The following is a 72,089-nucleotide window of genomic DNA, read 5'->3' as shown; positions in this document are numbered from 1 at the left end:
TGTTCCATTTTTTGTCATAGGGTGCTGGCAGATTACGGGCCTCTCATTGCTGCTGCCAGGCCTGTAATCTGCCATGGGCCCCTGTACCGCCTCCTCATGCTGCTGCCAGGTTCAGAGTCTCTCATGGGTCCCTGTCCGGCCTCCCATTGCTGCTGTCTCCATCGCCACACTCTGCCATGTGCCACTTTCAGGTCTCCTCACACTGCTGGTGTGTTCCATTTTTTGTCATAGGGTGCTTGCAGATTACGGGCCTCTCATTGCTGCTGCCAGGCCCGTAATCTGCCATGGGCCCCTGTACCGCCTCCTCATGCTGCTGCCAGGTCCAGAGTCTCTCATGGGTCCCTGTACGGCCTCCCATTGCTGCTGTCTCCATCGCCACACTCTGCCATGTGCCACTTTCAGGTCTCCTCACACTGCTGGTGTTTTCCATTTTTTGTCATAGGGTGCTGGCTGATTACGGTCCTCCCATTGCTGCTGCCTGGCCCGTAATCTGCAATGGGCCCCCGTACCGCCTCCTCATGCTGCTGCCAGGTCCAGAGTCTCTCATGGGTTCCTGTACGGCCTCCCATTGCTGCTGTCTCCATCGCCACACTCTGCCATGTGCCACTTTCAGGTCTCCTCACACTGCTGGTGTGTTCCATTTTTTGTCATAGGGTGCTGGCAGATTACGGGCCTCCCATTGCTGCTGCCAGGCCCGTAATCTGCCATGGGCCCCTGTACCGCTTCCTCATGCTGCTGCCAGGTCCAGAGTCTCTCATGGGTCCCTGTACGGCCTCCCATTGCTGCTGTCTCCATCGCCACACTCTGCCATGTGCCACTTTCAGGTCTCCTCACACTGCTGGTGTGTTCCATTTTTTGTCATAGGGTGCTGGCAGATTACGGGCCTCCCATTGCTGCTGCCAGGCCCGTAATCTGCCATGGGCCCCTGTACCGCCTCCTCATGCTGCTGCCAGGTCCAGAGTCTCTCATGGGTCCCTGTACGGCCTCCCATTGCTGCTGTCTCCATCGCCACACTCTGCCATGTGCCACTTTCAGGTCTCCTCACACTGCTGGTGTGTTCCATTTTTTGTCATAGGGTGCTGGCAGATTACGGGCCTCTCATTGCTGCTGCCAGGCCTGTAATCTGCCATGGGCCCCTGTACCGCCTCCTCATGCTGCTGCCAGGTTCAGAGTCTCTCATGGGTCCCTGTACGGCCTCCCATTGCTGCTGTCTCCATCGCCACACTCTGCCATGTGCCACTTTCAGGTCTCCTCACACTGCTGGTGGGTTCCATTTTTTGTCATAGGGTGCTTGCAGATTACGGGCCTCTCATTGCTGCTGCCAGGCCCGTAATCTGCCATGGGCCCCTGTACCGCCTCCTCATGCTGCTGCCAGGTCCAGAGTCTCTCATGGGTCCCTGTACGGCCTCCCATTGCTGCTGTCTTCATCGCCACACTCTGCCATGTGCCACTTTCAGGTCTCCTCACACTGCTGGTGTTTTCCATTTTTTGTCATAGGGTGCTGGCAGATTACGGGCCTCCCATTGCTGCTGCCAGGCCCGTAATCTGCCATGGGCCCCCGTACCGCCTCCTCATGCTGCTGCCAGGTCCAGAGTCTCTCATGGGTTCCTGTACGGCCTCCCATTGCTGCTGTCTCCATCGCCACACTCTGCCATGTGCAACTTTCAGGTCTCCTCACACTGCTGGTGTGTTCCATTTTTTGTCATAGGGTGCTGGCAGATTACAGGCCTCCCATTGCTGCTGCCAGGCCCGTAATCTGCCATGGGCCCCTGTACCGCCTCCTCATGCTGCTGCCAGGTCCAGAGTCTCTCATGGGTCCCTGTACGGCCTCCCATTGCTGCTGTCTCCATCGCCACACTCTGCCATGTGCCACTTTCAGGTCTCCTCACACTGCTGGTGTGTTCCATTTTTTGTCATAGGGTGCTGGCAGATTACGGGCCTCCCATTGCTGCTGCCAGGCCCGTAATCTGCCATGGGCCCCTGTACCGCCTCCTCATGCTGCTGCCAGGTCCAGAGTCTCTCATGGGTCCCTGTCCGGCCTCCCATTGCTGCTGTCTCCATCGCCACACTCTGCCATGTGCCACTTTCAGGTCTCCTCACACTGCTGGTGTGTTCCATTTTTTGTCATAGGGTGCTGGCAGATTACGGGCCTCCCATTGCTGCTGCCAGGCCCGTAATCTGCCATGGGCCCCCGTACCGACTCCTCATGCTGTGACGTTGCAACAAGGTGGAATTCAACCCTACATATGTTAGACCGCCTTTACGAACAGCGAAAGGCCATCACAGATTTCCTGATGTTACAAGCGGATAAAGGTACTCCCTGTGTAACTTAGATGTCAGCCATTGGCAGCTCATGCGTGACACCTGCCGCTTGCTCAGGCCCTTTGGGGAGGCCACGCTATTCGTGAGTCGGCAGGACTATGGGATGAACGACGTCATTCCTCTGTTGCACGTCCTGGAACAAATGCTGTTAACAATGGCTGGTCAGGGTGCGGTAGACGTGGCGCACAGATCTCAACGCCACATGACCCCTGTGGGGGCAGGACAGGAAGAAGAGGAGGAGGTAGAGGAGGACATTTGTGCTCAGGAATTATTGAGTGAAATGGGTGGTTTTTCCACTCAGCGGACAGGAGTGGAGGAGCAGGAGCATCTGGTAGAGGAGGAGGAGGAGGAGACAGAGGACCCAGACGCACCGTGGCAGTATGCTGTGGAGATGGAGGCAGGGAGTCCCTCGCATTCCTTGGCACAAATGGCCCATAGCATGCTCGGTTGCTTGCGTAGCGACAGCCGAATAATAACCATCAGACAGAGGGATGACTTTTGGCTGTCCACCTTGTTGGACCCTCGCTACCGTTCAAAAATGGTGGCCTTTTTCACACCTGCTGAGAGGGAGGCCAAAATAAAGTACTATAAAAACCACCTATGTAGTCAGCTGGTCTCTGCCTTTCTGCGCCAACGTCCATCCTCAGACACTGTGGGCCCTGTGCGCTCGCGTTCCGCTGCCATGGCAGCAGGGGAGGGGTGGGGTGGTAGGAGCAGTGGCAGCTCCACCAGCAGCGGCTGCCTCAGTCTGCAGTCGATGATGAGTAGCTTTCTTCACCAGCGCAGTGCGGAAACTACTAACCAGCCGCAGCAGCAGCATCAGGTGGACCTGGAGCAGGACCTCAAACAACAGGCTTGGGCCTACTTGGACAGCACCCTGCCAACCGAGGTAGACAATCCCCTTGACTACTGGGCAACGAAACTTGACCTTTGGCCCCAACTAGCTGAATTTGCCCTTGAAAGGCTGTCATGCCCGGCCAGTAGCGTGGCATCGGAGCGCGTGTTTAGTGCGGCAGGAGGTATTGTAACTCCGCGGAGGACACGACTGTCCACCCAAAGTGTGGAGAGACTCACGTTTGTGAAAATGAATCAGGCGTGGATTAGTCTGGATTTCAAACCACCAGTTCCTGACACAACTGACTAAATCCGCCATGAATCATGCCCCAAACATGTGCCACTTTCAGGTCTCCTCACACTGCTGGTGGGTTCCATTTTGTCATAGGGTGCTGGCAGATTACGAGCCTCCCATTGCTGCTGCCAGGCCCGTAATCTGCCATGGGCCCCTGTACCGCCTCCTCATGCTGCTGCCAGGTCCAGAGTCTCTCATGGGTCCCTGTACGGCCTCCCATTGCTGCTGTCTCCATCGCCACACTCTGCCATGTGCCACTTTCAGGTCTCCTCACACTGCTGGTGTGTTCCATTTTGTCATAGGGTGCTGGCAGATTACGGGCCTCCCATTGCTGCTGCCAGGCCCGTAATCTGCCATGGGCCCCTGTACCGCCTCCTAATGCTGCTGACAGGTCCAGAGTGTGTCATGGGTCCCTGTACGGCCTCCCATTGCTGCTCTCTCCATCGCCACACTCTGCCATGTGCCACTTTCAGGTCTCCTCACACTGCTGGTGGGTTCCATTTTTGTCATAGGGTGCTGTATGGCCTCCCATTGCTGCTGCCTCCACCGCCGCACTGTGGCTCCACACTCTGGTTTTGGCCCCGTGACTGCCCAAATGAGTGAAGTGTGCGGTGATTCTAAGATCGACGGCACTCATCTGCATGTCATACTGACTGACAGTATTATTTCTCTTCCCCAGCAGACTCCAAGGGCATTTAAATTAAAGGTACAGTGTTCTGCACTAATATAAAGGCTCTCTGAAGCCTAGAAACACCCTTTTATAAGTTAAAATCGCAGCGAATATATTCGCATCGAATCAAATTTATTCCTCGAATTCGCCGAATCAGCCGAATCGAATTTTTGAATACTTCGCTCATCTCTAATTATCACTCAATTCTGCAAGTGGTTCTGATTTACTATCGCTGTTCTCTAGCTGATCTAAAACCACTTTTGACCTAAAGGGACACTTTTTGGACGCCGTGGACTTTTCTCAGTTTCCAGGCAGAAAGAACAGACAAAATGCAGGCAGGGCACAGGACAAAGCACTAGGGACAAAATGTATGTGAAATGGGTTGAAACAGCAATATTTTGCTATGTAAAATTTGTTTAGAAAAAAATTAAATTTTTTTAAATTTTCAAATTTCCCGCCGCCGGCGGCGGCGGCGCCCGTACGTCCTTACGTCACAGGGACCGGAACACAGAAGCCGGATGCCGGCATCGGCCGGAGGAAATGGCTGGGGACGCTGCAGGGGACACATTGCGGGAGCGAAGGACAAGGTAAGCTCTGCAGGGACTCCCTATGCAGCGCCGCATGGTAAGCCTGAGTGTAGCTCGGGGTTATCTGAGATATTACCCAACAATTTATACTGAAGAGCAATTTAAAGCAGTATTAACCCCAAAAGCAAACTGCAGTTTACCAATTTTTCATCAGGTAATCCAGCCAGTAAGTTTGGTTTTTGCAGTTACAGCAATGAGACAAACCATTTAACACTAACAAGGGTGCTTACAATGATCAGCTGTTATTTTTTCCATGTAAAACCTTTATCCCTAAAAGGAAAAAAATGTTTGCTGTAACTGATCACAAAGTGTGAGCTGAAGTTTGGCTTCAATTTGTTAGTGTATTTAAATCTGCTAGTACATGTAACACTCCCCCTCCCCCGTGACTATGCTGCAGTCTGCTGTTCCCCCTGTGCTCTTTCATCCAGAGTGGGGGCATTCACCAGGTGAGAACAGCCTAAGAAAAAGAATGTGGCCACCACATTTAATGATTGGCAAGCTGCAATAGTTTCCATTTTTGGATTTGGGTTTAATACTGCTTCAACATGCCCAATCACTGAGACCTTGCATGCGAATTAATGTTTTTGGCTTCAAGGCAACCATTATATGTAGGCTGCCATTGCTGAAGTCTCATTTTCAAAATGAAAGTTGATTAGTCCTCTAGGTTGCACATGAGAAAAAATAGAATGTTGCGCCCTTAAGGGACTTTAAATAGACTCACTGTTGAGCTTTTCACCCTTAGGATGAGGAATGTGTAAATTATACTGAGTAGGGTAACCTACAATTATCCTGTAGTGTCTTGTTTATCACTTTGAATGCGGAGGAGGTTAGCAAAAAAAAAAGCCTGAAGCACACATGCATTCAATCTATGAGAATGGGGGAAAAAAAGAATGTTATATTTATCAACATCTAGTAGCAAAAAGCAGTATTTTACATTTTAAATCAATTAAAACATTTAACCGGCACATAAAATTGCTTAATAAATTTAGTTTTATGCCCCATTCTCACAAAACAAATGTACATACACTTTCTCTGGGGGAATAGCTATGCAATTTGTTTTTTTACAAATAAATACACACATTAAAATATATCTAATAACAAGTGTTTTGTTCTATATGTTTGATAAGTTAAAGAAATACCAGTTGATTCTGCCAGAAATCTTGAGAGCTGTTTTGCACCACACACCAGCCACTGTGTTGTAATGCAGCAGCTGGTGTGAACAGACCCTCATAGGCATAGATGGAATGGTTATCCACCTCCATGCATATGGTGGTGTAAAAAAAATCCAAGACCCCAGTATTCCAAGCTAAGAGTGCTAACCACTTAGCTACCATCCTGCCCCGAATAAGCAACTAAATAACAATTCACACTTCCCTCTAAAAAAAAGATCACAACCGCTTGCATGCTATCTACATGTTGGGAATTTGTGTAATGAGCTGGTTAGGTGTTGAAACAGCAGAGCAGGGAAAAAAAAGGATGTGAAGAAAATGAAATACGCCTTTGTTTCATTTACTATGTAATGTGAATACAAAGCTGGTAAAAAAGGGGGTAAGCATTTGTCCTTGGCCCCTGCACTCATGGTCTGGGAGAGATTGTGAGCCCTTTTTGAGAAAGTCTAAACTGTTTTATTTTTGTATTTCAGATAGAGCAGCGAATGCCTTAGATCCCAGTGGTTTTTTTTTTCTTTTTGTCTGTAGGGAGGGGGCAGAGCCTGAAGTAGGACCCTAATTATTTCTTATTAGGAAAAGATAGGTATAACAGGGTACAAAAAATATATACTGTATATAAGCTGCCACTACTGACATCTCCTTCTGAAAATGCAAGTTGACTATCGCTAGACTAACTGTTGAGCTTTGGGCCCTTAGGACAAGGAATGTGTAAATTATTCCGAGTAGAGTAACCTACAATTATCCTGTAGTGTCTTGTTAGCAGGGCTGGTGCTAGACTATTTTGCACCCTAGGCAAGACCAGCTGATCGCACCCCCGCAAAAAAAAAACATATTAACTCAACAAAACATGAAACTGCTTAATTTCTTTTAATTTGTAAAAATAAGTGCCATAAGATGCCACCAGCACCAATACAGTGAGTGGGGGATGATGGAACCATACTCTGACAGCGTTGGTTATGTTTTAGAGAAGACACTGGTAGCTTGTGATGAGGCAGAACTCTGTTTTACTTGTGTAGCTTAAGTTGCAAACATACAGAACACATTTCAGCAGACATCTTGGTTTTTGAAGAGAGAGAGAGAACCAACAAGTTTTACACATATGCACAACTAGTAACCTTAGTGTACAGTGCCATCTACTGGTCAAGTGATATTAACACACAATACTATATAGTACATGCTGTTGTATTCCCAACAGACAGATCCCAGGCCCACACAGTGACAGATCGGACACAACACACCACCACCAACACTGACACAGATCAGTAGGTAAAGCAGGTACTAGAAGAGCAAGCTGTGGGATCGTGATGATGTCATCACTCACTGACCCATCGCACGTGTGATGGATGTCTGGCCGGCCGGGTTACACTCACACAGACAGGAGACACCAGGGTCAGATATTACCTTTCTCTGCAGGCGCAGCTCCGCCTCCACTGATGAATGGGAAGAGAAGGGCTGGAACTCCACAGTGATAAGCAGCTGCTAGCCAGCTTGCAGTAAGGAACTGAGTCTGAGAGGAACACTGGAAGGAGAGGAAGCTCAGCTGCTACACTGGCTCCAGACACCTGGCATTTGTTTGTCCCAAGCATGTTTGAATTCGCTTGGAGGTGTCTGACTCACTACCTCTGCTTGAAGACTATTCAAAGCATCAACTACTCTTTTGGTAAAATAATACTTTCTAAGATCAGTTTTGAACTTGTCTTCTGCTAGTTTGTGTCCATGATTACATGTCCACATGTTCTTGATTCTGGCTTCAGACTGAAAATACTTCCCTCCTGAACCTTATTCACCCCCAATCTAATTAAGGTTTCAATCATGTTCCCTTCTCTCCTCCAGACTGTACATATTATGCCCTTGCAGGCTCTCCTAAAATATTTTTATTCCTCAAACCATTTTTGTTACCTGTCTCTGGACTTGTGCTATCTTACCAATAGCTTTTTGTAAGTGGGGTCTTCAGAACTGGACACAGTATTCTAAATGAGGCCTAACTAAAGATCTATAGTGGAATAAGGACCTCTTTCCTCCTGCTAGTGATCCCTCTAGTGATAACGTAGGATCTATATAGGGGAATCAGGACCTCCTTCCTCCTGCTAGTGATCCCTCTAGTGATAACGTAAGATTTATATAGGGGAATCAGGACATCTTTCCTCCTGCTAGTGATCCCTCTAGTGATAACGTAGGATCTATATAGGGGAATCAGGACCTCCTTCCTCCTGCTAGCGATACACCCTAGAATTCTATTTGCTGTTTCCCAACACATGGCCACACTGTTTGCCCATTTTTCCTATCTGAAATAGGTTCTCCCAAATTTTTTTCTTCTGTAGTTCTGGACAATACTGTAGCCCCAATATTGTACTCTATCAAGGTATTCTATCTCCCTAGATGCATTTTACATTTAGAAACATTGAACTGCAGGTTTTACTCCAGTCTTCCAATAATTTCAAATCATGATCCAGACACCTGCAGGAATATCAACCCTATTGCACACCATTGTATCAACATCAAAAAGACATACCTTATGACCAAACAACCAATACTCTGTGATCTATCCAACTGTATATCCACTGAACCACCCAAGGGTTAAGTCCTTGCTTGCACAACTTTTTTTTATTAGATCATTATGTGGAAATGTATCAAATGATTTGCTGAAAACAAGATATGCTATGTTCATAGCACCACCCTGGTCCAAAACAATAGTGATATAGTCAAAAAAAGTGATACAATCAGATTCGTCTGACATGATCTGCCATCAGTAAAGCCATGCTGCTTTGGGCCCACAAAATTGTGTTTTTAGGTGATCAATGATTCTTCTTTTCAAGAGTGATTCCATACTTGACTACTCACTGGCCTGTAATTGCCAGCATCAACCTTGCTACCCTTCTTGTGGACAGATGAAATATTAGCTGTCCATCAGTAATCGGGATCTTCTGTTAGAGGAGGTTCAGGTAATGATCCAACAACTATATCTCAACGTTCTCTTAGAACTCTGGGAAGAATGCCATCAGGAACCATTGCTTTATTGTGCTTTAACCAAGATCTGTATACTACACCAATTCTAAGGGAAGAACCCCCTCTAGTTGGAAGGCATACCCAGAGGGTTTCAAGTATTTCATTTGTTTTTTGAATTACGGGTAGCCTTAGGCTATTTTGACATATATAGCAAATCCATTTCCCTCTTTCAAACTCTGTCTGTCTTTCCTCTATACAGTAGTGCGTACCCTGGTATAGTTATTTCCCAGACATTGGAATCCTTGAACCATTTCTCAGTAATGGTAACAAGGTCCACGTTGTCCCTAGACATATAAGCTGTTGCACCAATCTTTTAGCCAAACATTGAAATCTGCTATACAAAGGACTTTCCCTTGTTGTGCATTATGGACAGGTAAGGCCTCTGAAAATGTAAGAGTGCACCCCAACTAGTGAAGGTCCTGGCCCAAATTCTGCAAATCCTACTGTACAGAACCCACATCATTCTGGGACTGGGTCTATTTGCGTTGCAAATTTTTTTATAAATAAATTCACCCATTTAAATGTTTGTAATAGAAAGCGTGTTGTTATATATGTTTGAAGTTAAAAGAATAACCTGTTGATTTTGACAGAAATTTTGTGAGTTGATGGCTTCCTATGCCTTGTGGTGTAGCACTGATTGTTATATATCGTGCTATCTCTGAAAACTACAAAACCAAACTCCTCTAAGTTATGGAGAATAGAAGAGGGCATGGTTTCATGGTGCTATCTTGTTCTTGTTGTGATGACACAGAAGGGTGAGTAAGCATTGTCATCATAGGAAGGAAAGTGTGTTACTAGCATTTTTTTTGTACCCCAATAGACAAAGGAACAGTGGCTGCTTGCCCTGTATTATCCGTGATGATGTCAGTGGGAGGAAAGCAGATATGACTGATGAGGAGAAATTGCTGTCAATACCAGAATCAGTGGGAAGGAAAGCTGTTAGACCGCAGAGTAAAGTAAGTAATACTCTCTATATCCATCTGTAGCATCCTCTTAGATAGGCTGCTAGATAGGCTAGGTAAGCATTCTGGAATATAGCTGTCTGAAAGAGTCAAATTCACAGGCTGAATATTTTTGTAATCCATCCCAATCCTTAGGGGAGGATGTCCAGTAGGTGGCTGAGTAGGGTATAACTAGCCTGGGGCCTGAGGCAGCCCTGTTCTTGTCCAAGAGGAGAAGTTCCCATCCTGAAGGGGTGCTGCCCTTTGAGCAGTCCAGCTGTACGTTTACATGTGTTTCATCAAGGTCACAGCTTTGCTAGAGTTGGGGGCCTATTCTACTGAACCTTTCTGGAACTGATTATGGGATTTCTCAGTCCCTTAGTTAGTGCTGGAGGGAATTACTAAGAACTGTGAGAACTGTGAGAAATTAAGAATGTCCTTGTGCTACGACATTGTGCTACTGGAGTATCCCACAGCTCCTGTAATCCCCATCCAAGTTTATGCAGCCATAAATATCAAAAATATACCCCTAGACTGTTCTTGGAGCCAGATGAGTGACTGTTGTTGTGTGCCTGGCTACACTAACTTGAGAAGAGAACCTAGGACAAAATCAGCATCCACAATTCAGTCAGTGGGTGGCCCTGTCAGCACCACTCCCTGACATCCTTTGATTGCAAAATTGAAGTAGCTGGGTGTAAAATTGTTGGCCTGAACAGCCCCTGCTGACCAGAATCCAGCTTTAAGTGACCCTAAGCCTAATTATAATTAAACTCCCATTCTCCTGAGTGTAGCTAATTGGATCCGGATACCGAATTCTGGGTACTATACTTATCAGAGCTCAAAACTAACAACCCAACATCCAAAGAGCAGCATCAAAGATCTGAACACTTCAAGAAAAGAAGACACCATGACCCAACAATTTCTGCTGATGAGGAGGTGTTTGATATACCCAGGTCTTTTTTTCAGTGGGAATGCAGGGGCACGTAGTTTAGGCACCTTCAGCACTGAATGTATGTAATGGCAAGGGGTGCTGGGTTGTGCTGGAAGGTCTAATGGTGCTGGCTGCTGGGGGATCTATTGTCACTGGTGTGGATCTATTATTATGTGGTGGTCTATTGTTGCTGTGGGGGTCTATTGTTGTTGAATGGGAATTTATTGCTGTTGGGGGGGGGCAATTTTTGCTGGAAATGATCTACTGTTGAGGGAGGGGTCTATTCTTGCTGGCTGCTTGGAGATCTGTTGTTACTACTTTGTTCTATTGTTGCTGGGGTGGTGTTTTGTTGCAGGGGTCCATTGTTGCTGTGGGGGGGTCCTTTTGCTGTTGGATGTGGAGGATCAATTTTACTGCTTTTCTTGTTGTCATTAACAAATTCCATGCAAATTACTTAGCACCACAAAATGATACTTTGCTCTGTACTCTCTAAAAGGAGCAGTGCTGGGAGGTGGTTAAAAGATGGATCCAAGGGATTGGTGCTCGGAGATGGGGGGGGGGGGATGTGCAGAGACAAGAACTGACTCAGAAGAGGGGAGTTCCTGCACCTTTTCTCTGAGAAAAAAGCCCTTGATATACCCATAAATTGAAATCTTGCATGCAGGTTGATGCTTTAGGATTCTGATCTCAAAGGAAACCGGTCATGCCAATTCAGCTCTCTCCTTCTGAAATATTTAATTGACAAGCAGTCCTAATAATGCTTTGGCTTCAACACTTTGAGCCATTGACCTGGAATAAGCAAAGACATAAGACACTTTTCTCTGATGCCCATTGATTGCCTGCTTATACTTTCTTAGAACTCAGCGATTTAACTAGCGTTCGTAGAAGGACTCAATGGCAGCACCATATTTATGACATAACAGGTATACTTTAAGCAGGACGTTAAAAATTGTAAAATGGAGAACACGTTGACTTTGAGCACAGTTGCAAAGTTGATTGACAAGCACTTGCCTGATTGATGTTGCTGGAGATGTCCTTTATATTAAAGAAATCCACTTTTATATGGTTTTCCAGGTATTGATTTGATTAATGACAATCTCTTTTTCTGCATACTGGCTTTTGCCTTTCTGTCTGGTGGAGACTATAGGACACCCGCAAGCTTCTATGCTAAGCTTTCATCATGCTCTGATGTTTTTCAAGCACTTCCCTGTGTTGCTTCATTGCAAAAAAATACCATCCTTCCCTTTTTTCTCCAGTGGGAGGGTTTGCAGGGGATACGAGAGTGAACTGTGAGGGGGATGACAAAGTATTTAAACTGGAGCTGTTGACATACAGAGAGGAGTCCTGCAGACACATAGGAGGGGCACATTCCCAAATTCTATGCACTCTTTTTTATAAAGTGCTAAAAGGAAAAAGCACACCTAATGGCACCATCGTCACTGTTTCTACTGGTCACAGCATGGATACTGGTCATCTTTCAGACTACTACAGGTCAGTAATTTTGCATTTTGTCTCTGTTAGAGAATTTAAGTAGGGCTGATATAAAATATTTCGGGGAAGCATTTTACACATGCATTTTGGTCGTGTTGTAGGTGCATTCTGGTTATACTTAAAACCGCAGTAAAGTGGGTGCCAAAAAAAAATACAGTACATTGAAAGCGAACCTGTACTTTACAAAATTAAAAAGCTGGAAACTCAATAAAACATCAAGATTCATAGTTAACATGTGCAAAACTCCACAATTTCATTAAGATCTCTAACTGCCTTTAGAATCATTACTGAAATGATAACTCATGGCTGTATGAATTAGCATATAATAACTAAGCTGGTGTATTAGAGAGAAGCAAATATGCAGGTACATTTTTTAGATGTTTTTGCGTCAAAAAATGTTTTTTGTTACTATGACCTACGACCAACTACAATTTTCTAAACATGGCAGCGACTGGTTTACTTGTATGGAGGTGGGGAAGGGGTATTCCACACACCGAAGATATACAAAACATCTCAAGAAATATCATTTTCTGCTCATGTGATTGGTTCACTGCTATTCCCAGAAGTATTTGTGTTATCACAACATTGGCACTGATCCCTGATCATCAGCATTCAGTATGTGGGAAGTGACCATGTGCTAAGGTAGAAATGGCCGCATACATTGGTAAAATTCTTGAAATGTATGTTACGTTATGTTATGTACAGTATGTATGTTACTGACCAATAAAGTTTCTTATTTCCTCAGTAACACTTTCTGTAAAGAGTAACTGTAACATGCAAAATATAGTATCCCAAGGCCGCCACAATGCATAAAGTGCAATAGCCCAAGGCAATGAAGAAGCGACTGCTTTTAATGCTTCTGCTTGCTGTAAACCAGTAAAAATGATTCACTGTTCTTTACTTTATTGAGCTTATTTTAATGAGGAGCAAATCAAAGCAAACATTAAAATCAATTTCTTAAAATGGGTCTTTACTTAAAAGTGAAAGTATCCTCCTCCTCCCTACTTAACAAATTTGGCTTTTTTTTCTGTGAGTAGGTACCTTTTTGTCACAAATACGCACTGCCACTCCCCCATTTATCTTACCTAGATGAGAATTAAATCATCATGGCCCAGCCCTACCAGCCACCAGACATGTCCCAGGAGGCAGCGGGACCAGTCACATAGTACAGCGATGCTTCGCACGGTGGGGAGCTAGCTGTGAGACTTTCAGGAAGATAGCGGCATCAGTATAGACAGCGCTAGACTCCTGGGCTTATAATTATCCATTTTTTAAGTCACCGTAATTTTTTTAAAAAAGGAGTGAAATTCCTTTTTAAGTTAAGCATATACTAGTAGAATTTTGTTTTAAATTTTTTGATTTTCATAACTGGACTTCGTGACTTGAAGCATTTTTGCACAGCATCTGTAAAGTCATTGAATGTACTGAGAATTTTTGTATGAATGTTTGATCTAAAATTTACTTGTTTCTAAAGATTCTCTGCAAACGCAGCAAAAGTCTTCCAGTCCAAATCTCTAATTGACTGATCATTTCTGTAGCGCTACCCCCGAAGGAGCCACTTGTATGTTTTCCACAGGTTCCCTTTGCTTCACCCCACAGCAAGGCACAGCGTTTTCCTTCCACCACATACACACACACTTCTGCTCACTGTCTTCAATGACCAGTGTAGGGAATGTTTGTTTTTGGAGTTTTATTGTAGAACTGGGGATAGGGGTGGGGAATTGTAGTAGGATACTCCAAAATTAAAACTATTCACACTGAGGACATCTAGCTGATCTCTTAGTTGAGTACTTTTTGAAGTCTTAGCTGAAGCAGATAGCTTTGTAGCAACAAGTAGTTTAGGAGTGACAAAGTCTCTTTTTGCAGTAGTAGTAGTTATAGGGCTGAGATCCTCACGTATAAGCCAGTTATGACAGATTGTGACAGCCCAAAGGTAACGTAGCTGAGCAAAGTTCCTTTACAGTAGCAACAATCGGACAAGCTCTTCAGAACACTACCCAGTGTCTCCTTTTTCCAGACCCACACTGACTATCAAACACCAAGGGAGGTAGCAAGCACACAGTGTCCCCAAATTCCTCAATGTCAGTACTCACAAAGCCCGAGGACAGAATGGTTACCTCCTTCCAATCTTCCAAGCGAAACCCTCCAGTGATACCAGACAGAGCTTTGGCAGACAACTCCCCTCAGTCACCTTACTGTAGAACCAGGGTCACTCGCTCTAACTTCAGGTCCTCAGGTCGAACTACCTGAGGCCACATAGCAGCAAGTGCCAGGGGAGGCAGCCTACCTCCAGCCTGGCTTGGTGCAATCCACTCCCAGGAAAGACACTGAACTCATGTGCACTCCAACTATAAATACCACCCCCAGCATGCAATGGGACTGCCTTCCCCTGCAATTGGCCAGAGCCGTATTGATATTCATGCTGTTCATTTGCCTAGCCCTTACCCATGTTCCGGAGGCTCTCATATCTTCCTGAAGGTGGGCAGAACTCAGACAAACTCCAATAGCACCAGTGCAGCATAAGCAGACTTAACTCATCAATCACAGCACTCGTTAAGCAGAATAATACACTGACTTTACCTGACAGCCTCTCTGTTAAGCAGAGAGACACAACTATGCTTAACCTAACTATACACATCCTAGCACTTGACTAAGAGTAATAAAAGGTATTGGGATGTATTTACCTTAATGCAGAGAAATAATGTAAAAACACCTACCATTTCGTTTTACTTGAAGTGACTATGATATTATAGTGAAATAATACAGCTCAGGATTTGTTGTGTTGTCTTACACATACCTACCTGTTATCTGCTGATTAGGAACTTGGCCAATGTAAACTTTTGTCACAAAAACCAGTTCTCTCAATTTATGTTGCAATCACACTAGGTCACTGGACTCTGATCCAAGCAACATGAGGGTTTCTTGTGACACTTATCCCTATAGCAGCTTATACATTTCTTTCTGAAAGAAACAACTAAAAAAATTGTAAAAGGTTTCTTATACCTACATATAAGTATTTTCATACAGATAATAAATCCTTAACAGTATTTAGATCCGATTGTCAGCAATTAGAAGTGGGACAATTTACAGAATGGCATGACTTGGTTAAATTGTTCAAAGGCCATGGTGTATAATGCACAAAAAAAGACAAAAGCATAGTGAAAAAGGATGTTGGACAGACATAGGAAGTTGTACCACGTACTTAGCAAGTGACAACAGATGCCAATGTGCCATCTCTTTCAGGATCCAAGAGAAGGGCTACTGTGCGGTGTCCATCTATATATAATAACACCAGTACTGATCATTACACCAAACAAACAACACAAGAAAAATAATAATGAGCTGTATGCATATAGCTTTTACACCGGTAATAATAATTACACCGAACATACAGCACAAGAGATGACGTACTGTGAAGTCCCCATACATATATAACACCAGTACTAATAATATCACCTAACAGTACAAAATAATCTATACTGTGCAGCCTACATACAGATATAATACTAGTACTAATAATATCCCCAGACATACAGTATATGAGGAATATTACTGGGCAGTGTCCATACATCATTATGTCGATACATACGGAATAAATCTATCATTCTGCCCATATGGGACCAACCGCTAATCAATACTCATTTACCTATATTTGCCTTCCACACGCTTCCCCACTTCTCTGTTGCTCCATCAAAGCCTTTGGTAAATACCCAGTGCATCCTTGTATGTGGAGCAGTTCCCAGGCCTAAGGGTTCACACAGTCACCCGATAAGGAGGAAGATGATGGTTCCTTGTGTAAGCTCCAACACTAGCTAACAGATGGTTAGACTCCTGCCACTGTGATGATATTAGTTGGTGCGGGTATGGGTAAAATTCTTACTGAGAACCCACAGTGGACAAAGCAAGAGACTTTTGTGAGCCTAGCATACAGAGTATTGGTACTGTGCACAGAACTATGGACTCCCCTGTGAGAGTACTTATTCTCACATAGAGTGGAGCACATGTCTGTCCATACCCAGAAATACCAAGTATATCAGAAGTTTGGACCTCATTCTGATTCCTACATACTTGTGCCAGGTCTTTGTATTAAAGTAGCAGTTGAAGCCAGAGACCAGCAGGCAGCTAGTGAAGTATGTATGTGTCCACACTGGAGAGATTTGCAACCACTTCCTATCCTATAGGAAGTAAGAGTAAATCTATCAAGTGTGAAAACCTAACATGGGTTCTATCCCTACCCTACTCTGAGCAAAATTGCAAAAACATGTTTTGGCTTTAGCTGGCCATGCAGTAGTAGAATTTTTTGTTTTAAGACCATTCAATAAATTTTCCAGTTATTAGCTTTGGTCAAATTGACATTTGTTTTTGGCTGTAGTGATGAGAAAATTCCAAGGAACAGAATGGAATTTTTTTCTCAAATGAACATATTTCTAAGAGTAACTAAAGAAATATAAGTGAATGCTCTAGATCACAGGTGTCAAACTGGCGGCCCTCCAGCTGTTGCCAAACAACAAATCCCATGAGACATTGCAAGATTTACAGTTACAAGCATGACTCCCAAAGGCAGAGGCATGATGGGACTTGTAGTTTTGCAACAGCTGGAGGGCTGCCAGTTATCTGCTCTAGATAAAATGCAGCTATCACAGGAAAGGTGACACGCCAACCTTATAGGACAACAATGGGAAACAACAGTGCAGCACGTTAATCTAAATAAAGTGACAAAAAATAAAAAAATAGCAAAAATCAATATAGCATAATAAATGCAGCAGCATAAATGTGCAAACACAGCAATCATGAAGTGCTACAGTGATCTGTAGATGCTAGTAAACATTCAATAAAGTGTCCAAACTCACACAAAAAAAACAAATGAATATGAACAAATATAAAGTGCTTGTATAAAATTTAAAAAAAAAACAAATGTCCCAAGGATCTTCTCTAAACTCTGTGAATAATATCCCCAAGTACAGAAAAGAGCACCTCCACTCCGTCACCGGTAGTGTAAAGATCCTCCACCTTTATGCACTCACCAGACAACTAAAATACAGTGGCGTGTATAATAGCGTATCCTGTGTATCCATGCACTCTCCTCTGCACTCCAGCCTCAATCCACGAGAGCAAAACCCACACCACGGAGCCCACAGATGAAGTATATGGTGGAGTATTACATCAATAAAACCGACAGCACAAATTTCTAGGAGCGTATATGGTTTCCAATGACATTCATTTCAAAATCGAATGTTTAAAGTAAAGAGGTTCTAAAGTACTTTGAAACAATATGCGCACACGTTCCTGAAGAATTTAGCGTGGTCCAACCAAACTATATAAAGTCACAAGAAACCTGGAATTTGATTTAAGTTTGGGCTTTTAAATGATTGTTGCCCAGCCCAGTATGGTTTGCCATTCTGAAGCCACGCAAAGGAATATTACCTTTCCTGCTTTATGATCTGTCACACTTGTAGCAACCTTGACAGTTGGGAAGGCCTGAGAACTCACAGGCTGAGTCCTCCAGATCTATAAGAATTCACTCCTTAATACAACCGGTCAGCTTCCATCCAAAATGGTAACACTTTAAAAAGGTCAGTTAGATTTAGCGGTTTTGTTTAACTATCTGCAAAGGTGAACAAAGCCTGAATTATGTTAAGGTTAGCGGTTAGGGCTAGATTACCTTACAATCAAGTTTCATGCCAAATTACTGCAAAATCTTCTCATTGCTGTACAAGGAAGTTTTTTTTTAAATAAAGCTTACACAATGAACTGGAGGTACAGTATGAGTTTCCTTGTTATAGTATCATAGTAGGTATCTAAGGAAGCTCAGCACAGGGAAAATGTATTATTGTGCTATTATCTATGTATCAGGTAAAGCTGGCCATAGATGGATCGAATCTCGATCAGTTCAGCAGGGACCAGCTGAGATTCAATCTATCTATGGACAGGCTGGTTGTACTGAAATTGATCCAATGATCAACTTCAGTATGGCCAGCCTGATGGGGATTTTTTTCTTTCAATCACTGCTGGCGGATATAGGTGCTAGCAGTGATCACTATGTTGTGCCGGAGTTATAGCGTTGCAGGAGGGATTCCCACATCAACACTGTCTGTGGTTGCAGCAAAGATATGCCTGTTAATTGCAGTTGTAATGTAATTGTATAATGTATGGCTGGTGTAAGTCCACCTAAAATTGTTATAGACATTAGTGGGGTAAAGGTAAAGTTTAAAGCGGAGTTCCACCCAAAAGGGGAAGTTCCACTTTAAAGATTGGTCCCCTGATCCCCATTAAGGATTGGCACCTTTGGGGAGCGGGATGGTGAGCGGGTACCCGAAATTGACAGGTACCCGCTCCCACTTCTGCTGCGATCGCCTAGGCGATTGGAAGTGGAAGTTGTCCTCCCTCTCCGTAGTCTTGTGGGACTCGTGACAGGTCCCAGAAGACGACGGGGCCATTCAGGAAGCACAGCGCTGCTCACGCATGCTTAGTGGGCACCCGTCTGTGAAGCTTTTGTCTGTAAACAGTTTTTGTAGCTGCTGACTTATTTTTTTACAGTGTGAGTGGAACTCCGCTTTAACTTTAAAAAATCCCTACAGCTTTAGTCACATCATTTACCTGTAATAAAAGATGTCTTATGATGTGCAGGAAGCTGGAGAGCATAGATAGAAATCTTCACTGCAGAGATGTCCCATCCTCTCCCTGTCTCGGAACTTCCAGCTCTGCAGTGGTTACCAGCTTCTGGTCTTCAGGCAGAAAAGCAGTACAGATGGTCCAGCCCCCATCTTTAATACACATATGTTATGGCGTGAGAAACATTGTGACAGTTGTCCTTTAACAATCTGTAAACAACACTGTTAGAGTTAATTAATATGGATATACACTGCTCAAAAAAATGAAAGGAACACATTGAAAAACACATCAGATCACAATGGGGAACAATCTCATGCTGGATATCTATACTGATATGGACTGGGTAATGTGTTAGGAATGTAAGGATGCCCCATCATTTGATGAAAATGAAAATGATCAACCTACAGAGGACTGAATTCAAAGACACCCCGAAAATCAAAGTGAAAAAATAATGCAGCAGGCTAGTCCATTTTGCTGAAATGTCATTGCAGCAACTCAAAATGGTACTCAGTAGTTTGTATGGCCGCCACATCCTTGTATGCATGCCTGACAACATCTGGGCATGCTCCTAATGAGACAACGGATGGTGACCCACTGCACCAGTGTAGGGTCTGACAATGGGTCCAAGGATTTCATCTGATACCTAATGGCAGTCATGGTGCCATTCCCTAGCCTGTAGAGGTATGTGCATTCTTCCATGGATGTATCTCCCCAGACGATCACTGACCCACCACTAAAACGGTCATGCTGAACCATGTTACAGGCTGCATACCATTCTCCGTGGCTTCTCCAGACCCTTTCACGTCTGTCACATGTGCTCAGGGTGAACCTGCTCTCATCTGTGAAAAGCACAGAGCACCAGTGGCAGACCTGCCAATTCTTGTGTTCAATGGCAAATGCCAATTGAGCTCTATGGTGCCGAGCAGTGAGCACAGGGCCCACTAGAGGACGTCGGGCCCTCAGGCCACCCTCATAAAGTCTGTTTCCGATTGTTTGTGTTGCACATACAGTTAATAATTCCACTGTGCGAAGGGTGGGTTGGGGGAAACCAGAAGCGCTTTATTAGGAACAGCTGTAATAAACACAGAAAACTCTTAATGGCATGAGACCCGATGTTCATTGTAATCACGGTCCTGCCGGAAACAAAGTGTTAGACTTTCAGTTCCCCCCTTCTTCCTGTCCTTCTATTATAAACAGGATGTAGTTCTGCCATCTTGTGGTGATACAATAAGAATGCAATCACTAGTATTTCTATTGTCAAAGATAGATTACCGTACTGTTATATTAGGTATTAGGCTTTGGACTGTATTTTTTATGGGGCTGCCTATTTTCTACACCTCTTACATTTGGTCAGAGACATTCTACGGCCCTGTCCAGCTCTCCTAGAATAACTGCCTGCCTCCTGGAATCTGCTCCATGCTCTTGAGACTGTGCTGGGAGATACAGCAAAACATCTGGCAATGGCATGTATTGATGTGCCATCCTGGAGGAGTTGGACTGCCTGTGCAACCTCTGTAGGGTCCAGGTATGGCCTCATGTTACCGGTAGTGACACTGACCCTAGCCAAATACAAAACTAGTGAAAAACAGTCAGAATAGATGAGTAGGGAAAAAATGTCAGTGGCTTCCACCTGTAAAACCATTCCTGTTTTGGGGGTTGTCTCATTGTTGCCCATCTAGTGCACCTGTTGTTAATTTCATTAACACCAAAACAGCTGAAACTGATTAACAACCCCCTCTGCTACTTAACTGACCAGATTAATATCCCAGGAGTTTAATTGACTTGATGCTATACTCTGATTAAAAAGTGTTCCTTTAATTTTTTGAGCAGTCTAGATCGCTATGCAAGCAAAGTAATCTAGATCATTCAATCAGCATTTATCTTTGGCTCATCTGACTCAAGGAAAGTGAAAACGTGATATTTTGTTACTCACTGTAAAACCCCTTTCTCTGAGTTAATTGACGGACATAACTCTTTTGATTTATGACCATAGGGTTTTATAGCACCACCTACAGGAGCAGGACACTAGGCGAAAAAGAACACAGCACCGTCTATGGGCAGTCTAGCTGGTATAAACCCCCTCTCTACTATAGGCAATTCAGTTAGCTACAAAGCAGTATAGTATAAATTCCATTAGAGGGGTGGGTGCTGTGTCCGTAAATTAAGGGATTTTACAGTGAGTAACAAAAAATTCTTATATTTCTTATGTTCATTGACAGACACAGCTCTTCTGATTCTTGACCATAGGGATGTCCAAAAGCAGTGCTTCAACGAGGGGTGAGCAAAATACAAAAAAAAAAAAACAACAACCGGAGCAAGCAGGCAAACATGCCAACAACCCAAACAAGGTTCCTTAAACAGCAGCCTCCAAAACAAGCATCCAAAGATGAAAATACGTCAACTTTGTAAAATTTTGTGCACAGATGACCAGGGAGCTGCCTTGCATTCCTGAGACACAGATACCTGATGCTGGAAAACCAGAGAGGCACCAATCGTCCTAGTGGAAGGGAGAAGCCTGCAACCTTAATATAGTATGCGTGAACAATCGTTTGCTAGATCGAAGGAAAAATAGTGGCTGAGGAGGCCACCAGACTTTTCCTTGAGCTATCTGTGAGCATAAAAAAAAAAGATTCTGACCTCTGGAAGATGGTCGTAGTAGACAAGTACACATAAACCGCCCAGGCCATATCCAAGGAATGCAAAGCAAACTGGTTAGAATGTGACGGCCATGGACCCAAGGAAGGCAGGACAATGCCCTCATTCAGGTGACACCATCATCAGTCCCCAAAAAAAAAATAAAAAAAGGCTATGGAACCACAGGTCCCAGCAGGGAATCAAGTCCTTGCTACTTGGAAGAAGTACTGGATTGCTTATAGCAGAGAGAGGGGGGTTTATACCAGAGGGGATTGCCCATAGGCGGTGCTGTATTCTTTTCTGCCTAATGTCCTACAACTGTAGGTGGCTCTATAAACCCCTATGATCAAGAACCAGAAGAGCTGTGTCCATCAATGAATGTAAAAAAGTTAGTTTTATTAGAAATATTCTAGAAATGTTGAACTTCAGTTCAAGGTTTCTAAGTACAAAATAATGCACAGGAAATCAAATCCTCCCATAGCATACACTATTGGCGGTACAGTATTGGCCAAAAATACAGAGGAAAAAAGATTTGGGAGTGGCAACTTCAGATTACAAAATGAGCAAAAGTGTGACCAGGCAAAAGGAAAAAACTTTGAAGTGAATCACTAGAGGGGATCACAGCTAGCAGGAAGGAGGTACTGATTCCCCTATATAGATATTTATATCACTAGAGTGATTACTAACAGGAGGAAGGAGGTCCTGATTCCCCTATATAGATATTTATATCACTAGAGTGATTGCTAACAGGAGGAAGGAGGTCCTGATTCCCCTATATTATTATTATTATTATTATACAGTATTTATAAAGCGCCAATAGTTCGCTCAGCGCTGTACATTACAAAGGGGGACAGAACATGTGACAGAACAATAACAATACAATACAAAACATGAGGGGATTGAGGGCCCTGCTCTTTCGAGCTTACAATCTAGGAGGGAGGGGATCGTGGCACAGGAGGAGATAGCTGTGGGGGATGGAGTGGTAGGAAGAGTGGAGGAGGTCGGCAAGTTAGCAGGGGGTGGGGTAGGCTTCCCTGAAGAGATGGGTTTTCAGGGTGCGCCTAAGGGAGAGGAGAGTAGGTGATAATCTGATGGGTTGGGGCAGGGAGTTCCAGAGGATGGGTGACACCCTGGAGAAGTCCTGGAGGCGGGCATGGGAGGAGGAGACCAGGGAACTAGAGAGAAGGAGGTCTTGTGAGGAGCGGAGTGTGCGTGCTGGGCGGTACTTGGATATTAGGTCAGTGATGTAGTTCGGGGCAGTATGGTGGACAGCTTTGTACGTCAGTGTTAGGATTTTGAATTTGATCCGTTGCGCAATCGGAAGCCAGTGGAGGGATTGGCAGAGGGGGGTGGCGGAAATGGAGCGGTTGGAAAGGTGAATGAGTCTGGCAGCCGTATTCAGGATCAACTGAAGCGGGGATAGCCAGCGGCGAGGCAGGCCAGTAAGGAGGGAGTTGCAGTAGTCGAGTCGTGATATGATGAGGGAGTGGATGAGCTGTTTAGTGGTTTCTGGGGTTAGGAACGTGCGGATTTTGGCGATGTTGCGGAGGTGGAGTCTGCATAGATATTTATATCACTAGAATGATTGCTAACAGGAGGAAGGAGGTCCTGATTCCCCTATATAGATATTTATATCACTAGAGTGATTGCTAACAGGAGGAAGGAGGTCCTGATTCCCCTATATAGATATTTATATCACTAGAGTGATTGCTAACAGGAGGAAGGAGGTCCTGATTCTAATTAATAGTTATATAGTTATCCCTAAAGAATACCAGCAGGAGGAAGGAGGTCCTGATTCCTCTATAGATCTAAAGTTATCATTCGAAGGATCACAAACAGGAGGAAGGAGGTCCTGGGTCTCCTATGTAGATCTTTAGTTATCAATAGAAAGATCTCCAGCAGGAGGAAAAAGGTCCTGATTCCCCTATAGATCATTAGATATCAGTAGAGGGATCACTAGCAGGAGGAAGGAGGTCCTGATTCCTCTGTACAGATTATTAGATATCACTAGAGGGATCACCAAAAGAAAGAAGTCCTGATTCCTCTATATAGATCTTTATGGCTGGTGGGATCATCAGCAGGAGGAACAAGGTCCTTGTTTTCTGATTTAAATCATCAGATAGCACAGTGATTTGCCGTTCCGCCTAGCAGCACTAGGGTCATTGGTTTGAATCCCACCTATGACACTACTTGCCTGGAGTTTGTATGTTCACTCTGTGCCTGCGTGGGTTTCCTCCCACACTCTGAAAACATGCTGGTAGGTAAATTGGCCGTAGTATGTGTATGTATGAATGTGAGTTAGGGACCTTAAATTGTACACTTCCTGAGGGCAGGGACTGATGTGAATGTACAATTTATATGTAAAGTGCGGGTTAAAATGAATGATTGTCCATAAGTACCTGTAATAAATAAATTCCACCATGATTGTTCTCAGTCTCTTGTAATTCACGTGTCCCTGGGCGTCCTCTAGTGGATGCAGCCAAGATTTCACTTGCTGATTCACGCAAGATGCAGTCCAGTGCATTTTTAATCCTCATCAAAAAGGAATGCACAGTGGTTTCCATGTATTCCAATAGCCCTAGTTCACACCAGTGCAGTGCAGTCAACAAAAGTAGGACATGCTGTATGGAACGTACCTGGAATGTGGCAAAATGCACTGGAACGTATCGAAAACACACCACAACACACATGCCCTGAATTAAGAAAAAAGTAGGAAAATATGCTCCTGAAGGCCTCAAAAACATACCGCAACATATCAAAAACACACATGCAGAAACACATCTGGAATGCAGAAATTGTGATGCAAACCGGCCCTTAAAGTCTCTACTAGAACTGTATCTGTGTAGAAGTCCACTGTGGACGCACACACAGAAGCGGCAGCAGATAAAGGTTGGTGGGATACAACCACCCCCCTTCTGCCAGTAGAGTACCGGGCCACAGTCTAAAAAAAGTTCAGGAGGACAATGATTTCAATATGAAGCGAAGTTCAAGAACATAAGGACTAACTAGCTGCAGGGAAGGTCAAAACTAACCTTAGAAAGTATTTTACTGACAGAGTAGTTGATGCTTGGAGTAGGCTTCCAGCAGAGGTAGTGAGTTGTCAACAGTAAGTGGATTTAACCACTTCTCTTCCGGCACATGTACATAAACGGCCGGACGGGAGCAGTGCAGGAGGCCATTTATAAACGTCCTCCCGCATTCCCTGCCTGTGTGCTCCCTGGAAGCGCGCGGCACCGCGATCCGCTGCCTGCTGTATGGGACCTCTGTGTGAGGTTCCGATTCATGAGATCACTGATTAGCCAATCAGTAATCACATGAATAGTAGTAAGCAAGATGTCGCTTCTAACATCATTGCTTACTACTAGTGAAATCTGTGAATGATCACAGAGGTCACATGGTACAAGCCTATTCACAACAGCCTTGTACCATGTGACAAGGTGTAACCAATCACAACTCTCACAGTATTTCTCAATGGCTGCAAGAATGCAGCCAGAGAGAAGGAGAAATGATTGCTTTTACAGACTTTATGGGTGTAAAAGCAATCAGAGTAAAAAATAAATCTTCATCACCCCCCACAAGTAGTACAGCGTCACTATGGTGACACTGTACTGCTAGGGTGACAGTATGTTAAAAAAACATAAATAATAATATAAAAAAATAAATAAAAATGTAAAAAAATTTAATTTTTGGTTATAAACTAACTTAGCAGAATACATTTATGAAGAAGGATTATTTATTTGAAAAGTTTATAAGAAAAACACTTTTTTTTTTCAAAATGTTTGGACTTTTTCATTTATATAGCAACAAAATAAAAATCCCAGTGGTGAATAAATACATAAATACCACCAAAATAAAGTTTTATCTATCTCAAAAAAATGCTAAAAACTTCATATGGGTACAGTGTTGCATGACCGCGCAATTGTCATTCAAAGTGTGATAGCACTGAAAGCTGAAAATGGGCCTAGGGGGGAAGTGTCTGGACTTGAAGTGGTTAAACATGCTTGGGATAAACATAGATCTATACTCACAAAAAAAAATAAAAAATCTGAAAAGGGTGAAGAGTCAATGGACCACTTGGTCTTTTTCTAGCAATTCTCTTCTGTGATTCTGTCATCCCGCATTGTAAATAATGAAGTATTACTGTACTATTAATAAGACATGCTTTTCTATTTAATAGGGGCAGACGATGTTCTGTGTTATGCTGAGGTTAATGAATTGACTGGTGAATGCGAGGATTATCTTGGAGACGGTGTGTCAGAACTGGATTGCTGTCTGAATATCAAGTATGCCTTTAGGCAGGATTCTCAGTCTCCATGTAAAGCCTGCCGGTAAGTTGGGCGAAATAAAAAAGTTGCATCCACAATGTCGCTTGTTTTCTTCCTTAGTATTACACAGCTCCTCACGTATCAACATTCCTGTGTCCACTGTGTTCCCCCCTCTCCATCTCTTTTTTGGCCCTGTGTGGCAGGCTGTGTGCTTCCATCTGTACTGCTCCACACCTTGCCTGTGTCCTTATCTCTCTTTTTGGCTCTGTGTGGCAGGCTGTGTGCTTTCATCTGCAATGCTCCAACCCTCGCCTGTGTCCTTATCTCTCTTTTTGGCCCTGTGTGGCAGGATGTGTGCTTCCATCTACACTGCTTCAACCCTCGCCTGTGTCTCTATCTTTTTTGGCCCTGTGTGGCAGGCTGTGTGCTTCCATCTGCAATGTTCCACCCCTCGCCTGTGTGTCTATCTCTTTTTTGGCCCTGTGTGGCAGGCTGTGTGCTTCCATCTCCAATGCTCCACCCCTCGCCTGTGTCTCTATCTCTTTTTTGGCCCTGTGTGGCAGGCTGTGTGTTTCCATCTGCAATGCTCCACCCCTCCCCTGTGGCTCTATTTTTTTTTCTGGCCCTGTGTGGCAGGCTGTGTGCTTCCATCTACACTGCTGCAACTCTCGCCTGTGTTTCTATCTCTTTTTTGGCCCTGTGTGGCAGGCTGTGTGCGACCATCTGCAATGCTCCCACCCTTGCCTGTGTTTCCATCTCTTTTTTGGCCCTGTTTGGCAGGCTGTGTGCTTCTAGCTACACTGCTCCACACCTCGACTGTGTTCTTATCTCTCTTTTTGGCCCTGTATGGAAGGCTGTGTGCTTCCATCTGCAATGCTCCACTCCTCGCCTGTGTCTCTATCTCTTTTTTGGCCCTGTGTGGCAGGCTATGTGCTTCCATCTACACTGCTGCACCCCCTCATCTATGAACCTGTCTCCTCCTTGGCAGATTGCATGTTTCCTCCCGCACTGTTCCACCCTCGCACTTCTGGTTCTATCCCTTCAATGGTTCTGTGCGGCAGGCTGTGAACTGCGCCACCCCTCGCCTGTGTCTGCGTAGCTCATAATGACCAATCATCTTTTGCCTGATTGTTTGCTCTCAGCCTTCTGTCTTTCCACATTGCATTGGCCCCAAGTCTATAATATGGCCGTCTCTCCCAGTCCAGCAGAGTGGTCTCAGTGGAGTGAATGGAGCCCATGTACTGTATCGTGCCTGGAAGGGGTTCAGAAAAGAGGGAGAGTCTGCATAGGTCAGGGAGACTGTGATGGGGCCACAATCGAGGTCCATTCCTGCTCGCTGCAAGACTGCTGTCCTCGTGAGTATGAGCAAATATTGTCTGCTGGGGAAAATAAGTGCAAATTATTTTATTGTAGGTCTCTGATTATCATCATTACAGTTGTAACTCATGAATGATGAAATACCTACTCTGCAGCAGGTAATCACTAAACAAATATTAACCCGGTTCACATATATGTGGCTGTGTGGGCCGCATTTTGCACGGACCCAAAAGCCCATTCATTTAAATGGACTCCCGTGCCGTGACACGCAGGGAAGAAGTCCCTGCACTTCTTTGGAAAGCACAGCATGCACGGGAACCTCAGTTGCCAGTACGGTTGCGTTTTCCAGTGCGGGCGGCGTGCCATTAGAACTAATGGCACCACCCACGGGTCCGCATTTCTCTGTGCAGGTGGTGCGGATGCATGGATTTTTGTCCGGATCCGCAGTGGCACCACCCACACAGATTTGAACCAAGGGTGAAGGGCTTGGGGGACATTCAAAATCACTTATCCGAACAATGGCTCTGCCTGAACAGCGGCCTCCCTTCCTGCTTTTTGCATAGCATGCATGTATAATACACAGATCTGGAGACAGCCTATGGAAAATGATTTGATATTGACTTTTTTTCCCAAAACATTCTAATAAAATGCCAATATTGAAAAAAAATGTGTTTACCTCTAAAAGGTCTGATTGGGCAAAATGTAAGCTATCTCAGGACACTGGTAGGAGTTAGCCCCGGTTCACGCCAAATGCAATACTGAAATCGTGCTACTTCACTTGAGATAGCGCAATTTCAAAGCCGCGGATCCGGTGCGATTTCATATGCTGCTTGCCTGACATCTATATGACTTCATGCACAGATGTCAATGCAAGTGACACCTAAAATCAGCAAAAATAGTTTTCAGAATTTCCATTGCTAACAATAGGGTGCAGCTTGTTATGCGATTCGGAACTGCATCTGTTGCCAGACTAAAGGGATCAACCGCTTGCCGACTGCCCTATAGCAAAAATACTGCTACCGGGTGGCAGTGGTGTGCAAAATCACATATATGTGTGATTTTGCATTTACGGTTAGATCGCCGGGCCCCTGCCGGTAATTACTCACCGGCGCCCGGTGATTTCCAAGAATCTCTGACAGAGAGAACTGTTTTATTTACTAACAGTTCTAACAGTTCTCCCTGTCAGCTCGGGCACACTGCTGTGGATGGCTGTGCACAGTGATTACAGTGAATCACACACACACCGCCCCCTAGTAAAACACTCCCAGCACACAGTTAACCCTTTGATCGCCCCTCACATTAACCCCTTCCTGCCCAGTGCCATTAGTACAGTGTCAGTGCTTTTTTTTTAGCACTGATCACTGTATTGGTGTCACTGGGGATGTCAGTGACACCAAGTCAGTTCACCCCATTGTCAGAATATCTGCCACAGTCCCGCTACAAGTCGCTGATCTCCGCCATTACTAGTGAAAAAAAAATCCCTGTACATATACTGCCATTTGTAAACGCTATAACTTTCACATAAACCAATTAATTTACACGTATTAGGATTTTTTTTAGCAAAGACATGGAGCAGAATGCATTTTTGCCTAAATTTATGAAGAAATTTGATTTATTTTTTTTTACTGGACATGTTTTTTTTTTTTTATTTATTCATCTTTTTATTATATAATTATACAAACAACATTAAAACATCTTCCTATACATCATATGCTTTCTCATTTTCCCATAATATACATACATTCATTAACCCACCCCCTCCCCTACCCAATCCACCCCCCCTTGTCGTCACAGTCTTATCTCTATCTGTATCCATTTTTCCTTTCGGCTAGCATTACTATAACGTCTTAGGCTACCTCCTTTGCTCTAATTAATTGTGCATAAATTTCTGAATTTTTAAATGTCCTCCAAACACTCGATGTTCTTTCAAACGTTCCCATCTTATCCTCTTCTAGACATCTCAGTTCTTCCATTCTAAAAGTACCTTCCACCCTCTCTATCCAATCCACCATCTTGGGAACGTCTGCTACTAACCAGAACTTTGGTATTAGATATCTAATACTGGATGAAGCGCTCAGCCATGAGGGTAATAAACTAATTAAACAAATAAATTAAAATAAAAAATATTATATATATATATATATAATAAAGTGACTAGTGCTCCAAATAAATGTCCAAACAAAATAAATTGGAGCACTAGTCACTTTATTATATATATATATAATATGTTTTATTTTAATTTATTTGTTAAATTTAGTTTAATTAGTTTATTACCCTCATGGCTGAGTGCTTCATCCAGTATTAGATATCTTTTTCAGGTATAGGGTATAGATGATAGCTGCTGGCCTTGTTTAGTTATTCTGTGGAGTGCAGGAGGACATTCCTATAAAGAACTTTGGTATTAAGCCCTTTGCTGCCTAATTAAATGATACAGTACTTTATTCACATATACTTCTAAATTGGGCTCAAAATAATAGAATAGGAATTTCAGAGGATCTCCCTGGATATTTACCCCACATATTTCCTGGATATAGTGAGCTATTTCCCTCCAATAATCCTGTATCCTCAGACAACTCCACCAGATGTGTCCCATATTACCCTTTTCTCCACATCCTCTCCCACACCATGGGGAGCACTCCTCTTGCTGCTTATGGGCTATACTTGGTGTTATATACCATCTTGCCAAACACTTGAAGTTCATTTCTACAGTACGCATGTTTGTTACTTTATGTGTTAGTCTAAAGATACTGTGCTGTTCCCCTCATATTTGTTATTTAACTGTGCATTGTATCACCAATTCTTATTTCACCATGTTTGTTTCTATGTCTTGATCTGTTGCTGCCATCTGCTGGCCAGAATTTGCATGCTGCATGCCTCTGTTATAGCTAGTAAGTGTTTTCTCTGCTGGGTGTGGTTTTAGGCAAGCCTTGGTTCTGGTCACTTCCTGCAGCCATTTTATCTGCTATATAGCTGTGTGACAGGACATTCAATACCCTGGGCTTGTGAAGGCATCAGTTTTTGACCAGCAGTTAGCCTCAGGAAAGATATCACAGGACAGCATCAATACCTCTACTACCTTACAGTATTGTATCACTGTTTGTCGCTGTATTTTGGACCAAATAAACCCACGCTGATTTCATTCCCGTGTATACGTTTGGATCCATCTAACCTGAACATCTGCCGGTCCGGTCTGCTCCACTGCTTGGATACGAAGGTAGGAAGTTACACAGCCATTATCAGATATACCTTCATTCGCCTTCATGTGGGGACAGAACAGTCAAAAACTGCCTTAAAGTCCAGTACCACACTCAGGAATCTCCCTAGCAACAGGCCCACTTGCAGCAAATCTGCCCGGCTACAGTGCATGTTCCACAAGCCTATGCGGAAGCACTGCACATACGCAGTATCTATAGTCTTGCCTGGAAGTCCTCCACAACTCTCCAAGCCATTCTTTACATCCTATATTAACCTTTCCTCGCATAATAGAAGTACTGTTTATGCACGTTCCTTACACTGCCGTGGCCGCCGCAAAACCCCGCAATTCATTCTAAATATCTTAGAAATTTTATCAAAGTGCCCTATCGGAGCCGTGCGGCGATTTTCAGCGTCCAATTCAAAAGTTCATTTTCTTAAAGAGACAGCGCACCTTAAGTCAAAATGGCCGAAAAGGACTTTGCACAGTTCCCCAGTGATGAAATAAAGCAAATGCAACCTGATACTGATCATTATGAAGGGCAGGAAACAGAATCCACACTTCCAGCAGAACAAGTCGTGCGACCAAGACGCTCTCTCAAACCGACAGTAAAGGTCATTGAAAATTATCACACCACAAAAGATGAGCTATGTGATAACCTGGAGGAACAATGGGAACGAGTTTCCTCCCTCATGTCCGGACTTAAATCCTCAGGTGATGCCACAAGCTTACAAGTTGCCATCGGGCGGCTGGACACAGCTCAAGAAAGATACAATAGACTGTCCACAAGGTATATAACCTTTCTGAAAGACTCTAATATCGATGAAGCCCTATCAGAACTGAGCAAGGCAGAATCAATAGCCAGACAAAGAGACGTCATGGTGCTGGATGTTAAAAGTAAAGCGGAACTCCGTATCTCGCATTTGCAAGAAACTAGATTGCACATATCAAATTCATCTAAACATTCCTCTCGGTCATACAAATCATCGTGCTCAAGAAGCTCAGCCTTGAGCGACAGATTACTAGAGGCCCGCATAAACGCAGAGCAATCCAAAGCGAGACGCTCCTTCACAGAAAAAGAAGCTCTTGCAAGAGCAGAGGCCAAGAGGGCAGAGGCAGAAGCAGAGGCCAAGAGGGCAGAAGCAGAGGCCAAGAGGGCAGAAGCAGAGGCTCGAATAAAGATTTTTGAATCAGAGATGCAGGAGGAAATTGCATTAGCTAACGTAAGACTACTTGAGCAAGCATTGAGCCAAGGTCTTTATCCAGTCTGCTCGCTACCACAGGAGATAGATGATCCAGTTGACCGCACCAGTAACTATGTACTGAATCAGGTATCTGCGCCACCCCCAGTTTGCAGTACCATCCAAGCCGACAACACTGAAACCTCCAAGTCAGCTCTATCTGCGGTACCAGTGCTACCCACAGCATCCGAGCAACCTAATAACCATTACCCGGATGTGCCCTCTCAAGGACGGTTGTTACAGAAAGATCGCTATCAGGCGTTTTCTGGCCTACCTCCACAGCTCAAGCAGCAGTCATCACAACATACAGAGGCTAAACGAAAGCTTAACCCTGCAGCTACATCATTCTACCCGGAAGCATCTCACCCCTTTACGCCAGGCAGCCCATATGCCCCAGGGGCATCACAAGTCGTCATGGCCACAAGCAGTGAGAAATCAGATATGTCTGAGTTTGCCAGGTTTATGGTGAGCAGAGAGCTAATCAACACCAGTCTCTCAAAATTTGATGACCGTGCAGAGAGCTACAGAGCTTGGAAGGCAACCTTCAAGGCCGCCATCGCTAACCTCAACCTAACCGCAGAGCAGGAGTTTGACCTCTTGATCAAATGGCTGGGCCCAGGCTCCACAAATCGTGTCAAGAGCCTCAGAACTGTCTACGTGGGACAAGCAGAAGCAGGTCTAGCTGCCGCTTGGCAGAGACTCGAACGTACCTTCGGCAGTGCAGAAGCAATAGAGGAGGCCCTATTCAAGAGACTGCAGAACGTTCCAAGGATCAATCTCAAGGATGTCCAGAAGCTTCAGGATTTAAGTGATCTGCTCATGGAACTGGAGCTTGCCAAGGGTGACCCTCGTCTGTCCGGGCTGTGCTACCTGGATACAGCTCATGGAGTGAACCCAATTGTCGTGAAGCTACCATACAGTCTACAAGAAAAGTGGGCGGCATCAGTCTCAAGGTACAAAAGAGAGCATGATGTCACCTTTCCCCCATTTATTCACTTCTGTAGGTTTATCGATGAACAGTCCCAGATGAGGAATGACCCCAGCCTCGACTTCCTGGAGTTCAACACTACAGCTTCAGCAACATCATCGTCAAGGTATGAAAGCATCATGCATAAACACAGAGACTTCAAGAGCAGCGTGAGTGTTAGAAAGACTAACCTACCATCTCCTGCAGTACCCACGGGTAAACAGTACACTACCTCATCAGGAGATAAGACCTTCAATCGTGAATGTCCCATTCATAAAAAACCACACTCTCTGAACAAATGTAGAGGGTTTAGATCCAAAACCATACAGGAGCGCAAGAAAATCCTCACCGAGCTCGGGGTATGTTTCAGATGCTGCGCTTCATTGGAGCACATGGCTAAGGACTGTAAATCTGTCATCAAGTGTGAGGAGTGTCATAGTGAAAGACATGCCTCAGCTATGCACCCAATCCCACTCTCCAGAGATTCACCCACTGCCGTCACCACCAGTCCTGCTCCAAGTCATGGCGGGGAGCCCCAAAATTACGCTAATGCAGCGACTGCTGTTTCCTGCTCATGCTTGGATGTATGTGGGGAGGGCCAGTGTGAGAAATGTTGTGCCCGAATATGCCTAATCAAGGTCTACCCAGAGGGACTACCAGAAAAGGCAGTAAAAATGTATGTCATCATCGACGACCAAAGCAACCGGTCGCTAGCAGGTCCTAAATTCTTTGAAGTCTTTGGGATAAAGGGACCATCCGAACCCTATACCTTAAACACCTGCTCGGGCCGCATAGAGACTAGCGGCAGAAGAGCACAAGGATTCATCGCTTCTCCTGTCAGTGGGGATACGGAAATACCCTTACCGACGCTGATCGAATGTGATCAAATACCCAACCATAGGGATGAGATTCCTACCCCAGAAGCTGCATTTCACCAACCTCACCTAAGGCATCTAGCCAACGTTATCCCACCTATGGACATCAACGCCGAGATTCTACTCCTGCTCGGCAGAGACAATCTAAGGGTACACAAGGTGCGTCAACAGTGTAATGGTCCTGACTATGCGCCATATGCCCAGAGACTGGACTTGGGATGGGTAATCATAGGAAATGTATGCTTAAATCAACCAGGAATTGACTCCTTCAAAACGTACGTGCGTGCAGATGGACGCACAACTTGCATTAAGCCGTGTCCTCATCACTATGAGGTGAGAGAGAAGTCTCCAGGCCTCGTACAACTACCTGACGTCATTACTCCCCTCTTTGCCGACAACTTGGGGAGATCAGTCTTTCATACAACCAAGGACGACGATAAAGTAGCCTTGTCAGTAGAGGACAGAGAATTTGTCGAGATAATGGACAGTGAGTTCTTTAAAGACGAAACCAATCACTGGGTTTCTCCATTACCCTTTCGAGCTACCAGGGTAAGACTCCCGAACAACCGGGAACAAGCTCTGTCTAGATTTAACTCTCTTCAGCGTACCATGAACAGCAAGCCTGAAATGAGAGAACACATCGTTGCCTTTATGGATAAAATATTCCGTAACAACCATGCAGAACCAGCTCCATCCTTAAGGAAGAACGACAAGTGCTGCTACTTGCCTTCATTCGGAGTATATCATGCCACTAGACCTATGTCAGTAGGTTCCTTTACTAACTCTACTTGGCTTACAGGTCCGGAGTTTCTGCTAAGACAGGCGGACGAATGTGTACAGGAAGTTTTCAGCATCCAGGATCCGGATAATGATCCAGAAATCCGCGCTGAAGTTAGTGCATTGGTCACTGGAACAAAGCAAACCTCCAGCCTCGGTTGCCAGCGCTTTGAACGTTTCTCCAGTTGGATGAGACTCGTCAGGACTATCGCAAGGTTAGTGCACATTGCGAAATGTTATCACAATACTCACGAAGATAAGGATTGTCACGGTTGGCACGTCTGCCATAAACCCTTCTCTGCGGAGAACATCTCTCATAGTGAGTCCCTCATAATACGTCACGTCCAACAAGGGGAATTCAATGTAGAATGGAAGTGCTTGTACAACAAACAGCAGATTCCAATAAAAAGCCCTCTTGCCAACTTAAATCCAGTTATTGACAGTTTTGGCTTGCTCAGAGTTGGTGGTCGTTTGAATCAAGCCCACCTAAGAGTTGCAGAACAAAATCCTCTCATCATTCCCAGCAAACACCATATCACCGTCTTGCTGATCCGACACTACCACAAAAAGACTGAACACCAGGGCAGGCAAATCACTGAGGGCAAGTTACGGTCTGCTGGCCTTTGGATTATAGGTATGAAAAGACGTGTGGCCCAAGTACTGCATGACTGTGTTCACTGTCGCAAAGCTAGAGGAAAACAACTACACCAACAAATGGCTGATTTGCCTGCGGACAGACTATGTACAGAGCCGCCTTTCACCTACGTTGGCCTAGACGTCTTCGGGCCATGGATGGTGTCCGCACGCAGGACCCGTGGCGGTCACGCAAACAGTAAGCGTTGGGCTGTACTATTTACTTGCATGAGTGTGCGAGCTGTTCACTTAGAGGTCATAGAATCCTTGGACACATCCAGCCTTATTAATGCCTTAAGACGGTTCTTCGCAATCAGAGGACCAGTGAAACAGTTGAGGTCTGACCGTGGAAGCAACTTCATTGGAGCCTGTAGAGAAATGAACATAGACACCAAATCCATTCAAGATCACTTGGCGGAAAAGGGTTGCACCTGGATTTTCAATCCTCCTCATAGTTCCCACATGGGGGGCTCCTGGGAGAGAATGATCGGGATCTCACGCAACATCTTGAATTCTATGTTGATGGATGTAAACTCTTCAAGACTCACACATGAGACTCTAGTCACCCTTCTCGCTGAAGTTTCAGCCATCATCAATTCTAGACCCCTCGTGCCAGTATCTATGGATCCTGAAACACCAGCCGTACTGACTCCAGCTATCCTACTTACCCAAAAAACTGAGATTACGCTATTACCTAGTGGAGAATTTACTCATGCGAATACGTACCAAAAACACTGGAAACGTGTACAATACCTAGCTGATTACTTCTGGAACAGGTGGCGAAAGGAGTATCTCAATATTCTTCAAGGAAGAAGAAAGTGGCAACACCACAAACCAAACCTAAAAGAAGGCGACCTCGTGTTAATGAAGGAGCAACATACCGTACGGATTGACTGGCCTATGGGACTAATTACAAAGGTTCTTCCTAGCAAGGATGGCAAGGTCCGTAAAGTGGAGTTGAAGATCTTCAGAAAGGGTGAGCTTAAAATATTCGCAAGGCCAATTAACGAACTCATTTTGATACTACCCATCGAGAACATTCCTGCTGGGTGAACTCTCCTGAACTTGAACTTTGTGGTTCTTCTCTATTCCAACTCGGAATCTACTATATTGTTATGTTTATTGCATTCTAACATGTTCTTTGTTACAGGTTGTTTTATATTTTATGGACATTCGTCATAGTGAAATCCCTTATGGAATTTCAGACGGGGAGTGTGCTGTTCCCCTCATATTTGTTATTTAACTGTGCATTGTATCACCAATTCTTATTTCACCATGTTTGTTTCTATGTCTTGATCTGTTGCTGCCATCTGCTGGCCAGAATTTGCATGCTGCATGCCTCTGTTATAGCTAGTAAGTGTTTTCTCTGCTGGGTGTGGTTTTAGGCAAGCCTTGGTTCTGGTCACTTCCTGCAGCCATTTTTATCTGCTATATAGCTGTGTGACAGGACATTCAATACCCTGGGCTTGTGAAGGCATCAGTTTTTGACCAGCAGTTAGCCTCAGGAAAGATATCACAGGACAGCATCAATACCTCTACTACCTTACAGTATTGTATCACTGTTTGTCGCTGTATTTTGGACCAAATAAACCCACGCTGATTTCATTCCCGTGTATACGTTTGGATCCATCTAACCTGAACATCTGCCGGTCCGGTCTGCTCCACTGCTTGGATACGAAGGTAGGAAGTTACACAGCCATTATCAGATATACCTTCATTCGCCTTCATGTGGGGCCAGAACAGATACCTTTCCTTTGCTGGGGATTGATTTTTATTCCTAATTCCTTTTCCCATTTGTCCAAGTATGCAGGGGGCTCTACTTCCTCCAAATCCATAAGGATCCTTTTTTTCCCGTGGGGTGATATGTTTTGGGCTTACATCAGCATTCATTAATTGTTCAAATGGATTCATTTCTTCTCCCTCCCTCAGTGGTTGTGGTAAATTTGCAACAAAGTGTAATAACTGATTATACCTCCATTCATCAAATCTAACAAACAAATCCTCATTTTCTTTTAGGTACTGAAATGTGCCTGGACATATTTAATAGCAAAAATTAAAAAATATTTTCTCAAAATTTCCGTCTTTTTTTTTTTATAACGTAAAAAATAAAAAAACTGCACAGGCAATCAAATACCACTGAATGAAAGCTTAATTCATGGGGAAAAAAGGACGTAAATTTAATTTGGGTGCAGCATTGCATGACTGCGCAATTGTCAGTTAAAGTAACGCAGCACCGTAACGCAAAAAATGGCCTGGTCAGGAAGGGAGGTAAATCCTCTGGCAAGTGGTTAAAGTATTTACATATTCCTAGCAAGCAGTACAAGAGCTTTAAAACAAGTCATCCCTGACCTCTCTAGCTGTTTGTACTGTGAAGTAATTAATTCTCAAAGACCAAAAGATAGGTTCCAAAAGTGAGTTTGGGCAGGTGCAATTTACTTGCAATCTAGGTGCAGTGCAATTTCAGCCCATTAATTTGAATGGGTTGAAATCAAGGCAGATCACATGCACTACTTTACAAAATGCACAACCGGATTGCATGGTACTTCTGTACTATGCAATCTGGTGCAGGCAAACGCACTGAAATTAGGGGGGGGGGGTCATTAGCATTGTAGGGGGGGGGGGTCATTAGCATTGTACTGACACCCCTCTGCAGATCATAAGTGCAGTGCATTTTGAACATGGTGTAGTAAAGATGCACGTAACGCGGGTTTCGGCACCATGCTCTTGTATGAATCAACACTCATATATTCACTTTTTAGAAATACTCACTATTTATTTATATTAGAAGGTTGTCAGGCTGTCAAGATTTTACAGTAGTAAGTAAAGGGCTTATTTACCCTTGATGTTGGGGGTGGGGAGGAACTATAAAAATAGTTGGTTGAGCCACAGTTTTACTGCCCCCTTCAAGCTGAAAAGGCAGCTGGACAGGGTTGCACACATGCCCTGGCAACCTTATACCCCCTGTCACATTCAATGGGCAGTACTACTGCGAAATGCAACTTATTCAAGTGAAAGGGGCTGAACCACAACCTCCCTTCAACCATGTGCATGGTTGCAGTGCAATGGTGCTGGCTTTCATGGGTTAAAATGGTCACTGAGGAGCTTCCTAGTCACTGTCAACAGCCCTCTGATCCACTTGGATCAGTTTATAGAGGGGCGGCAAGGATTGCTCCAAAGGTAATTTAGGTTTAAATAGACTATAATTGCAGTGCCTTTGTTTTGAACTTTGAAGATGAGTTTATCCACAATGCCTATAGCTACAAGGGTGAATGAGGCTAGCTTTAAGGTTGGTTGTTTAGAATATGTAAATTCCTTAAAATGCATAGTCTGGCCACAGGTTCACTTTAAGGCAGCCTTTCTCAACCCTTTCAACAAAGAGGAACCGTACAAATAACTTGCTGGGCTCAGGGAACCCCTACTAAAAATTACTATAGCTTAAAAAACAACAGGATACATCGGAGGGATGGTCACTGGGAAGAATGCCTCTTACACTTGTGGTCAGTGGGAAGATTACCCCATTACAGGCAGCTAAAGAGATCAATGGTATCAGTGGGAACTTATCGGAGAGACATATTGCTGAAGAAATACTCAACAACCTCTGAATGAATCCTAGGGTCCCATAAAACCCTGGTTGAGAAAACCTACTTTAAGGTATTGGTAAGAGATGAGTGCCCTCTTTTACAGTATTTATTTAGTTCTAAACTCTGTGCATGGGGCATCTAGTTAACTTTGCTGCAGGCAATGACAAATAACAGATTCCCAGGAAATGGCAAGAAGGGAGAAGTATTGCAGTTAATGGAGAAAAACAAAAGATTGCATGCAACTTGTTCATTCTGTGCTTAGACAAGTTAACTTTAGGGAAATGAATTCCATGCTTACTGATTTTTGGCATTACACTGAAACTCCTTGTCAAATAAAGCAATACATTTTCAAATTGTGCATTTAGTCTGTCACTACCCCTTTAGGATCACTTCCCATATTCGCTGATGTTTTTGTATTATTGGATATTGTTAATTGACAGATGCTGGAGGCTGGGCACAATGGAGCGCATGGTCTCCCTGCTCTGTGACCTGTGAACGCGGAGAGAGGAAACGCACCCGGCAATGCAATAGTCCAACTCCAGTGTGCGGAGGGTCATGTCCCAATAAACCTGAAGAGGTTGAAAACTGTGACACCGCTAAAGTTTGCCCAAGTAGGTAACCTGAATCTTTTAATACACTTTGCTGTGTACTTTTTATAGCTTTGATATGAGCACTAAAATCAATGTAAAGATCAGCTCCATCCAAAACTTTTGGTGAAATATCCCCAGAAGAATTGGCAGTTCCTCTCAACTGTTTTTATATATACACAAATGACAGAGTTGTGTTCCTTCCTGTGGATGCTACATAATTAGAAAAAAAATGACTTAAGTGTTTCAACTGTGAGTCAGTGACATCTTGTAGTGAGGATATGAAGAAATTTGCCCATTACAGTTTCCAAATACAAAATAACGGGTGGCCAGTATTTTGGAAAAATGGCATCTCTTACCTCCTTAGGAACTGGAGACACCATAACATTGATGTCATCACTCGTTTGAGAATTCTCCTTAGAAATATATGGCGAGTACAATTCACACAGAAGACCTAGGCAGCTGTACTCACAAATATCAAGGTACTAGAGATGGTGGGCTTAGATATCCTTACTGGGGTCAGGGACAACAGTAAAGACCTGTCCAGGTTCAGAACATTTTGAACTTCAATTAATAAATAAAGGCTGTGTTTGACTTGGTAATTTGCCAAAAATACGTGCTTAAATTACCTGACAATAAAGCGTAATAATGGCTTTTAGATATTTTATTGCATTTTTTTCTCCCACCAGCTCATGGACAATGGGGTAACTGGGAAGACTGGGGCCAATGCTCCTCCGTTTGCATTGTAGAAGGTTCTGGAATATTTCCAACTCAATCCCGATTCCGACAGTGCAACAACCCGAGTCCTTCAACCAGTCCTCCGGGAAATCCATGCCCAGGGAAAAATCAAGACTCCAGAGATTGCACTAGCCTTCCCTTTTGTCCAGGTGAGCAACTAACTCTTAGGGTTGTAACAATTATGTTTTTTGAGGAGCTCTTATGTCCTCAGGATGATGTCATGGAGGCATGCACAACCCCAGTATTACCAACTCTGCCTGATTTTTATAATTGCTAGTTACTGCTCTGTTATTATGCTGGTCATACACCTGTAGAAATTTGTTTGAATGTTCAGACATGAAGGTATAAACATTGTTTTTTTGCCCATTTAATAGTGCCTCCATGGACGCGACTAAATTTAAATGACTTATCATTTGAGTATCATGTCAATGTCTTGATTTTCATTGAACGAACATTCTACTTCTGAACTTTGACAAGTATATACGCATAAGACTGTGAAGAAAGAAATGCTACAAATAAAACAAGACTAATATAAAATCTTAATCCTGATAAACAATCATCAAGTATAGTGATAGAAAACATGATCCACCTGCGTATGCAAATAATAATTGGTGTAAAAACTTGTTTGTGTCCACCTACCTTATGTTCACAAATTCATACAAACTCCAAAAAACAGTGTCTAAACATATCCATAAATACATAAAAAAAACTTTGAAAAAAATCAATAGTGTACAAAAAACAATAATGATAAATCCTTTGGTGTCTTCTACAAGTGCTGAAACATACTTTAATATTTGTGTTCCTGTGAGTCCCACCACCACCATCACTTATATGGTGATACTTTTATCTTTACATTGTATGTCTTTGTTGCTGATTTCCTAACTTCACTGAATATGTCATCCATCTTTTGGTTCACTCAGTTGTTGCTCTGAAATAGACTACTCATTTTCAAATTAAACCATTAATTCTCTTTGGCTTCTTATTTGTAAGACCAGTGGCTGCTATGCCTTCTATTCCTCCGTTGAAGATCTTTAAGTTTCCCCCTTCCAGGCAAGAATGATTGCTGTCTCTTTTGATTAGACCATGATAGACCTCATCTTGAAAAAGGGCTCTGGCCCAGGTAATAGGAGGAGACAAGTCCACCTGATGCTCTCTATACTTTTTACTTAACTAAAGTCTCTCCACTTCTGCGTTCCTCTACATGCACAAGAACTCCGCCCCTTCTCCAGGGCTCCTGGCACCAATCTCTAGCCCCACCAAGCTGGCTCTTCCTGCCCAGGCAGTTTAACTCTTTGTTACCCATTGGGTACCGTGTCTGGCAGCAAACTCCACGAAGTGGAGCAGCAGCCTTTTCCTTGCCTCCATTAACAATGAACAGTTCTGCATGATTCTTAGCCACAAGTCACTAATAGCAATGGCTGCATTCTTACAGGAAAATCCCGGATGAGCCCCCACATGTAGAGCAAACACTGACTGATCCTGCTACCTGATCTCAGGTACACCTTTCACACAGTGTAAGAGCAACCATGCACACAATAGTATCCACACTTCTGGCTAAATAAGTAGTCAAGGGGATTGTTTTTTCTGAATTTATTGCTATATAACTTGGTTGGGGCAGAGGGAGAAGTGGGATACTCCAGAATGATGAACAAAAATAGGAGGACACCCTCTCTTAGCAACTAACTCTTCTTGAAAAGTCACTGAGCAACAGCTCTTGGGAAGTGGACTATAGGTGCTCCTACAGACTCTTCCTCCAATCCCTGGTCTATACAGGTTCACAGCTAGGGGAAGTATTAATGGACTACAATAATGGACTTCTTTAGGAACCATAGTACCTCTTCTACAATGGCATATCGGACTTGTAGTTTTGTCAGGTGCAATGCTTCAGCCAATCACAGCTTGAGTTCACAGGAAGAGCCATGACTGGCTGTGGTGGCTAAGTCCACATCCCACATGTATATAAGGCTGCTTATACAGCAGTGTTGTGTAGTGTGTTATAGGAGCAGCCTTGCGCAGTGCTATAGCGTTATCCTTGCGCAGTGTTATAGAGGCAGCCTTGCGCAGTATTATACGGGTAGCCTTGCACAGTGTTACAGTGGCAGCCTTGTGCAGTGTTATAGAGGCAGCCTTGCACAGTATTATACGGGTAGCCTTGCACAGTGTTACAGTGGCAGCCTTGTGCAGTGTTATAGAGGCAGCCTTGCACAGTATTATACGGGTAGCCTTGCACAGTGTTACAGTGGCAGCCTTGTGCAGTGTTATAGAGGCAGCCTTGCACAGTATTATAAGGGTAGCCTTGCACAGTGTTACAGTGGCAGCCTTGTGCAGTGTTATAGAGGCAGCCTTGCACAGTATTATACGGGTAGCCTTGCACAGTGTTACCGTGGCAGCCTTGTGCAGTGTTATAGGGGCAGCCTTGGCAAGTGTTATAGGGGTATAGGGATAACCTTGTGGAGTGTTATAGGGGTATAGGGATAACCTTGCGCAGTGTTATAGGGGCAGCCTTGCGCAGTGTTATAGGTGTATAGGGATAACCTTGTGCAGTGTTATAGAGGCAGCCTTGCGCAGTGTTATAGGGGTATAGGGATAACCTTGCGCAGTGTTATAGAGGCAGCCTTGCACAGTATTATACGGGTAGCCTTGCACAGTGTTACCGTGGCAGCCTTGTGCAGTGTTATAGGGGCAGCCCTGGCAAGTGTTATAGGGGTATAGGGATAACCTTGTGCAGTGTTATAGGGGCAGCCTTGTGCAGTGTTATAGGGGCAGCCTTGTGCAGTGTTATAGCGGCAGCCTTGTGCAGTGTTATAGGGGTATAGGGATAACCTTGTGCAGTGTTATAGGAACAGCCTTGCGCAGTGTTATAGGGGTATAGGGATAACCTTGCGCAGTGTTATAGGGGCAGCCTTGCACATTGTTGTAGGGGTCAACTTTGAGCAGTGTTATAGAGGTATAAGGATAACCTTGTGCAGTGTTATAGGGGCAGCCTTGCTCAGTGTTATAGGGGTATAGGGATAACCTTGCGCAGTGTTATAGGGGTATAGAGATAACCTTGCGCAGTGTTATAGGGGTATAGAGATAACCTTGCGCAGTGTTATAGGGGTATAGAGATAACCTATCGCAGTGTTATAGGGGTATAGAGATAACCTTGCACAGTGTTATAGGGGTATAGAGATAACCTTGCGCAGTGTTATAGGGGTATAGAGATAACCTATCGCAGTGTTATAGGGGTATAGAGATAACCTTGCGCAGTGTTATAGGGGTATAGAGATAACCTTGCGCAGTGTTATAGGGGTATAGAGATAACCTATCGCAGTGTTATAGGGGTATAGAGATAACCTTGCACAGTGTTATAGGGGCAGCGTTGCACATTGTCGTAGTGTCAGCCTTGTGCAGTGTTATAGGGGCAGCGTTGCACATTGTCGTAGTGTCAGCCTTGTGCAGTGTTATAGGGGCAGCCTTGCACATTGTTGTAGGGGTCAGCTTTGAGCAGTGTTATAGAGGTATAAGGATAGCCTTGCACAGTGTTACAGTGGCAGCCTTGCGCAGTATTATAGGGGCAGCCTTTGGCAGTATTATAGGGGCAGCCTTGCACAGTGTTACAGTGGCAGCCTTGTGCAGTGTTATAGGGGTATAGGGATAGCCTTGCGCAGTGTTATAGCGGCAGCCTTGCGCATTGTTGTAACGTCAGCCTTGTGCAGTGTTATAGGGGCAGCCTTGCGCAGTGTTATAGGGGCAGCCTTGCACAGTGTTACAGTGGCAGCCTTGTGCAGTGTTGTAGCGTCAGCTTTGCGCAGTGTTGTAGCGTCAGCTTTGCGCAGTGTTGTAGGAGAAAAAAAATAATAAAACAGTTTATAGTTCACCAAGTACAAACACATTGCACCCAAGCACCAAAATCCAATTCCGCACAGAAATATAAAGTGATATAAATCCCCAAAAAAATCCCCATAATGTGCGAAAGGCCATGAAGGAGAGGCAGCTGCTCACAGGCAGCTAAGACAGGGCAAGCAGCCTCTGTGTCCATGTTGGTGGTCGTGGACATGGTGTATCCTCTGTAGGCAGGGCACTCTTGTCCTTTTTTTCCGGTGCTGGCCATATTATAGAGCCACAAAATGCAGAAGATGTGGTGGAGTGGATAACAAATGCATTAAAAAAAATCTGGTATAGATTGGGGGGGGGGGGGAGAGAACCCACGCTGTTTTTTTAAAATAAACATGTCATTTAAAAAAAATATGTCAGTCCTGCTGCAGCAGGTTCTATACATTGTACAGATGTGCAACTTTGCAGGTAGTTTTACAGGGACTCCCCAGGCATGATATTTAAAGGAATATTTCATTTTGTTTTACTTTATCCAATGAAAAATGACTGCCCCTTTTAAAATGGTACTTTTTGAAAAAAGATTTTCACTGATTCATGTCCCTCCGGGCTGTACACGAGTACCCATACCCCTTTTATGACCAATAGCTTGCATATAAGCCTTCAAAATGGTCACTTTTGAATTTACAAGTTCAAGTCCCATAGACTTGCATTATATTCAATGTTCGCGGTGAACTTTTGTTATGTTTGACCGCAAACCAAACCGGGGGGTGTTCGGCCCATCAGTATTATAGAATAGAAAGTCTTTATACATTGTCAAGATCTATCTCCAAAATACATTTTTCCTTTTGTGTAAACTTTGTAATTTTCATGTCCTAAGAATAGGTCATCTGCTGTCTATTACCATGTATTCCCATTTAGCTGTTTCCTCCCTGTCATCATCATGATCTGTGTTATTTCCACAGTGGATGGACAATGGGGACCATGGGAGAAGAATTCAGAGTGCTCAGTCACCTGTGGCATAGGACGGGAGGGGCAGAAGAGATCTTGCAACAGTCCAGCTCCCAAGCATGGAGGAAATTATTGTCTTGGATCTCCTACCAGACATATTATCTGCAATACAGGAGAACCATGTCCAAGTAAGTAGAGATGTCTGTGGGGCATAAGGAATATTTGAAATGCAATTCCTAAAATACTAATTTGCAATAATGTGTACTTGTATAATAACATAATGTATGTTGGATCAGAGGAGGCTTTTTAATCATCTTAAAGTGACACTTAAAAAAGCATGTTTCATGTTTTCCTGAACTGTAAAAAGCCTCATGACTACTCTCATCTTCTCCTGTGTTCCTACAGTTCTCTGCCAAATGTAGCCATAAGTGCCCAAAGGCAGCCAAAACCTTTACACAGGCCTATCACTATGATGGGCAGTCACACCAATAGGAGGTGGAGTTGTTGGGGAGAAGGTCATCAAACAGGAAATCTGGTCAATATTTCCATTCCAATATGCCTAGGGATTTGTGGAACCCTTGAGTTGACTTGATGTGTAGGGGCTTGGGCTGAGGCACATATTTTTCAATTCAAACACACTTTTAAAAACCCTGTCGGTTTTTCAAAAGATCCAGAATAAAGGTCCCTGCAATAGAAAAGTTTTTAAACTTCTCTGGTAGCCCCTGTCTCCTACTTCCCATCTGACCAGCTTTGCAGCCTGTCAGTGTCTTTGGAATTCAACCTTTTCCTGGAGTGTCATGGTTCTATCCTTCGAACCCTGCATCACTAATATTATCCTGACAGCCAGTTGGAATGGAGAAGCACCCTTTCCTCTGCAGTACTTAGCCTCCAGTTCTCTCAACATCTTAAAAAAAAACCGTACAGTTCCTTATAGGCTGTTCTTTTTAACGATGTTTGCTCTCCCAACAACTTAAAACACAATCTCTTTTTCCTTCCTTGTAGTTGATGGGACATGGACTGATTGGAATGAATGGACAGAATGCAAACGTCTTACAAAAGATCTGGTTAGATGTAAACAAAAAGTAGCGCTGCAGCAGAGGAAACGCCAATGTGTTGGTACAAGGTTTGAAGGAAAGTGGTGTGAAGGGGAAGCCAGAGAAAGCCGAAAATGCTACAACGTAGACAAATGCAAGTGTAAGTGAATTGATTTTATTTGCTTTTGTTCTACATGCTGCATATTTTGTGTGTTGCTCTGATTAACAACTTTACAGAAAATATTTACCACTTGGGTAGGCGGCAGCTCCATGCTAAGCGATGTACGGGTATGTTGTGGATTACTTCCTGGTTTTCGGGCACACTGTGCATGCCCCCTGCTGATCTGTGCTGTGATTGGCCACAGCACGAGTCTGTCACTAAGTTACAGCCCTTTATTTTGGCTGTAAACTTGCTGATCAGTGTAGCAATCATGCACACAGAGATGGATGGGAACCTCCATTTTGGCAAAGGACCATCCATCTTGTATAATTATTTCTCCCTCTTTCCTCATCCCCCTCCCTCTCTGTTGAGTGACATGTGGTCGGTGTGTGTTTGCAGAGATCACAGGCAACACACTCAGTGGGAGGGTGTCCTGGCTATAAAACCTCACTAGCTTGGTGCCCCTCTGTCTATGAACCTTTGCTTGGAAAGGGATCATAAAAGCGTAAACCGAGTCCTTCTCTGAGTTCAAAGACATTCCAGATAAGTCATAAACTAGACACCACATGCAACATCCATTTTCCCCTATGATTATATATCTTGGAATATGGAAGACTTACACAAACATGGAGCACATGTTCGGATGGCTCACTTTAATACAAATCGCTTGGTATATTACATCCCCTAGCTGAGATCCACAGGAGAGCAGAAAATAATATCTCCTGAACCATCCCAGCAGGTATGTCATATTTCATATGTAGACATTCAGACTCTCAGTCTGGTTCAGTAGGAATCACAATCATGGGAAAGACTGCTGACCTGACAGTTGTGCAGAAAACCATCATTGACACCCTCCATAAGGTAATTGCAAAAGACGTTGGATGTTCCCAAAGTGCTGTATGAAAGCACATTAATAAAAAGTTACGTGGAACAGAAAAGTGTGCAAGAAAAAGGTGCACAAGCAGCAGGGATGACCGCAGCCTGGAGACGATTTTCAGGAAAAGGCCATTCAAAAGTGTTGGGGACTTTCACAAGGAGTGGACTGAGGCTGGAGTCAGTGCATCAAGAGCCACCACACACAGACGGATCCTGGACATGTGCTTCAAATGTCGTATTCCTCTTGTCAAGCCGCTCCTGAACAACAAACGTCAGAAGCGTCTTACCTGGGCTAAAGAAAAACAGACCTGGTCTGTTGCTCAGTGGTCCAAAGTCCTCTTTTCTGATGAGAGCATTTTTTGCATCTAATTTGGAAACCAAGGACTCAGAGTATGGAGGAAGAATGTAGAGGCACACACTCCAAAATGCTTGAAGTCTAGTGTGAAGTTTCCACAGTCTGTGTTGATTTGGGGAGCCATGTCATCTGCTGGTGTTGGTCCACTGTGCTTCATTAAGTCCAGGGTCAACGCAGCCGTCTACCAGGAGATTTTGGAGCACTTCATGCTTCCTTCCACAGACGAGCTTTATGGGGATGCTGACTTCATTTTGCAGCAGGACTTGGCACCTGCCCACACTGCCAAAAGCACCAAAACCTGGTTCAATGACCATGGGATTACTGTGCTTGATTGGCCAGCAAACTCGCCTGACCTGAACCCCATAGAGAATCTATGGGGCATTGCTAAGAGAAAGATGAGAGACATGAGACCGAACAATGCAGAAGAGCTGAAGGCCGCTATTGAAGGATCCTGGTCTTCCATAACACCTCAGCAGTGCAACAGGCTGATAGCTTCCATGCCACACCGCATTGAGGCAGTAATTGCTGCAAAAGGGGCCCAAACCAAGTACTGAGTACATATGCATGCTTATACTTTTCAGAGGTCCGATATTGTTCTATGTACAATCCTTGTTTTATTGATTGCATGTAATATTCTAATTTTCTGAGATTGTGGATTTGGGGTTTTAATGAGCTGTAAGCCATAATCATCACAATTATGACAAATCATGGCTTGAACTATCTTGCTTTGCATGTAATGAGTCTATCTCATATATTAGTTTCACCTTTTAAGTTGCATTACTGAATTAAATGATCGTTTGCACGTTATTCTAATTTTTCGAGTTTAACCTGTAAAATAAATACAAAATTCAGCTGTTAACTACTGAAGCTCACAGTCAGCTTGGTGCCAGCTTTAAAAGCCAGCTAAGGGCTTTCTGATAAAAGTGGTCAGGCAGCTCTAGAGCCACCTGATCACTTTTATGGGGCTCTCAAAGTGTGCCCCTCTCCCTCTGGCAGCATTCACGGTGGTTTAGAAGCTCTTCCATTCCTCCATTTGAGACTGTGGGAGACAGCTTCCCCAGTTAAAGCAGGAGGAACATCCATTCCCCAATCCCCTAGAAGTAACGTCTATTATGTCACTTTAGGGGTAACAGCTGTCATTGCTTGGCTAGTGTAGCCGAGGCTGTAATTATTCAAAAACAATTAGTGTTTGAATAGCTGCATTGGAGGGCAGGAGAGGCATTGGAGGTCTAAAAGACTCCCAATATCTCCATAAAGAGTACCTGTCACCTGTCCATGTGATCACATAGGGGGCATGTTAGCCCCCTTGTGATAGAAATGAAGATAAAAAATGATATAATAAAAAGTATAACATAGATAAAAAGATCTATATAAATGTAATAAAAATTCTAAATTTTTTTGACCCTGCACACTCTCCATATAAAAAAGTGTAGATCTGAGTATAGATCTATGCTTGTCCCAAGCATATTTGAAGCAATTTACTATTGACTGGACTACTACCTCTGCTGGAACTTTATTCCAAGCATCAACTACTCTTTCAGTAAAATAAGTTAATTTAAGGTCATGTCCCCATGTTCTTGATTTGGTTTCCTGTTGAAAATACCACCCTCCTGAACCCTATTATAAGGTTATTGAACCTTCAATCATGTCTCCCCTTTCCCTTCTTTCCTCCAGACTGTACATGTTAAGCTCCTGAAGTCCCTTTTGATATGTTTTATCCCTCAGACCTTTCACCATTTTTGTTACCTGGACGCATTCTGTCTTATCAATACCTTTTTATAAGAGGTCTCCAGAACTGGACACAGTATTCTAAATGAGGACTAACTAAAGATCTATATAGGAGAATCAGGTCCTTATGAGGTATCATTGCGCATGTTGCAGTGAGAGCAATAATTCTAGGGCCATAATTAATTGTTCATTCATGCTTGGTATCTATCTACTCGACGCAACCTAATCTTTTATATTTAAATAAAAGATTGGGTATAATGTGTTTGAATTGGGTATATTTTTAGTATATTTTTTTCCTGTAAATATGTGTTGATCTCTGTGATTGGTCACAGTGATCACATGGTACAGACAGGGCCTATTACAGTCCATCTGTACCATGTGATTCGCTGTAGTGAATCACAGCTAATCACAATAGTAAGCACTGAATGAATCAATTTCATTCTGAATAAAATGGTTGTTTATAACACTGATACTCACTGTCATAAGCAACCATAGTGACAAAAAAAAAATAATCCTGATGATCTCCCCAGAGGAATACAGTGCTACTATGGTATCATGGTAAAAAAAGAAGAAAATGTAATAAAAAAAAAAAAATTATAAAAAAAAATTTAAAAAAAGTACAATTTTGTATAACATACTGTCACGCGTCAGTATCCCTGATCACCACCACAATAGTTATATGATGACTCTGTACTGCACTAATGACTGTATGTAATTAAAAAAAAACTCCAAAAAGTTGTGACAAAAAATTACGTCAAAAACTCGCCATGATTCTTACCTATATGATATGTACGTTAGCCTTATGAAAAGTCAATGGATCAATGGTCTCCAGGAATAAAGGGAATTATCCTTCCAATACTCCACACATATATCACATAGAAGATAAAAAATGGAAACCCCACATGGTGCAGTGCTTCTTAAAATGCTTTATTATCCGCTAGAGAATGCTACTTACAAGACGTTTAATAGAATCAAGCCCAAAGATGTATATATTTCTACTAATCCAGAGAGAAAAGACCGAACAGTGCTCTCACCACCGCTGGTCCTTGCTCTCAGACTCTCCAGTGGCACTTCCGGTTGCCGCACAGCCTATAGTTGTCGCGTTTCGTCACTTCCGACTTATTCATATTCCTATATTGCACCAATATATATACCAATAGTTTACTTTCCAAAAATAAGTCATTTGGGGGATATTTGTACTGTCCTGGCATTTTTGGGCTCAAGAAATGAGATCAGGACTGATCAATTTTCATATGCTGTATGTACCATAGTTTGACTCTATAAACTCTCATAAAGAGACTGATTTGGGTTATTTGTACCCAGGAAATGTAGCAGAATACATTTTGGCCTTAAATTTCTGAAGAAAGATTATTTAGTATTTGCAAAATGTTATTACAGAAACAAATTAAAAAGAGGGGCTTGGGAGCTCACAGAAAACGTTACAAGGAGGTAGTAACACACAGGAAAGCTATTGCATGAAAAATAGATTACAAGTAGTGTGTGTATGTGGATTATATATGGAGAATAAAGACAGTGTTTAATGTCACTTTACGGCGTAATGGTCAATCTAATCAAACTACCTACCTAGAGCAGAACACTTTTCTTTAAAAGAAAACTGCCTTTGCTAAAAAAAAAAAAATTCTATACGACTAATTTCTAAGTTCCAAATTGAATATAATTACTTAATGACTTTTCATATTTCAGTCCACAGCTTTAAGTCGACCTTTCTGACCTTTTTTCATGTTAGACCCATATTTAAGGTGTAATATGAACCATGATAACAGGCCAATGCCCCCACTCCTAAACTGCCCCATCTTACAGAATCCAGGGCATATTCTTCCTGCAGCATCCTGTTAGGTATTTTTTTAACAATTTAGCATAACTGTGCTTTGCCTGCAGAGCCCCCTCATCCATTCACAGAGAGAATTGTAGTTCTCAATGAAGCACAAGTGTGGTGATGCAAACATACTTTTTCCAGTCACCTAACCAAAGGTCCATACCAGGGTTGGAGGGATACTCTACAGGGACCTCTGCATTGCACCAACTTGGAGGGGGGCCTGTATAAAGTACCCACTTGAAATGGATTACACATACACTCAGCTTTCCCAAACTAACTGTAGACATTATTTGGAGTTGAAATCGTCAGAGTATATAAATGTTTGACCCACTGTAGAATAGGACAGTTCAGCTTAGCTTGCAGTCCCCCGTAACACTGTAAAATACTAGAGGACCGTGTAGTAGCAATTTTGGCAAACCAGAGAACTCCGGACACGGACTGTAGGAATACAACTGATTTATTAAAAACAGGGCTGTTTTGACTCAACAGATGGCTCATGCTCTCATCTGCTAAGTGAGTTATAGAAAACTTCTTACAAGCGTATATACCAGCAATTAGTTCACAATACATACATTCCTCTCTCACTTTCTATATTTTCAACAGGCATTCTAAACTCTGCAGACTAACCTTGGACAGCAGCTGCAGATAAGGGTCCCAGCTACCAGCTGGTACGTAATAGTCACAGGAAATAAGGGAGGGGGATTGAGCTGAAAATTTTGCTTTACAAGCAGAGGCTGCTAGAAATGTTACAGTTTAAAGGGGAACTCTGCAATATCTGGGTGCTACCACAACGGCTTCTACTAAAGGGGTGGCAGCATGCTGTTCACCCAGGCTGCACTATCCCACTGAAAGGGAATCCTCAGAAGGTTTTAAGGAACCAGACAGCATCCCATACACTGTCCCTACTGACCAGGATCTTTTCCCTACACTTTACACTGTCCCTAACCATCAGGTTCCTTTCCCTAACCTGCCACTCATTCAAAAGATGGCCCAATTGACAAGGGATCTCCTTTTTAAAGGCTCCAATGTTAAGATGGTCCCACAAACTCTCACAGGAATTGGGTATCCAATTAGAGACCCGCTTCCCTGGAGAGGACTAACGGGACAATTCAAACTCCTCTTCCCCTATAGCATCAAGATCTATTGGTGACAAGAATACCTGAACCTGCCTACACACTAGTTTTCCCAAACGTTGCACAGAGTTGGAAATTTAATTAGAAACATCCACTGCAATAGGATTTTCTTTTGCCCACAAGGGATTCTTTAAAACATCAGATTTGAGAACAGCTGCAGCGATTAATGCTTAGTGTTATCAGTTTACAAAATGTTTTTGGCTTGTTGCTTAACATTGCTTGTTCAAGAAATGTGTACATTAGTATTTTTTAGGTTTTCACAATGTTTTGCAATGTTTTTAGACACAAACCTAGGTACCTGGACAGAATGGAGTGAGTGGGGACTTTGTTCCTCCCCGTGCGGAAAATCTGAGAGAAAACGATTCAGAGAGTGTTTGCCAAACCATCCGGATTACCCGTAAGTCATTCCTCCAGCATCCAACTGTGTTGCAGTCCTGTGCCATCTGTGTGATAATTCTGCTGTTCTTACTGAAAAAGTATCATTATTTATTTAAAGGTTGTTTCTAATTAAAATAGAAAATAAAACCTTGAGAGGAGCATAGCCGCTGAATAGATGTAGGGTATCAGTTCTCCTCACTCCCTTTTCTCTGCTGATCCTGGAACCTGCCTGCTAGTGATGATGGAACACCCTGCTTACTGCCTTTCACATACAGGAAGCCGGATTTAAAAAATGTCAATGTTAAGAAGTTTGACATAGTCTCCAATCAGATTCAGTCCTGTCTTGTGAATGTGATTGGTTCTGCAGTATGTAGATAGAAATTTAAATAGCTCAATAGGTGCACTCCTACTGACCCTCTCTGGAGCTGTACATTATTTTTCTACAGATGAACATACAGAAGAATAAGGTAAAATTGTATGCTCCCCATATCTTAAAGTACAGGGAATTCTCTTTTCTCTCCCAATGACAAAGAGTAGAGAAGGGCAAAGAAAAAGTGAGTATAGGTTGGAGAGTGTGTGTGAAGGGAGGGGGGCTTAATCACTGACTCAAAATGCTGTATTAGTATTATTAAAATATTTTTTCTTACTTTGAAAATGTGTGCATATCCTCATTAATCTCTGCAGCTGCTGCTGCTTTGTTAGTATTTCCAGCTTTTCATAACTGCCAGCAAGAGTTATACATCAGCTTCCTGTTAATTGTAAAAGTGAAAGAACACATCTCACTCACCTTTTAGACATGCATGTTCCATGAAGGGAGCTGGCTACTGAATGGTGTAGACTTTAGTTATGCAGTCTGCCCATCAGTTGCTTGGTTACATTTCCAGACCTGCTTCTGTAACTGCTATTAAACAACTGATCAGCAAAGCACAGTAAGTTGTGCACAAACCAGTGGTCAGCAGCAAGAAACATGCTTGTCTATAGGGTTGCCAGGGATGTGATCTTTCACTCAGGCTCATTACTTAACATTACTTACGCTCTACACTCTCATTGCATCTGAATGGGTGGCTACAAAGGGATATATTGAGGGGGAAATGAATTATAGACACAGGTATAATGGAAATTAATGCTTCTGTAACTCCCTCTAGCTTAGCTAGATAGCAGTTTATTGTTTTATTTTTCTAGGCAAAGGCCGAGTAGCAGCCTGGGATGAGTCAGCCTGGGAGTGAGGCAGGAAATCACCTCAGGACAGGCTAGGTCAGAGATTCTGGAGCCCTCTCACCTCTCCAGAAACCTGAGAGCTTTCTGGAGAAGTGATGAAGGAGGGGAGGAAGCCCAGATTTGCATGCTTAAGAGACCTTGGCCAATTCCCTGGTAGGAGGCTGGGCATGGTGACCAAGGCAACCCTGAAAAATCACAGAGCCTGGGAGAGGCAGGAGAGTGTTGGGTGGAAGATTGAGTGAGAGGCTGCAGTGTGGAGCCTGGAAGGGGGCCCAGGGAAGGGGCTTACCTACAAGCAGGTGCTGAGGAAGAGGATCGTCACTGTACCACTGCCTTCAAGGGAGGATATCCTGAGCAGCAGGGAAGGAGACAGCCCAATGAAAGGCCTGCAGGCAGCTAACTCATCTGGAACCTCTCCCTGCTGCTAATCACTGTCCAGTTAGATGGATGACCTTTCCCTGCACTACCCATATACGAAATGCGTGCCAATCCTGGGAGCCAGGGCCTTAAATAGGCACTGCCTGACCCAAGATGCCTGCTAGAGTCACATGGGTTGGCAGCATCCAATCATATAGCTTCCCCTGGAAGTCATAAAGGAACCACGCTCCTCTTGACTTCCTCTTCGACTGCAGTGCCGCAGTGAACGAGCACCACCCACACTGAAGAATGCAGACTGCACTTGCCTACATGTAATTTTTGTGTTTTGACTTTAGCTAGGCCTTAAACAAGCCTTTCTCAACTAGGGTTCTTCCAGAGGTTGCTAGGTATTCCTTGGGCAATGAGCAACTTCTGACTCTCAGATAAGTTCCCACTGACACCATTGATCTTTTGATCTAGCCATTGTACTAAGGTGCAGTGAGCTGTAGATACAGTAATTATAAGCAGAGGTTCTCTGAGCCCAGAAAGTTATTTCAAGGGTTCCTTCATGTTCAGGCTGCTTTAAATTGTGGCCTAAGGGCATCTGGCCCCAGGCGAGAAAAATACATTTCTTGCCTTGTTTTTCCGCTTCCCTTCCACGCTATTTTCTTTCTTTTCGCTAGAGGCTGTTGGTCTTGTTATTTTCTTCCCTACTCCTTTCCTTCCCTACTTTCCCCTCCCCCTTCATCATTTTCTGCAACCCTTTCCATCCCTCCATTTCCTCCAATTAGTTATGAGATTTAGCATGTGCAGTTGCCTTCTTGCCAATATTTCCAGCCTACATGGCAATATACTTCAGAAGGGTTTTTTGGCCCTCTGGATCTCTTTGGCGATCCTGATATTTTTTATTACTTATACCTGTCATATTGGGTTGCACTCCACTGCTTACACAGTTTGTCAGAGGCGCCATTTGCCAATTTTCACAGTAGTTTTTAGGTCCTGTCATCTGATCATTGACCTGAAGTCTATTCCATTCTCATGTGTTACCCACTTTCTGTCCGCCCTACAGCAGATGTACTGCTATAGGGTGGGTGTTCTTTGCAAAATCAAATATATAAATGTGATTTTACACTTCTGCTGTAGGTGGTGTGTATGCACCGCTGGAGCGCCGCTTCTGCTGAGACTGAACACAGCAGAAGGTGATCAACAGGTGCCAGCCAAAGGATGGGCGCCACCACCCGTTGATCATCCAGGAGAGTGAAAGGACACAGCTCTGCCTATGTAAACAAGGGCTATGTTTACATAGTCCTTGTTTGGACACAGCTCTGCCTATGTAGACAAGGACTATGTGTCCTGTCAGGGGCGATCTGCTAGATTTTCTTTTCCTCCAAAGCAGGGAACAAAATCTAGCAGATTGCCTAGTACAAACAGCACACTGTGTACACAAAACACATAGTTACGCCCACAGTTAATCCTTTGATCGCCTTAGATGTTTAACCCCTTCCCAACCAGTGTTGTTAATACAGCGACAGTGTATATTTTTAGCACTGACCACTGTATTAGTGTCACTGGTTCCCACAAAGTATCAATTGGTGTCAGACTGTCCGTCGCAATATCGCAGTCCCGCTATAAGTCGCTGATTGACGCAATTACTAGTATAAAAAAAAAAGAACATTTTCAGTATATATACCATAGTTTGTAGACTCAATAACTTTTGCACAAACCAATAAGTAAATGCTTATTGGGATTTTTTTCTACCAAAAATATGTAGCAGAATACATTGTGGCCTAAATTTATGAAGAAATTTGATTTTTAAAATTTTTTTATTGGATATATTTTCTAAAATACTGTTTTGTACATTTTTACATTTCAGTCATTTTTCATTTATAGCGCAAGAAAATAAAAAAAACCCAGTGATGATCAAATACCACCAAAAGAAAGCTCTATTTGTGAGGAAAAAAATATAGAAATGCAATTTATGTACAGCGTTGCATGATCACGCAATTGACATTTAAAGTATAGCAAATATAGGCCTGGTCATGAAGGGGGGTAAATCTTCCGGAGCTGAAGTGGTTACTTATTGCTCAGTAGATCCTGCTGTCTGGTCAATACTACTGTTGTCTTGGTTGATTGTGTATCATTCAATGCTCTATTCATGCATATAGTGTAGTATGCAACCTTTGGATAAATAAAGGAATTACAAAAAAATTGTTGTCCATGGACCTTCGTAGCTTCCTTTATGTTCTTGCAGTATATAAATGAAATAACTCCGAAAGGAATAATTTTGTGTTGGATTCACAGTTTGCAAATCCTTCAACTAGGAAGTGCCAGGGAGGCCATATTTCAACAGATTTCACAGGTCAGATGTCTTAATGCAGTGTTTCTCAACCTTTTTTCAGTCAAGGCATCCTTTAAAATGATGAATAATCTCAAGGCACCCTTTACAATTCTGCACAATCTCAGGGCACCCTAATCTAAAAATGTAAAAAACTATTCTACACACATCCAGTACACCCAACGTTAGAGGTTATTTAGTCTTCCAAAGCAAATATACCTTTGCGCACTGGTACCGACTAGTATTCCAATGTGTCTCTCTCATTTTCTCTCCCTCAATCTGCTAATGGCACCCCAGTGCTGACAGAGAGGGGCAGGGAAGGGTCAGAAAAGGATGATGTGCATGCCCCCAACATCCTCCTTATCAACTGATGATGTCATTGGTTGTTAGGATGTTGGCGGCTAGAAGGTCATCAAAGTGCACAATAAAAACCTTTGGCTTTGAGTACTAAAAGGCAGGATTGATCCACCTGCTGGCTTGTATACAATTTTTGGGCATTTTGCATGAAAAATAAATTTTCTTTTGTTTCGAATGGCTGTGATGTTATGTTATGCTATTTAAAACAAACAGTGGAGTGTTTTCTTTAATGTGGCTGTCCATCCTTTCTTCTTCGTATTAGGATGCTGGTGGAAGGAGCCACAGAATTCGTGGAAGCCTTTTTCTGGGGAAAACCTAGCTTTGAATGTGAAGCGATTAATGGACAAAGAAATCAGGTGGAGGAGACCAAAGAGTGTAGCAACACCCTACCATGCACATAAGGTGAGAAATAATCAGTTCACCATTGACATAAGACAAGACGTAGTCCTGCAGCCTCGATAATGGCGATGCAGAGTGCCAACAACCACAGGGATCACTTTAAAAGGTATTCTCAGGTGCATCTAGCTAGAAGTGGCTTTTTTCCCATGAACCATTAAAAGTTGATTGTCAGCAAAGCTAAAAATCAGAGTAGAATGCAAATCTTGCACAGGTAAGCCTACAAGTTTGTAATAATTTAAAGCTGAAACATTTAGTTTTGTGCATTTTTTTTGTTTTGGATGGAGTGGACAAGGGTTCATACAAATGTCCATTTTTTGATGTTTGTATCACCACTGGGGAGACTAAAACTGGCCATACATGTAAGAAATCCACCCACTGAGTTGTCCTGTGGGACTGAAGGCAAGCGGCTGACAGGTCCATGTACTCTAAGAAGTTTAAAAGAGCTGAGCGGAAAATTGTCAGCCAAAAAGTGGCTGCATCCAATCAGATCACAATAGGCAAAACAGGCGAATCAAATTTGTATAAACTATCGGTGCATGGCCAGCTTTAGACTGGCCATAGACGGGTCATTCATCGGACACATTTTCGGCCGATAGACGAAAAATCGGTCGTTGCTGGCAGCGATGCTGCCACCAATGTCCATGAAAAACGGCCGTTTTTTGTGGATTTTCCAGCATGACCGATAATACTAAGCGAGAAAGTCCGCGAAAACCAGCCGACGGGCTGGCCCCACTAACAACGTGAATTTCGGCCGATTTTTTGTGCGGATGAAAATTCAGCCGATAAACGACCCGTCTATGGCCTGCATTAGGCTAGGTTCACACTTATGCAGTTTGCGTTTGATCTGTTTCTGCAGTGCTTTTTGAGGTGTGGTTTGCATTTTTGCACATGCAAATGGTATGGGGGGCAGTTTTATGAACAAAAGAAAGGGGTAGCAATGGGCGCAAAATTTGCGCCCAGTTTAGCGAAAAAAGTTTTAAGTAAATGGGAGGAGAAGGTTATTTTTAATAAAAAATGGGAGGGACTTACCCTATGGAAAAGATATATTGATGATATTCTTGTGATTTGGGATGGCCCTATGGAATCTTTGAAGGCTTTTTTAACGGTTTTAGAAAAAAATTAACAAGATTTAGGTTTTACATTTTGTATGGATAGTCAATCAGTGAATTTTTTAGATTTAAATATTTTTATTGAAGATAATATTATTTTTACCAAAACATATTTTAAGGAGACAGATAGGAATGGGTATATACCCACCCATAGCTGTCACCATCCCTCTTGGATTAATGGAATACCAAAGGGACAATTTCGTAGGATCTTGAGAACTTGTACAAGGCTGAAAGAATATATTGAGCAGACAAAAATTATTGAAGATAGGTTTATTGAGAAAGGCTACGACCCTGAGGTATTGGAGAAAACCAGATTTGAAGTAAGCAAAAGCTATATAGGGGATAAGAAGATAAGAAACCCCTATCTAAAAAGAATCATGATAACAATAATAAGGTGGATTATGCTTTTATTTCAGGTTTTAACAGTCAGTATAAAGAAATTGAATCCATTTTTTTATAAATATTGACCTATTTTAAGAAGAGATACCGTTTTGGGCCCGATAATTCCAAAAAAGCCTTCCTTTGTATATAGAAAGACAAAAATTTGAGAGATGTTTTAGTTAAAAATATTGTTTCCCCTCCCAATAGTAAGAAAATGCATATGTTTGATTTTAAAGGCTTTTACCCTTGTAGAAAATGTAGAATGTGCACAGTTACTAATACCAAAACGAGAGTGATTTCGAATTTTACATCTTGTAATACGGGTATGATGTTTAAGATCAAGAATTGTATTACTTGTTTTACCTCCTATGTTACGTATTTATTGGAATGCCCATGTAAACTCCAGTATGTGGGCAGGACTTCGAGACCATTGCAAAAAAGATTAAGTGAGCATATTACAAATATTATAAAAGGCAAAAAATATCATTGTTTATCGAGGCATTTTAGGGATTGCCACAATTGTGATCCTAGTGTCCTTAAGTTTAGTGGAATTGATAGGATAGATACACATTGGAGGGGGGGGGGGTGATAAAATCAAGGCTATATCTAAGAACGAAACTTATTGGATATATGAGTTAAAAACATTGAGACCTGGAGGTCTCAATGTGGATCTTGATCTGAATTGCTTTATCTCCAACTTTTAATCTTAGGGTATATCTTTTGCTTATCCATGATGATATCCATTGGTTATGTGTAGATTTTATTCTTTGGAGTGTATAGGGGATTGTAATATAAATAACAGTAATTATAATATTAATTTTATTTTTAATATATTTTAATTTAATTTATTTTAATTAAAAATAATCAAAGAATTTTAATAAGATTATGAGAAAAATGAAGATTTAGATATTTATTTATTAGAAGATTATTATTGCTATTTTAGAATTTTTATATTATCATGTAGATCTTCCATTAACTGAGTAAATTATTAATGGTAAATGTGTATATATATGGTCATAGAAATCTGATATCAATTAGGACCCATTACTCTAAATAAGTGTATATATATATATATATGTAATATTATTAGTAATTGGGTTCCATTATTCTGATTAAATACTGTGTTTTAGTGTACACAACTATATATAGAATTAATATTGCAATTTAGAACGTTTGATTCTCCTATTAGCTGATTTGCATATAAATATGGTTTTAATTATACTATTGGATGAGGTATTTTGTTATTTATATATGGAAATCCGCCGCTGTTTAGTTTCCCGTAATTGAGTTCCGGATAGTATGGGTATTACCCTTCTCAAGTATGGTGGTTCGTGTGTCAGTGCCGTATGGAGGAGGAGTATAAATAGAACTTCCTTGTCTGACGATCGTACCCTTTATGATTACATCCAATGACGAAACGCATCAAAGGGAAGTGACGTCAGACGTATACGAGGAACCGGAAGTGGAGCAGCGACCATTTTGGAGAGTGGAAGGGAGCAGATACAAGGAACTAGGACTCTCCTGGATGGCTGAAAGGTTTCTTAAATATATACTATATGCGGTTTTAAAGATATTGGCAATGTAAGCAGTACTATTAAAGCTTTAAAGATTTTAGTGTGTGGCAGTATTACACTATTTCTGTTCCTTATATATGGGTATCTGGATGGAGTACACTGTGGGAAGACATCCGGATTGCTAGTGTGGATGGACCTAGGTGGTGTGATGAAGTCATGGTAATCCTTGTGGATATCTGCAGGAGGGCGTATTCCATCGTGTAACTCTTGGATTAACATTAAGGCGAGATTTATTGGTGATATTGGTAAGGGTACCCACTCCTTACTTTAAATATAAGTTCACACTGGGTTGTGTGATTTGTGGCACTGAAGAGTCACATACACGTTTTTCACCATATTTTTTTTTTTTTTCTCTCACTTGTGTGATTATCACCAGAGTGACCTCACATGTTATTATGATTTGCTAAAGGATAATGCACTATGTATTGTTTTTATTTTTATTTTTGAGGTAATCCAGCCTGTGCAAGTTGTTGGGAGACTCTGTACACTTGGACTTAATTTTGGATGCACTAATTTATTTCACAAAAAGGACATTTGATTTATTTGTGTGGTATATATTATTATCATCTTGGGATTTAAATTTTTCTTTTTGGACTTTAATTGGAATTTATTATGTTTGTGATTTAGGGTAGGGGGATTGTATATTTTATATTTATTATTGATTGATGATTTATTTGATTATTTATTTGGCATATTTACTTTAATATTTTTGCACGTGCGTTTTTGACGCATTTTTGATGCATTTTGAATTTTTTTTCCTTGTTGCTAGGCAGATTAAAACGTAAAACGCATTAAAACCGTGGCAAAAATGTAGCAAAAACGCACTACATGCTTTTCTGAAGCGTCTCCATTGAAGTCTTAAGAACCAAAAATGCAACTTTTTGTTTTAAAAAAGTCCCTGACCCTTTACAAAAAATGCACCGGGTGAAAACTGGGAGATGGGAACATGTCCCTTAGGAAATCATGTTAAATGGACTGTACTGTGTTTCTGCAAAACGCTGCAGAAAATGCTTAGGTGTGAACCTAGACTTAGGATTCTTTCAAATGGGCAGAGAAGCCCTTGCCTCCCTCTCAAAAACATTATATGGCCAACACAAATCTAAGGGGGGGAGGAGCCTAACTATGGCAGTGTAGGAGAGCACGGTGTGGGTACTCTCCGTGCTTCCCCACCACCTCGGATACAATAGTTGGAGAGCAGGGGCCGGGGTGACCTACCGGAGTATGGTGGGTCCCGCAGTGGAGACGGTGCTCCGGGAGCGGTGAGGAGGAGGTAGACCCCGACTTCGGGCCAGATTGGAGACAGGTTGGGGACCCGCTCGAGGAAGTGAGGGCAGAGTGCAGGGTTGCCGAGGAGATGAGGAGGTGAGGCTTGACCACGTGTCAGCCGCAGAGAAGCACTGGGTAGGGGAAAAGCCGGCCTGCGTTTAGAGGTGAGAGGAGAAAGGAAGACGCCGGCTCGCTCCCCCCCCAGTACATGGTATTTCAAATGGGAAAATCGTGCAGCAGGATGCCCCCCTGAATAGAGATGACCTTTCCACAGGGGAGTGATAAAGTGAAGAGACCCAGAGGAACCCAGAGCAATGGACTGTGACAACTGAGGAGTCTGCTGGTAGCTGTGGCTGTGGAGGGTGAGTGTGAGCAGCCTGGACTGACCAATGCTATGCATAAATGACTGTTTATGTTGTCTAAGGGGAGAAAGAGGATTTGTGAAAGGGGGTTTCCCTGGGGGGTCTGATTGAGAGAAAGGAGGAATCTAAAGTGGACAATAATAAGTCTGGGAAAATTTTTGGGTACCTGGCGCTTATTTTTATCAATTCAGGTGGTTCCCTTATTGAAGAAAACAAAACGCACAGAAGAGATGAAGCATAAAAATGTTAAAAATAGTGGGCCAAAGGGGTCTCAAACTGGTATGATAAAAAAATATACATCTCAAGGAAATGTGACTCCAAATAGGTGTCAAGAAAAAAGTGAACTGGAAATGAGTATAGATGGCAGCCCTAGACTCTCCCTGGGAAAAAAATGTAGCAGCGAGCAAGCTACAGAAAATTTGGAGATGAGGGATATTGAAAGTGAACTACAAATTCCAAACAAGAAAGAGATGGCAGATATGTTCAAGAATCTAGAAAAAACAATAAAACAAGAAATGACAAGTATACAAAGTGATCTGGGCCAGATGCTATTGAGGGTGGAGGAGACGGAGGAAAGAGTTAAAAATCATGCCCAATATATTTCTGACATAGAGAAAAGGACAATAGATATTAGGAAAGATCAAAAAAAATTGTTATACAGAATGGAAGCACAAGAAAACAGGGAGAGGAGAAACAATATTAGGGTAAGAGGAGTTCCAGAGTCGGTAAAGGAAGAAGAAACCCGAGGCCTTATCTGTAAAATCTTAAACTCCATAATGGACAGACCAGAAACAGAAGTGGTTAACCTGGAAGGTGTTTTCAGGATAGGAAAGAATCAACAAGGAAGTGGAAAAGAGAATCCAAGAGATATAATTGTCCAATTTCAGAAATGGGGAGATAAAGAAGAAATATGGAGAAAGATTAAGGGAATATCAAGTATCAAATATGGAGAAATGAATATACAGATTTTTGCTGATTTAACAGCAGAGACATTGTGGAGGAGAAGATCTCTAAAACCCCTGTTAGAGCAGATGATAAAGCAAAAGGTGCACTATGGATGGGGTATTCCAGAGTGTCTAATCGGATGGAAGAATGGAGTTACAGCGCGTTTGAGTTTCCCTGAGGACTTAAGAGACTTCTGTGACTTAAGTTACAAATGATGGAGGTCCCTGGTTGGGAGGTAGAAGAAGGGGTTTAGGAGGTAGAGGGAAAGAGGAGTGGCAGTTTGCTAGAAAAGGGAGATAGGGAATTGAGGGAGTGGGGTAGGGCGGTGGGTGGAAGTTTTCTTTTTTTTTTTTCTCTTTCCGCTCGGCGCTACCCCTCTCTCTTCTCTCCCTCTCTTGGGGCCTCAAGAAATGTGGGGAGCATATTGAATTGATTGAGATAGTTTTGGGGTATCTGGGGTGGTGGGGGGATCTGTCCATGGTTGGAGTTTAACCCCAAGGTGGTAAATCTATGGTGGGTTTGGTCCCTCAAAAGATGTATAGGCAAAATGTAAGCCTAAAGGAAGGGAGGTGTGGGGGGGGGGTGGACTGGAGGGTGGAGGGGTGAGGGATGTAAGCCTAAAGGAAGGGAGGTGTGAGAGAAAGGGGGGGGTGGACTGGACGGTGGAGGGGTGAGGGAGGGTAGGAGGGAGGATATTGGGTTGGATAGCTTGGAGGAAGACAGGAGTAATAGGGGCGGAGTGAGAGAGAGGAAAAGAAAGGAGAGAAGGGAAAGGATATAAAGGAAATGGAAGATTTAAGATTTATAACCTATAATGTAAACGGGTTGTGTTGTCCAGGGAAATGATTTAAATTATATAAGGAACTACAACATAGAGCAGCTTCAGTGGTTTTCCTGCAGGAAACGCATTTTGAATTGAAGTCAAATGTAAAATTGAATTCTAGATATTATCCATTATGGTACTACGCAGATTCCCCTGTTAAGAGAGCAAAGGGTGTAGCTATAGGATTTGCAAAGAATACAAGGTTTGAGTTGGAAGAAAGAGAGACAGACCCGGAGGGGAGGTTTTTATTTCTGAGAGGTAAAATACAAGATATTGAATGTACAGTTGCTAATATCTATTGCCCTAATAAGAAGCCGGAGCTATTCCTGAAAAGAATTTTAAAAAAATTGACGGATTTTAGAAAGGGGTATTTGATAGTAGCTGGAGACTTTTAATGTATGTATGGACCCACAAATGGATACAATTTCATCCACACAAAGAGAGGGTAGTAAGTCCCTAAGAGTACTCAGGAAAGTGATAAGGGAGTATCAGCTGGTGGACAGTTGGAGAATTATGCACATGAAAGATAGAGACTATTCCTTCTTCTCAAGGGTTCATGAGATGTATTCTAGACTGGACTACATACTGATAGATCACAGATTAATAGAGTCTTTGGTTAGAGTAACAATAGAGGTAATGTAGTGGTCTCAGACCATGCCCCGATTGTAATGAAAGTAGGATGGGGAAGAAGGCCTCCAGGAGGGTCGGTTTGGCAGATGAATGAGGCTCTCCTAATGGATCCAGAGATCGAGCGAAAGATTGGAGAGGAAATTAGGAGATACTTTGAGGAAAATGAAATGGGAGATGTGTCTGAGGCTACAGTGTGGGAGGCCCATAAGGTATATATAAGGGGAGTCCTTATCGCAATTGGGGCAAGAAAGAGAAGAGAAAGGAGAGAGAAGATCAGTAGGCTCCTAAAGGAATTAGCAGAGTGTGAACAATTGCATAAAAAGAATATAACGAAAGAGATAATGCAGAAAGTAAAGGAAAAGAAAGAAGAACTAGAGATTATGATGGAAGAAGAGAACAAGAGAGTCTTTAATAAAGTGTTATGTGAAAGATATAGATGGGGGGATAGAACAGGAAAGTTTTTAATGAGAGCTTTGAGGAAAAAGAAAAATAGGAATTATATAGAGAAAATAAAGAACCCTAAGGGAGAACTGGTTTACTCAACTAGAGATATTACAAAAGCGTTCAGGGATTATTATAGCAAACTTTATAACATTGCCCCCCAAGATTTAACAGGTAAGGATGGAATAACAAATGTAGAAAAAAGAAGAATTTATTTTAAAAATGCAGGTCTACCAAAATGAAATGAAGATCTTTTGAATTCGCTAGAATCTGAAATTACCTATGAAGAAATAAAGATAGCATTAAAGGATTCCATGACGGGCAAAAGCCCAGGGCCAGATGGGTATACTGTTAGATATTATAAAAAATATAGTGAATTGTTAATACCTAAATTGAAGTCCTATTTCAACGCCTTGGGGGAAGAGATGGATATGAGACAAGAATCACTGCAGGCTCAGGCGGTCCTCATTTACAAGGAAGGAAAATATCCTACCCAATGTTCAAGTTATAGACCAATATCATTATTGAATATAGATACGAAGATTTATGCAAAGATCTTAGCAAATAGACTGAGAGATTTAATGCCTGAATGGAGACATGAAGATCAGGTGGGTTTTGTTCAAGGGAGAGAGGGTAGAGATAATGGGTTGAGATCACTGTTGCTTATTCAGAAAAGTAGAAAGGGAAAGACTCCAGTGGTGGTTCTTTCAGTGGATGCAGAGAAGGCATTTGATAGCGTTAATTGGGGATATATGATGGATACATTGGAGATCCTGGGAGTGGGTGCTAGAATGAGAACTTGGATAGGAAAGTTGTATAGGAGCCCCTCTACAGTGGTTATGGTAAATGGGGAGATGTCGGAGTCATTTGGGATGACAAACGGAACAAGACAGGGCTGCCCGCTATCCCCATTGTTGTATGTTTTTTCCTTGGAATCACTGTTGGCAACAATAAGGAAAAACTCAGACATAAAAGGAATATGGGTAGGAACTATAGAGCATAAGGTTGCCGCTTTTGCGGATGATTTATTGTTTTATGTAGGAAATCCTAGGATAACGCTCCCTAACTTAATGAGGACACTGAAGGAATATGGAGCGATGTCAAACTTAAAAATTAACCCATCTAAAACAGAGATATTAAATATAAACCTTGGAAAAAAAGAGGGGTACAAGGGGAATTTCCCTTTGTATGGAAAGGGAGAGAACTAAAATATTTGGGGGTAAAACTCACTTCGGCATATAAAAACTTGTATAAATCAAATTATATAGTAATGTTAAATGAAATTAGGGAGGAATTAAAGAGACTAGGGCAGGGGTGGGCAAACTTTTTGACTTGAGGGCCGCAATGGGTTCATATATTGGACCCGGGGGCCGGACCAAGAGTAGATGAATGATGTGTATGTGTGAATTAATATAAATTAAATTAAAATTTGTAACATTAAATGTTTAGATTAATTTAAGGTAGAAAAGCATAAAAAGAGTTATTTTACAAAACTTTTATGCCCCCCACTAGCTGCTGGCCAGCCCAGCCACTACCATGCCATCCATAGTAAGTATAGTAATATTCCCCTATAGTAAGCATAGTAATTAATCCCCCATATAGTAATTCATCCCCCATAGTAATTCATCCCCCATAGTAATTCATCCCCCATATAGTAATTCATCCCCCCTATAGTAATTCATCCCCCCTATAGTAATTCATTCCCCATATTAATTCATCCCCCATATTAATTCATCCCTCATATAGTATTTCATCCCCCATAGTACTATTCCCCCCCCAAGTAGTAGCCAAGTCCCCCCTGTGTCAATTTACTTACCTTTGCTCAGTGCGTTCCTCTCGCCGTGTTCCTGCGCCATTCCGGGCTTCAGGGCGGACTGTGAGAGGAGCCTAGCTCCCCTCACGTTCGTCACGCTGCCCCACCTACACACATCCTGAGAGCCAATGTTTGCCTGACCTGGCTGTTTTTTTTTTTTATCACGCTCCGCGGGCCGGATTAAAAGGTCCGCCGGGCCGTAGTTTGCCCATTGCTGGACTAGGGGCAGGAAATCGGTCCTGGTTGGGACGTATACATTTGATAAAAATTGTAGTAGTTCCCAAAATCCTATATAAATTCCAAATGGTCCCTATTAAGCTTCCAGAGGTATATTTTAAGATAATGAAAAAGATGATTATAAGATTCATTTGGAGAAATAAAAAACCTAGAGTATTTTATGAAGTGATAACTAGAAATAAAGAGAAAGGTGGATAGGGAGTGCCAGATTTTAAGAGATATTATAAATCAGTTATTTTGGCTAGAATATTTGACTGGACATATAATTTAAAAGGGAAAAGTTGGGTCACAATAGAAAATTCACTTAGTGGTAATAATTTAAGTAGGAGTATATGGCTGCCTACAGAGTATAGAGGATTAAAAGAGAGCACGAGTGTGTATACATTAAATGTTTTAAGAGTGTGGGATAAAATGCACAAACAGTTAAAGTGGGAGTATAACTCATTTTTGATGCCATTGAGAAACTCAGGGTTCTTCCCGCCAAGTAGGGAGGAAGTCTCAGGAAAATGGATCAGGAATGAGGGAGCCCAGTTGAGAGATATAATGAAAGGTGTAGAATTGAGAACACTTAAGGACTTGGAAAAGGAAGAGGGAAAGATTTTCACTAAGATAGATAGTTGGAGCTATAATCAATTAAAATGTTTTGTGGGGAAATTGCCTAAGCCTTTGAGAGCTAGTATAGATTGGAATTTGTTTGAGAGGTTATTGGGATCACGAGGTGATGGGAAACATGGTACGGCAAAAATATATTAAATTCTCACGGAGTTAGATATAGGTGAAAAAAAATTAATGTATATAGAAAAATGGGAAAGAGATTTGGGGGTGGAGATTGATGAGGTTAAACAGAAAAAAATATTTAGATTGGTTCACGAGAATATAAGTACACGGATGTGGAAATGAATTATAAATTTTTGACAAGAGGATATATTACACCGATTATAGAGTATAAGATGAGTGGGGAGAAATCACCATTGTGTTGGCGGGGGTGTGGAGAGATAGGCACGTTTTACCACATATGGTGGGTATGTCCAAAGATACAAGTATTCTGGAGAAAAGTGGTACATCAAATTAGAAAGATTACGGAAATTGATATTAGTCTGGACCCTGGAACCTGCCTTTTACATAATATAGAAATATCAGTGAATAAATATAAGGAATCAGGAGTATGGTACTTTTTAAATGCAGCCAAGGGATTGATCCCAAAGTTTTGGCGTCAAGTAGAAGCTCCAAAAAAACAGGACTGGATAGATAGAGTGGACCATATTGTTAGATTGGAGAAACTGTTTTATATCCAGGAAGATGGGTTGGTGATATACTATGCGAAATGGAAAAAATGGGAAGAGTTTAGATCAAGGGTGAGTGGATGAGAAAAAAGGCCTCTCTTTTTCCTGCCCCTCTGTGGTGAGAACATGGGTTAAAGCCTCTTTTTCTCTTGCCAAAGAGTGGTAGTCGAAGGGTGGGGTGGGTGGGGGTGACTTTGGTTTTTCTAATAGGGGGGTCAGGAGAAATAAGGAAAATATGGGAAATGAGTGTACAAGTTTGTTATTGTTGTTATACGAATGTAAAGAATTTATATTGTAGATTTTAATTTTTCCTAATATTTTGAAAACTAATAAATATTTAAATTTGAAAAAAAAAAATTATATGGTGGATCACTTTTCAGAGAGTGATTGACAAGCAGCTGCAAGGTCACCTCCTTTAACCCTGAAAAGTTTACTCCAGGGCGCCACAACATGCAGCGGTGGTGCAGTTATTTTCACTTAAATTAGTCATGTTTGGCAGCAGTGCTTCCCACCAAAAAACAACAGGGGTTATATTTTTTGCTGTAACATCTGCACAACCCAGAGTGGCTTCATTTTCTTCTTTAGAGGGTGGGGGGGATGGCAAAACCATGGCTAACTGCTTGTTTCTACTGCCCTATGGCTGCCAGTGTGAATGAAGCTTAACCCTCTTTTCCTGCCAAGTTCCTGGAGAAATGTCTCCAACAGGAATAAAAACACTTTTACCTAAAGCGACACTAAAGGTTCAAATCTTTTTTTTTAAATAACAAACATGTTATATTTAACTGCTCTGTGCAATGGTTTTACACAGAGCAGCCCCGATCCTCCTCTTCTGGGGTTCCTTGCCAGTGCTTCTGGCTCCTCTCCCTTGACTAGTTGACAAGCCTCTTGCTGTGAGGGCACTGATGCGTGCTCGCTCCTGAGCCCTGCTCTGTGCATCCAGAGGACACAGAGCTGGGGCTCACACCCCGCCGCTTTCTCCTTACTGGCTGTGATTGACACCAGTGGGAGCCAATGGCTCCTGCTGCTATGTCTCAGCCAATGGGAAGAGAAACCCAGGACAGCTGAGCAGCACGTTTCTGGATGGAGAGGGGGCTCAGGTAAGTATTAATGTGGGAATGAGGGGGGAGCAGCACAAAGAAGGTTTCATGCATAAAGGAAGAAACCCTTCACTCTTTAGCAGCACTTTAAGCTGGCCATACACTGATATTCTTTTTTTTTTCATCCAGCCATTGGGCTAAAATAAAAAAACACATTCTTCTGTCCACCCAAAAAAGGGTGAACTGCTTAATAGGGCATTCCTTTCAGTTTGGAGAGATTTCCTCTCTCTTCCTCTTGTGTCTACAGGTCAGTAAATAAAGAGAAATCCCAAATGAGATTTATAAAAAAACAAACAAAAGGGGTTTTAACCATTTCCTAACGTGTTGGCTTTAGATACCTTTAATACTGTTTATTATAATTTCACAAAAATGGTAGTTTACAGGACATTAGATGTGGTGGCTGCATTAGTTTTCCTTTCTTTGACTTATGACTTTGTTCTCCTCTGTTTCCACCTGGCCAGTAACACACCTCCTGTTTTGGTGAGACACGTCACTGGAGGAATGAGATAGGAGGCACAGCATTGTCAGTTTGGGGAGGGGAGTGGTAAATGTATTTGCAGATTTAGATACACTAACAAATGGAAGTCAAACTCCAGCTCACACAATATAATAAATTAGAGCAAAAAGTGTTGGGATAAAGGTTTTGTGTGAATAAATAAAAGCTGATTAAGCGGAGTTCCACTCGACCTATCAAAAAATAAAAGTCAGCAGCTACAAAAACTGTAGCTGCTGACTTTTAAAAAACAGCCACTTACCTGTCCCTCGGTCCCGTGGTGTGTCCCCCACAGCCCGTTTCAAAGGCCGTCCTGTATTCCAGGAGGCCAGCATCTTCACTGTGGGCACCTGGTTGTGAAAGCTTGCGGCTTCACAGCTGGGTACCCACTGTGCATGCACGAGCAGCGCTGCGCCACATGAATGGTCCTGTAGTCTTCTAGGACCTGTCACGAGTCCCAAAAGACTACAGGAAGGGAGGGAGGGAGGACACCTAGGCGATCAGACCGGAAGTGGGAGCGGATACCTGTCAAATTCGGGTACCCGCTCCCCCACCACTCCCCAAAGGTGCCAATCCTTAATGGGGAGCAGGGAGCAGTCCTTAAAGCGGAATTTCCCCTTTTGGGTGGAGCTCCGCTTTAAGTGGTTTGTCTCATCATTATTATTATACAGGATTTATATAGAGCTAACAGTTTCCTCAGCGCTTTACAATATAACGGGAGACAATATAGCAACAATACAGTTCAATACAAGAGGGATAGGAGGGCCCTGCTCCTTGGAGCTTACAAGCTAAGAGGGAGAGGCTAGCGGTACAAAAGGTAATAACTGTGGGGGATGGACTGGTAGGAGGAATAGAAGATTCCATTATTAGCTGAAGGCAGGAAAGGCTTCCCTGAAGAGATAGGTTTTCAGAGATCGCCTAAAAGTGAACAGAGTAGGCGATAGTCTGATAAACTGGGGTAAAGAGTTCCAGAGGATGGTGGAAGCTCTGGAGAAGTCCTGTAGATGAGCATGGGAGGAGGAGACAAGGGAGCTAGAGAGCAGGAGGTCATGGGAGGAGCAGAGAGGAGGGTTTGGGTGATATTTGGAGACAAAATGAGTGATGTAATTGGGGGCAGAGTTATAAATGGCTTTATATGTTATTGTTAATGTTTTAAATTTTATCCGTTGGGCAACGGGAAGCCAGTGGAGGGATTGGCAGAGAGGGGTGGCAGATATGGAATGGTTAGTAAGGTGGATGAGTCTGGCAGCAGCATTCATGATAGACTGAAGAGGGGATAGCCTGCGATGAGGTAGGCCAATGAGGAGGGAGTTACAATAATCAAGGCGAGAGATAACAAGGGAGTGAATAAATTGCTTAGTGGTTTCCGAGGTTAGGAACGGGCGTATCTTGGAGATGAAGTCTACAAGATTAGGACAGCGATTAGATTTGGGGCTGAAAGGACAGATGGGAGTCTAGGATTACACCTAGTACCCTGGCATGAGGGGAGGGAATGATGGTTGTATTATTGATCTTGATGGAGAAGTCAGGGGAGGGGGCACGGGCTGGAGGGAATAGTATGAGCTACGTTTTGGAAAGATTGAGTCTCATCCATGTAAACTGATACATTCTGCTTGAGAGCTTGTGCTTTTAAAAAACAACAGACTTTTTAAAATAGTAAACTAATACAGCCATCACATGTAAGACTTGGTAAGCTGTAATATATAATGTCTGCTTTTGGGTTTGATACTGCTTTAACTTGCAATGTGCCTCTGAACTTGCTAGGGGACTGACACTCCAGAAAGTGTCAAATCATTATGTGAGTTTCATTATCTGAATAACAGTCTTTTAACAATCATTATGTTTTCTTGTTTGCCACAGATGTTGATGACCTTTACTAGTTCTATGATGGATGCTTTCCTCAACCAAGTTTCTACAGTTTTATACTACGGTGATAGACTATAATGCAGCATTAAGAGAGCTTGTGTGGAGCGCATAAGAAGATATTCTACAACAACATTAAATATTATACCATGCAACTTTAGAGAATCATTTTCCCCACCTTGATCCACCCATACTTTGCACATCTAAAACGTATGTTTGTCTAAGCTCCACCCTGAGCAATACAAAAAGTACACGCCATGCCTCAATCTGCACTATTATGTATGAATGAAATAAAGGGAACTATAAAAACTGAGTCGATTTTGTAACACAATTACAGTGGTTGTATGTTGTTTTCACTAAAGTCTGTTAGTGAATCTTCTGAAGATGAATGTGTCGAAAATATGTCAGCATATACCTGCTTTATGTACATGTGCTGCACTGAGTTAATTAACAAGTTCTGCGCCGCCCTTTAGCAGAAGTACTGCTACCGGGCGGCATGGGTGACCAAAAACACACACACATATATATATATATATATATATATATATACGTGATTTTGAAGTTCCGGGTAGGGCGCCCTACCCACGCCACCATTCGCAGCCTCAGCTGTCATCCACCGGTTCCCGGCCGCTGATTACTCGCCGGCACCCGGTGATCGCTGAGTATCTCCGATGGAGGACAGACCTGTGTATAAACAACACAGATCTCTCCCCTGTCAGCACCTGCACACTGTATGTCTCTGCAGTGTGCTTACAGTGAAGCACATACACAGACCACTTAGTAAAACAGCACCAGCACCCAGCACACAGTTAAACCTTTGACTGCCCCACATGTTAACTTATTCCTGCCCTGTGCCATTAGCACAGTGTCAGTGCTTTTTATTAGCACTGATCACTGTATTGGTGTCACTGGGGATGTCAGTGACACCAACTCAGTTCCCCCCAGTGTCAGAATGCCCGCAGCAGTCCTGCAGTCCCGCTATAAGTCGCTGATCGCCGCCATTACTAGTAAATAAAATTAAAAAAAAAACTAGTAAAAAAACTCAAAAAAGGCCATTTGTAGATGCTGTAACTTTCACGTAAACCAATTCATTTATATGTACTGGGATTTTTTTTAGCAAAGTCATGCAGCAGAATACATTTTGGCCTAAATTTATGCTGAGATTTGATTAACAT

General features: G+C 42.8%; 1 protein-coding gene across 1 annotated transcript; it reads left to right on the top strand.

Annotated features, from left to right (window-relative positions):
* The first annotated feature begins 12,060 nt into the window (after nt 1-12,060).
* Nucleotides 12,061-71,245, top strand: CFP (complement factor properdin). The gene is made up of 10 exons (XM_089675165.1): nt 12,061-12,246; nt 25,670-25,820; nt 26,958-27,112; nt 38,782-38,952; nt 39,618-39,815; nt 44,445-44,618; nt 45,433-45,624; nt 51,836-51,950; nt 56,461-56,600; nt 70,912-71,245. Exons 1-9 carry the CDS (start codon nt 12,180-12,182, stop codon nt 56,597-56,599), a joined length of 1,362 nt encoding a protein of 453 aa, XP_089531291.1. The 5' UTR covers nt 12,061-12,179; the 3' UTR covers nt 56,600; nt 70,912-71,245.
* Nucleotides 71,246-72,089: the final 844 nt, after the last annotated feature.

This window comes from Staurois parvus, unplaced genomic scaffold, assembly GCF_062004578.1.
Source record: "Staurois parvus isolate SC_StPar_1 unplaced genomic scaffold, SC_StPar_1.0 ptg000154l, whole genome shotgun sequence".
NCBI lineage: Eukaryota > Metazoa > Chordata > Amphibia > Anura > Ranidae > Staurois > Staurois parvus.
This window is presented reverse-complemented; position numbering and strand designations above follow the sequence as displayed.

Excerpts from the sequence above, each read along its gene's own strand:
- CFP (XM_089675165.1), top strand. The coding sequence starts at position 12,180 with ATGGCACCATCGTCACTGTTTCTACTGGTCACAGCATGGATACTGGTC. Across the intron at positions 44,619-45,432 it reads TACAGGAGAACCATGTCCAA|TTGATGGGACATGGACTGAT; the intron begins GTAAGTAGAGAT and ends CCTTCCTTGTAG. Across the intron at positions 45,625-51,835 it reads CAACGTAGACAAATGCAAGT|ACACAAACCTAGGTACCTGG; the intron begins GTAAGTGAATTG and ends CAATGTTTTTAG.